The sequence below is a fragment of the Macrosteles quadrilineatus genome, unplaced genomic scaffold (assembly GCF_028750875.1).
Source record: "Macrosteles quadrilineatus isolate MER2022 unplaced genomic scaffold, UCM_ALF_1.0 Scaffold_7__1_contigs__length_78375512, whole genome shotgun sequence".
NCBI lineage: Eukaryota > Metazoa > Arthropoda > Insecta > Hemiptera > Cicadellidae > Macrosteles > Macrosteles quadrilineatus.
The window spans coordinates 22557333-22627917 of NW_026542600.1; the positions used below are offsets into that span (position 1 = coordinate 22557333).

Below are 70585 nucleotides of genomic sequence, written 5' to 3' on the forward strand. Positions count from 1 at the left end.
CCAATATTCATTTGCTGTTCTATTCTGAGCCTTAGAGTGTCAAAACTCAAAACCTCGTGTTATTCATATTGTCCCTGTTTAAATCTCTGTGGTAGTTTTGACGTATTTTAAATGTACTCTTGTAGGTTTTAAACTACGGTATATTTCTATTACTACTGGGTGGATATAGGTAGAAGTTTTGTATTTATATAGCTTTGTGGGCCTGTGACAGGTGTCTTTCTCTGCAAAATACTTTGTCTCCAACCATAGGTTTAGATGTCCTATACCTTACACCTACACCTTAGCACCTTCAGCCTGGAATATCAGTCCCCCAGCTGCTGCTCTCCACTGGAGACGGTTCTGGCTTTCCTGCTCGGTAACACTGCTTTACTGCTTGGTTTAGGTCTTATGCTGGGCAGGTTTAATGTGCTACTGCTCTCCACTGGTAACGGTTCTGGTATCACTGCTCAGAAGTCAGTACATTATGTATACGCATATAAATACGAATAACGTCGTGGGAGACTACAATTCCTCCACTCAACCCCCTCCCCTTCGACTACGAACCCGTGGGCTCAATATGCCCATGCGGGTGTGCCGGGGGCTTAACACACCCGTCCGACAGTGCCGGGGCATCAACACGTCCATCTAGCGGGGCTGACACCCGATTGCGCCGATGGTCGAAGAAGGAGTCCCGGAGGAACAACTGACTTCCCGGTGCCGATCACTCTGGTTATATCCCCACTGAATGGTCCCAGAGGCGGGGGATTAATACTTATCCCCCCCTATCGGAGCATTTTTCCTCCTCATTTGGAGCAATAATAATTGTACTGTCTCCGAGTACTCTGTTACCTTTAACCTTTAAATTATTTTGGGGTGTCAACATCACATATTTACACTTTCGAAACTTATATTTGTGTAGGCCTACTAAAGTAAAATAAAAATTAAAAGAAACCATTGTTTATAACACCACTAAGTAAGCTATTTCTAACTCATCACTTGTTGAATGGATTAAAATCTATTAGGTTATTGTTCTTACATGATAAATTACTATTGTTAATTTAATTATAGTTCAGATATTGTTATAATTTATTGTTATTAGTAATTGTGTTTTTCATGTGTTTGCTATTTCTGACATATTCTTGGCAACATAAAAACCTTGATACAAGGCTGTGCTCATTGGTTACACTTCTTCATATGAACAAACGTTTTGTTTATTCTAGCTTGTACATTTCATAAAACAAGCAAGAATTAATTAAGAACTAATTTTTAGTGTTAAACATGAAGAAACTGAAAAACACAACAAAACCCCGAAATCCACAAGTAAACACAAATTAAATTAAATAACTAACACACGCTGAACTTGGAATTGCAAATGAGCTGGTAAGCTAAATCTAAGCAGGGATGCTTGGAAAATAATCATTCCCAAACTTGGCTCTGCTAGCAAGAGTGATAATTTATTGTCAGAATTACAAATGTATTTGAAACAAATAAGTGAAAGTATCCTTTACAATATGCATATACAATTTTAAATGGCCGCCATTTTGTTTTATGAATTTGGAAAATCTTCATCATTTTTTTCTAGCTTTGTTTGGTTGTCATAAATGTTTGTGCAAAGTTTCAACTTCGTATGTTAAACAGGTCTTTAGAAAAAAATAATAAGTGAAAAAACAAAATGGCGGATGTGTTAGTAAATTAAGACTTCCGGACAACTTAAATATGGTATTTACATATGTTTTTAACTCAGGAACAATGCTCAAAAATTTTGGTAGAGAGTTTCAGGACACCCTGTATATAATTATATTTCATAAATGGAAATAATATAAGTTTAACATAATATGTATACAAATTGGTGACAAAGGGTCTTTAAGGAATTTATACAAAACAATAATCACCGATCACAATTTGCTTTCAACTGGTTTACGAAATATATACTCATACTGAAAACACGTGCTCATCCTCCATTTGATTTTTCAAATCACAAAAACAATAGAATTTCACTTTATAAAGAAGTTTGCCAAGAGTTTTTCACCTGTGTTAAAAGAAAAATCTTGGATTCAGGGAAATACTACTGAAATACCATAACTCCCCTCAATTGAACCCATTTTTAGAGTTTATTTTAATTTCATTTCATCATGGTGTTTCCACAAATTATGTAGATTATTTGCAAACACACGTTAAAATACCACAGTCAGCTATTTTCAATTTCAATTGTTGAATTTACAATACAGTTCTTCATTAGAATGCCATAAACAAGTTTTAATCACAGATGATCGAAGTTATGAAAGCTACAACCAACTATAAATTTAAAAAATATTCTGAGAACCCAAACGGCCCTCATTACTTATGAACTAGAATTCGATATTATAAAATTACTCAAAGTTTGTTTGGAATTCCTAACAACAACTCTTTTCTGTAATTACATATTGTTCTATAGATACAAAACGCTTGATACATTGACAAAATTATAAACGGTAACAATAGGAAACGTTCAAGCTTACATCATATCCTTACGTATTGTGTTTTACCAGACTGCCGGAATTTCTATCAGAGAAAAGTTTGGTGAAAAGGTTTTGCTTGAGCCGATATAGAGATGGCATTGCGCGATTGAGGGGAAAACTTCTGGACAAAGCCAGTGGACTGAATAAGGAGGAATCCACTAGCCTACTGCTGACCACTTGGAAAATGGAACATCCTATGGAAAATTGATCTCTATCATATTAGTTATAACAGTTTAAATTGAAGATATGTTTTAATATTCATTTTAACGACTTATACTAAATTAATCATTTGAAATTTTAGCGATTGTAGTGGTAGCGTCTCGAAATTTGGTACGAGATAGACGGGTTCGCACACCGGCAACTCAAAGAGTCGTGGAGTTTGGACCGCTTTACCTTAAAAGCGTTTGAGTTTCGTTAAGTGATGATTAAGTAACGTCAATCAAAAAAAATTATGAAATATTCTCTATTATCTTTTCTTCCAGAAAACTTTCTGCTTTTAAAACTAAAATATGTTATTGATCTTGTTAAAATATATGTAAAACATATATGAACACTCATGCGTATATACGATTTGTCTCGTTTGCGTGAAATGCCTATAAATTATATCGTACAATTAATACATGAAATGAAGGAATTTGCTATCCTTTCCATTACATTTACTGTACTAAACTTCACATGCAATTAAGTAGAGAGGACGAATTTCTTTGTGAAATCTCAACACAAATAACTAAGTATAGGTAATCATATTTATAAGTAAAGTAATGGTATTATACAATTTAGTTATTACATTACTAACATTTTAATGATTTACCATAAAACATCGTATGTTAATTTTGTAAGGTTAAATGTACATTTTGTGAGGAGTAAAAGCCAGGCTTAATCATTCATCAGTATAGTGGTCAGTTTTGTTACGCTTAAACAAAGCTCTGTAGGAACAAAAGAACAATAGACTAAGGACAAATAAAGGAAGACAAGTACCAGCCAGCTCTTTATGTACAAAACTTTCATAAAAGCTCTTGTGACTGCTGTACTTTTAGAAATTCTCATTATTCCTTTCTCCCATAGGTTAACTAATGAATTATGCCTTTAGCAGGGCATAAACGCTATTGATTTGGAAAAATTAAAAGGTTAAACACCTTAACATAGGTTACATTTTATGATTATGGTGCTGTTAGCGAATTTCCCTATAGGGAAGTAGCTATTACCGTAGGTGGCACGGTAAGACCTAGGCCCGGGACCGATTTACTTTTTCATTTTGATGTCCCCAGAGGCCAAAAACACCATTTGTTCAAATTTATATATATATATACGTCCGTGAACGCGATAACTTGAGTAGTTTTGTCCGATTTTGATGACATTTGGTTTAAAGGTGTAAGGCGGGATAAACTTGAATGAATTCGCGAACCAGCATGATCGGACCATGGGAACGGGGTTTTACGGGGGGTTTTATGGGGTAAAAAATGGGTTTTCTCATTTTTGACCCTCAAAACACAAAATTTCCTAATTTCTCTCTAGACCTTTTTAAGAGCTTAAAAAACAAACAATTTGGTATATCAAAGTGTTTTTGTACGGTTATTAGTAACGAGAAAATTCAAAAAATTGTAAATGTAAAATTCCCATACTATTCTTATGGAGAATATTGTAAAATGTTGTAGTTTGCTTGTTTATGGATATATTTTGATCAAACTTGGCAAATTTATTTATTTTATACTAAGCTACTAATATTTTACAAAAAAATACACTTAATTAGTTTCCTTGTTGCAGCAAACCTAGGAACTCATTAAACCTAATGTTATTTAAAAATGTTTAGTTGAAAATGAATTCAGACAAATGGAAATTCGCTTAGTCGGCAGGTTTGCTGCGGCAGGGGTATTTTTACATAAAATTTATCCATTTTGATTCGTCAGCATAAGAGGTTAACCTTTTTATTTGTATAAACGCTGTTTAGGTATTACGTCTAGTAGTAGGTACTACAGCTTACCAAGGTAAGTTTTGAGGTGACTCCGACCGTATTTAGTAGCGTTCCAATTAGTCAGTACATAAACTAGAGTTGGTCTAATGACTGAGACTACAGTATATGATATGCATAACTTAATTATTATGTAACCTCATGTAGTTTGTTTCTTATTTAAAAATCTAAAATGAAATATTTTCTTAAAGAAACACTACACTACGCACACAGACTATTTAATTATTCATGTTCAGTCTAAGTAAAGTTTCCATCACAAATTGTACGTTATCAAAATGGTATGTTGTGAATGATTATCAAAATATACAAAAGTATACTCAAATATGTAAACAATAGTGTGTGGATTTAGTGTAACATTCTTTTAGTGTGCCAATGGTATTCATAAATGCAAAGTCATAACATTCATAAATACTTAAACAACATAAAAAAACTCCTAATGTATACATTTGAACGCTACCAATGCTTAATTATATATACATACTATTTAAATTCAATAAAATTCTGAAATCTTAACTTAACCACCATCACTTAAATAGTACAGTCCGAAGCAAATACCAACAAACAAAATGAACGCAAAGTTTGTTCAAGCACGGAATCAAAATTCATGTTGTTAAACAGCAGCAGTTGCAAGAGAATAGCTTCTGGTGAAAGCTACGTTTGCCCAACACTTCAACACAGAATCTGCGCTGATTCAATGTTGATTTTACCTTTTTTAATTTGATTTCGAACAAACTGGATTATTGGGGTTTGCTTCTTGGTTTAGCTTTGAATGTTAAATCAAGTGTGTAGTTTTAATTCTCGATTTAAATTATTGCCCAAATGTTGTTCGATAGCCATTTACTCTTCCCGTATTTTTCTAGGAGTATTTTGATATAGCTCTTGATTTTTACATCAGCATGCGGCTTGGTTGTGATGAATAAGTTAGTTGAATCATTATTGCATTGTTGATCATATGCATAATTTACCAATGATTTAATTTAAGTTTTAAATTCCCATGGTTCAAAAAGTATATGTAATAAAAATAATTAAAAGCATGGTCGAATTATTTTCTGAAATACAGAGGAGACATATAAAGACGATTTTATTTATCGTCCAGTTATCCAAAGCCATATAAAGGATGGTCACATGAAACCAATCATCTTCACCTCCCGATACTCATAAAATGACTTGAGAGGTGCTGCTGCTTTATGTGGTGCTTTATTTGAGTCAAAGTTAAAGCATATAAAATGTATGCTATATGAAGTCACAAAACTAGTCTTGGTTACCGTAACAATTTTATTGAGTTTTTCCTCTTAAATAGTAATGATCGTTTTTATTTTATGTACACGTAAATGAAATCGGAGGAGTAGTTAGATTTTCTCTTTGAGAATAATTTAAAAGTGCTTTTAAGAGTGTGGTATTACTATTTTCACGTAAACAAATATTCTACTAAAGCTACGTAACAAAGGGCAACAAAGCTTTGCCCAACAAGCTGTTTCGGTCTAAAGTAGTAACTATTACTACTTCATCTATCTATTTTTCCTGAGGACTATTTGAGACAACTGCTGAGTTAAGTAGTTTAATATTTTAGGAAATACCTTAATCTGACATAGCCATAAACTCTACACGTTGGATTTATCAAGTTTTTATATTTGATAACGTTAATTGGTTTTGTACCCGTGTACCCTTAAACTTAAAAGTTGTTTTTTGCTACATAGTACATATTATTAAAAATATTATATAGTTGGTTTTGTTTATCCGTTACAATTTCTTCCTTTATGTTCTTTGATGTGAATTCTGTGAAAAGTGTAATGGCTTACAATGTAATTAACATTTTAAATTATTCTTACTGACTAAAACATTTATTAGAACATGCTCAGCTATTATAGGTATTTACAAAACGAAAAGTAAAACATATACATAATAAAAACTTTAGATATACTGTCCTGGGTTCATAATTATAAACGCAATGTCAATAACGATGAGCCACATTAGGTCACGATCCATCATATTGACGCTATGTAATGAAATCACGTAGGAATCACCTCACTTCCGCCATGCCCCCTCCCAATCCCCTCCAAAGACCAATAACTACTTGGTAAGGGTTAGCGAGTTGGTGTAATGGATGATTGATACAATAAGTTACAACTGTTCAGATTACAGTGTGTGCTCATTAAACTAGTTATTCTATTGAAATATTATACATAGTGAATATTAAATCTACTCACACTCTGTTCTAATATTAAAAACATATTAGTTCTAAACTGCAACAACTAATCTTAGTGGATTTATAAATTTATCAAGAGTTCATTTTGGCATGGTTATTTTGTGTAATATTGGATAGGGATGAACAATTATTTTTCTCTCTATATAGGAAAGTAGATATTGCCTTAATCATAATGGTAAGACCTACAGTCAGAACCAATGGTTTTTTTTCGTTGAAGGACATTTAGAAGCCACAGCACCGTCGTCATGTATAAATTATGTACACTGTGACTGGTCAAGACTCATAACAAAAATTATTTCCATTTATATTCCGTTTTTTAGTTAGTTATGATTACTCGATGTGGAATGTACCATACCACTCCATAATTATGACAAACTGTTTACATTGATCCTTAAACCAAACAGACCTCTTAATTATGTACCTTTCTAATCAGCTTATATGCTTAAGATAATATTGCCAAGGAATATCCTAAGTATGGTTATTTAGATTTCGGTTAATTAATGAAGTCCTTGGAGCCTCGCTGTACTAACTCGTAATACAATTGCAAAAATAGAAAGAAAATTTCTTATAGTGCCCTAGATATAAATTACTATCACTTTGGTATTTGAAAAATAATATTTTGAAATAGTAGATAGCTCTTCAGCAATTGTTTCAAACACATACTTTTGTATTATGAACAACTCTTCAGCAAGGGTTTGGAATTAATCCAAGATGGCTGCTATCCTCCAACGACTCTTAACATGGTTGTATATATTTTGGTTTTATCATGGACATATCAATATACAGGGTGGCTGAAAAGTAACTTAAACCCCCCCCCCCTTAACTTTTCAACCTTTTGAGATATATGAAACCTGTTTGTGACAACCTTCTTGGATATCAGGGGCTACAATAATTATGGCCAATTTTGAAAACTTTGCCCTTAGGGGTAGAACCAGAAAAAAAAATGGAAAATGATTAAGACAATGGTTATTAAAAGTAATTTTGAACTGCCATTTTGTTATTAATGGTCCTATTTCTGTTTTCTTTATGTTAATTGTTATATTTCGTCAAGACCTGTAAAATGATACCTAATTCGACTATACTTGCTATTTTAAAGATTTGAGCTACCCCTACCCCCGCTCCCCCTAAGGGCAAAATTTCCAAAACTGACCATAATTATTGTTGCCCTTCATATCCAAACAATTTTATGCTAACTGATTTCAAATATCTCAAATAGTTAAAAAGTTAAAGGGGGTGCAAGTTAATTTTCAGCCATCTTCATGGTTATTTGGATTTGAAACGTTTTAGGGTGCCATTTTGTTATTAGTGGGCCGATTTTGGTTTTATTGTTTCATCAAGAACTGTAAAATAATAACAAACTCGACTATACTTGTCATTTGAAAACTTTGAGCTACCCCCTACCCCCGCTACCCCTAAGAGAAAAATGTCCATAATTGACCATATATACGGCCCTCATATCCCTCATATCTAAGAAGGTTGCTGCAAACAGATTTCAAATATCTCAAATGGTTAAAATGTTATGGAGGGGGGTGGGGTGTAAGTTACTTTTCAGCCACCCTGTATTTATTTTATTACCTATACCCAACTTAAGTTAATATCAAGGGCAATTTTAATTACTATTACCATTGAACGGAAATATAATATTAAAATCAGATATGCATAAAACAACAAAATAACACCTTACCTGGTAAATTAACAAAATTAGTTTTATTTTTGTATTATTTAATATAAAACATCATAAAAGTGTTGAAAAACATAGTCATTCGCTTATTGGGTCTGATGATGATTGGAGTGTCCAATCGAAATCGATCACCACTTACCATCTTTTTTGTATATTTACCGTCTTGTGAGTAGGAGTATTAGGGTAAATATATGTTTTAAGTGTTATAAGACGTTTATTTTATTAACTTTCCTTAAAAACCATAGCAGCTCTCATTATCAACCTACGTGATCGGTATTCAAAAAATATAAAATACCCATTACCTCATGATGTTATTCAAATCAGTATCCCTTGGAATAATTAATCGAACATTTAATTTTTTAATTTGGAAACCAACTAAATTACTTTAAGATGAAATAGCAGCATTAATACAGCAGTTGTTTGAACATATCCAGCGCCATAAAGTAAAAACAGCATTTGTATTAGTGCGCCAGGAATCTCATTACTAGGATCGTCCTTCTGCTCGACACAATAAAAGTCAGGCGTCTTTGTAATGTCCTAATGATGTAAGACCTTGGAATTTAATTCTCCTTAACACTTTACCGAAACGAGTAAGGTATTAGAATTTAAAAAAACATTTATCATCTTCTCTTTTATAGATTTCATTGCTGCCAAACCAAATAAACTTAACTAGACGAACATTTTTGGGGTTTCCATAAAAGAATTATACACAAAAGTAACTGAAATCTAACATCACTTTTGTAGGTAAAATTTGGTATCACATTATAGGTCTTAGCTAGTAGAACACAATACCGCAAACCCTAACTCTAACGAAAAACCGAGTCAAAGATTACAGCTGTTCAAAGATGTATTGAATTTACATGCGCTACCTCCTCAGCTGGAATTCGGAAGAAAATTATAAACTTAATAATCCACATAAAATTAAATGTCTTTATTAGTAGAATACAATCCCGTAAATTTGAGCCAAAAAACAACTGAATAAGAAAAGACAGCCGTTTAAAGATTCAAAATGGCAGATTCTAGAAATGGCTGCCATTTTTACTCGGATGTCCGATCGAGTTTGGATTTGCGACAATGTGTTATGCTAAGACAGTTATTTTGATACCAAATTTGACGTATGCTGCTAATTTAAGAATTGTGTCTGACTCCTCATCGGCCACCACCCTGAAGGAATAACATGTGACGATAGCTTGAAATAATGGACATTTAAGATATACCAACTACTATTGCTATTATTGATATACCAAGTCTCGTTACTTTATCTGTAGAGGTAAAACATATATTACACCGTTCCGTGACTTTTCCATCACACAGTATACTTCAATCAATGTCAGACAATCTATTGGAAGCGATTCAATGGATAAAAAAGTGGGATGGTAACTCTGGCATCACAAGGTCATAGTGTCACATTATGTCAGTCGACCTGTTGGCTGCGATCCATTGGACAAATTAGTGACGGTGATCCAGGGATCAAGTGACAAAGCTGTACGGACGTGACTCTATTAGAACCACCCCAACAACAAATTCACCCGGTACATTTCTAATTAATGTAATTCAGCTTTTTTGGGCCCATAACTTGTATAAGTCATTATGTCGTGATTAAAAAAAGCTAATACTTTTAAAGATTAACGGTCTATTATGAAAAGATAGTTTTAATTTTAAACCCCATGAATTTACAACCATTACAATTATTGAATGTTAACCACTATTGGTAGGTAATCAATATGAACATAAGATGATGAGTTGGCATACATTTTGTAAATAAGAGAAGGATGTTTTCAATCATTCTATCGGCCTTGCTCATGTTTTATACCACACTTCAAGAACAGCTGTAATTACTGCCCCATCTGGACTTAGATCGATTGGTTAGCCTTACTATAAGCTGGTGCTGAGTTTTAATTTATAATACAATGACGGGATGGTCCTCATCAAGTCCCAGCTTCATTTACTCGTTCTTTTCTTTTGATATTAAAAAATAATACTAAGAAAATACTAGGTAAATTAAGTGTGATAAATAATACATAATTAATTAGTTACTGTTCTTTAGTGTTAAATTAAAGAATATTTGTCATATTAAATAAATTAAAGAATATTTGTTTTCATTAGGTCCTTATATTTTGTACGACATGTTGAAGCATGATTGTTCCTGCCACATTGGAGGCACAAATCTTCTATTCCTAAATCTTTAATGTCTATTGTGTGTGTATTTGAGAAATTGTTGGATCTCCTATTTGAATTTGAACTACTGTTATTTTGCCTGTTGCTGCGTTGGAAATGCAATTATTGACTACATCTTAACAATCATTCTGGGTTTTGATGGAAATATTCCTTGAATCAACTTTGGGTGCTTCCAGAGCTAAGGATTGTTTCGATAATTTGACTTAAATTCAGTTTGGGCACATATGTGCACATATGTGGCACATATGTTGCTCTATTATGTATTTTTCTTTGATTCCTGGTATGAACTGTGAAGCAAGAAATTTTCTTCTATTGACTCTTTAAACATGAACATGGGCATCTACATCTAGCATTATGAGATTGGAACTTTTCGAAGTTCAGTAATGTATTCTGACAAGCTGTGGTTTTCTTTTTGGAAACTGCCAAGAAATCTATGACATTCCACCATAACATTTTTTTGCATGAATAAGTCATCAGGGCTGCACAGAGTTCATAAAACTGTAAGTCTGTTGCTGTCTTAGGTGCTATTAGAGTCAATAGCAATTTGTAGAGTTCAGCACCAATGCTATTGAGAAAAAGCTTAGTTGAAGTTTGGTCAATGCTCTTGATTCCTTTTATTTGCATGTGGTTGTTAGATCTTTCAAAATAATGTTTGAAGTTATCCTTTTTAGAACCAAATCTGTCAAAACTGGGAACAATCATAAAGTTACTTGTTTGTTCCTGTCGTTCTCGGCTCAAAACAGTATTTAGGACTGTTTCATTACTTACTACTATTGTTTTGATAAGGCCTTTAAATTGTTGAGGGTTCATCTTGAGTATGTTTAAGTATGTGAATTAAAACTGTGAATGATTTAAACTTGAAACTAACTGATTCAAATCAAATAACTTTTAATCTTGTCGCCAAAACACTGTAGTGTTGAATTAAAGAATATCTTTCATGTAGTTGACTTTTATTCACAATTAGAACTAACACAAAAATCATAACAAACTAATTTAAACAATACATATTAATCATAGCTGAAACAGCTGACTGACTATATCAAGACAGCAATATGGAAATTCTACAGTTACTATAAAATTGTAATGATCAAGCTAAATCACTTTTGCATACTAAAATAAACAGTTTTCTCATTACTTTTTTCAAATATTTCATATTTTTATCCGATGTATGATTTTTCTATCCGACTTGTTTTTTTTTAACAAAGCTGGTTTTTCTGCCAGCATATTACAATACAGTACATCATATTTTAACATTAATATTTTGCCGTCATATTGGATCTGTCGTATTGGAGTAAACCCATTTGTATCTAGCGTAAGTAGGATTTTAAAATAAAAAGCCGAATGGTCCTCAATGAATACAAAAAGAAACGTTATAGAAGATATAACTTTATCTATAGAGGGTTATTAAAACAATTATAATCTGAACAGAATACTCTCGACCAAGTCTTGTAATCAATAAAACTACTTGGATAGTTAAACATGATATTATTTTTCATTATTTATATGAAAATGTAATCAAAATAGTATATTTTCAAGCGGTGAATATCCATTGTATGCCTAACTTACTTTTTTTATGTATCAGCTGTGTTATTCCTTAAAAACTACAATTCCAACAACATTTACTTTGTGCGATTAGAATGTATTTCAGCTCTCTATCAATGCAGATACAATTTATATTTTGAAATTAGAGAAAGTCTGTACTTATATTTGGGTGTGTGATTGTTTTTTACCTTTATCCAACCGAGTGACACAAAGAATCCAAAACATTTTTACGGAAAATCGGTCCAAACCCCCTAAATGTTTTTAGATATGCTGGGGATCGAACCCATTATATCGCAAAAAAAATGTTGTACGCATACATCCAGATTAACAGCACACCCAAAGAAAATAGCACCCTCCATGTCTTCAATTAAGCAGGGGTGTAAATGTAGCACGTTGTATATTTCCTTAAAACCCTGTCCCATTATTTTGAAGGCATCTTGGAAATTTACGATGGTTTGAGCTATAACCACTGGAGATAATGACTCAGCGAGTTAATGGTAACGATAAAACTGTCCTTTAACAAGCAATAAACGGAGGACAAGACACTAGCCGTCGTGTCCGAGGTGTACATAGCTTGTTCTAGATACAACTTACTTTTACAGGAAGATATGATGAGTTCGTGGTTTAACAACACTTATTTGTCACACGTATGCTAATTAATTGGTCTCTATTCGTAACTATGAATTCTATAGCCTGGGTATAAAATGTTAAAAATATAAATAAAGGCACGACTTTTAAAGAAAAATACGTTTTGGCATATTATAGAGTTATGTTATTTGGATTAACTGATCACACTTACATTAGATGAAGATCCCCTTTAAAATAAAACGATACTATAGAGATAAGTGTACATAAGTACATAAGTGTACCTTAAAGGGCTATGTACACATTTCATGTACATATTTCATTTACTTTTATATTACTTTTCATGTTAGGAGATAGTTTACATTGATCAAATCGGCCGTGAATGTTTAATTGATTTCTTAGGTGTATATTTAAACGACTTGTATCTTGCAAATAGGCAAATATGGAAAGGCTCTAGATAAGCCAGCGTACTCAATACGTCATAAGCTATAGCTATCTCAAGCCAGCAGCGGTCTATTCTAATGTTAATTTCCCTATTGTGAGTCTGTGAATGGGAAAACATCTCGCCTCAAAGCTACTGAACCTCTGATTTTTTAGTGTACAGATAACAAATATCAACAATTATCTCTTGACTTTATGATAGATTTCGAGTATGTTAGTAATTTACACTTTGTTAATAATGCTTTCAGACATGAAAAATCACAACTATAAAAGTTTTATGCCCACGTTGTAGCTAATTATTTCTTTAAAACGCGACAAAATAATGCCTATTTTAAGCTATGTATTTGGGTGAAGGTTGAGTGTAGAATAAACGCTTTTTGTATAATTAATTGTTCCTGAATAAGACCAGATGTTTCCTTAGCAAGGATGAGTTACTAAGTTCAATTTCTTTTTTTGCAAAAAAATTCCCCAATAGACAAACAATCAATGTGCACTTCTGGCTCAATAAAATACTGACTTTTCTAATGACTCTACGAATCACTTTGCATTCAATGATAAATTCTTAACCAATGCTTACTTACTTAGGATTAATACTTAGATTTAATCTTAATCTCGGTAATAATCTATATCACAGTCTTATTACACAGATATGTAAAAGAATGTCTTTTAATAGCAAACACGAATTTACAAGGACCTCGGTGGTGTGTTCCTCCCTGGAAGGCTGGAAAGTATTTCTCTTATTTTGTTTTTTAAGTCATAGTTTGTAATTTTGTTTATAGCATTTCTTTCTCGCATATTCATATTGAGGGCATTTAAATATAACATGTTCTATTGATTCTACAGCCCCTGCAGTCATTTTAAACATAGTGGTGTGAAATATAGATTCATCCTATGAAGTTTTTTATTTAACATGGTGTGACCAATCCTCATCCTTATGATATTGATTATTTCCCATCTGTACAAGTCTGAACTGTGGTACCATGGAGCTAGATTTTTGTATGGATTTATACTAGTAGGCCTTGGGTGTAGTTTTTAAGGTATTATTTCTACGTTTCCATGTCCTATCCTTTTGATATGATCTCAAATCATTTGCTGTTGGTAAAATTATGTTTTTTGTGTCACTTCCAGTTGTTATTGCTTCCTTTGCTGCGATGTCCACTTTTTCATTATCTCTAAATCCTACATGGCTAGGAACCCTTTGAAGAGTGACCATCTTCTTGGAATCTATACAATTTTTCAAGATTGCTAAGCTCATATTGTTTGCATTATTTGATGTTCTGTTGCGTAGGTTTTTGATGGATGAAAATGCGGAAAGTGAATCACTACATATCAATACCTCATTGCTAGGAATGTTCTATTGATTCTACAGCCCCACATAGTGGTGTGAAATATACAGGGTGTATCACGAGAGGTGTCTCAAATCGATTACGGAAAAACGGCTTAACGTACAAGGATGAAATAAAATTATTTCCCGCTAAATCGACCCCAAGAAATAACGTAAAAATATTTTTAACTTTTTTCCAATACAGGATGTGCCAAAAACTGAGGGTCACTAGTTCGAATCTCGGAATTTTCAAACGTAAACATATGTCATGTTATACATCATTTTAAAGATATTTGATAGACAAACATTTTGGTGAAAACAGAAATTAGTTATCTTTTTCGGTTTCAAAATGGTGGCAGTTTTTTTTGGAAAAAATCTATATTTTTTAATACTCTGTGTTTCCTATACCAATGCATTTATCCCTTCTCCGGTTAAATTTTCTTACTCGTTATGAAATTAGCTTTACTTTAATATGCTACAAGTAACGGTTTTTTTAAATAATAAAAATTCAAAAAAAAAATATTTTTGAAAATTTGCAAATGCTCATTTTTTAAAAATTTCAAAAAGCAACATATGTCAAGTGGCACATCATTTTATAGGTTTTTTAATTCCTAACAACTTTGTAATTTACACTTACTTCGTATCTCTTTTAGCTTTTGCGTAAATAACAAAAAACCTAATTTTCCTATATCAAATGCATGTTAATTGGGTTTGACGTGGTTTAACACTTCATCAAATTGGGCCTTTAGTGTTGAACCCAAATAACATGCATTTGATATAGGAAAATTAGGTTTTTGTTATTTACGCAAAAACTAAAAGAGATACGAAGTAAGTGTAAATTACAAGCACTCGAGTTGCACATTATATTTTTCATACAGTTACCATAAATCAAATAAATTGGTAAAGGAACGTGACATATTTTTTACACAGAAGTGAACTTTTAATATTACATTTAATGATACAACAGTACAGCCAGCTGACCAGCTGATTTACAACCAGCGCTACCAACGTATTTCGCGCGCATAAGACCTTGTCTGCATGTTACGCGCTCACTATTTCGTGCCTTCACGTTGCAAATCTGGAGTGAGGGAGACAAAGTAATTTAGAGTGAGACAATGTTAACATTGTCTCACTGATGAGCGAATTGGCCACTTTGCTTTCTCAAATCAGTGAGAGAAGATGTACATTGTTAGGTAACTGTAGGAAAAACGGTTTTGTATCATTGTTCCTGAATAAGACCAGATGTTTCCTTAGCAAAGATGAGTTAAAGTTATTTTTTTTTTCTAGAAGAAAAAATTCCCCAATGCACAAACAATCATGTGCACTTATGGCTCCATAAATTACTTTGACTTTTTTAATGACTCTACGAATCACTTCGCATTCAATTATGAACTCTGAACCAATGCTTACTTACTTAATCTAAATCTCGGTAATAATCTATTTTATCGCAGTCTTATTACACAGATATGTAAAAGAATGTCTTTTAATAGCAAAAACGAATTTACAAGGACCTCAGTGGTGTTTGAAAGTAATTTATGCTGTAACAATGTTTAAAAGTAAAATCTTCCCATCAAAGTGAAAAACTCTTTGCAACTCGGGAATCAAAGTGGTTTACTTTAGGGAAAATAAGAAGAACTTAGTTACCTTTATACAAGTTCTTCGGGGTTTCCAATAAATCCTTCCGCCTTTGTAAGGAGCTTCAGCTTTTAATCAAACGATATTTGAATAGAGGAAGGCTCGAACAAAAGAAATGTGGTTCCGAGGAAGATCGATTTAGTGTATGGCACGTCGTACCACAAGCTTTCTAGGTTCCGCTAGTCTAGTGGTTAGAGAGGCATTTGCTCTAAAGACTCAGGTTCAAATCCTGTCAGAGTCAATCGATTTTACCCATATAAATGTCTTTATACTGAGGAGAAATTATAATGAGGGAAACAAAGAAAAAATAATTTTGTGATCCAGGGGTTCGGATCCCACATTAAGTTTTAGGCATGCCCACGTCATGAGCAACCTTCGCATCAAATGTTATCATGTTTTGTACAATCTTTCTAGTGGTGACCAAAGATAGTTTGGCCACGACCTTAAATGTGTATAGTTATCACATTGTTTGATGTTGTAGCTGGTGGAATTATAAATTTTCTAAATACCTTAGACAAAATCCCGTTATTCACTAATTTAGGCTCTTAGTTGTGTACTGTTGTGTAACTGCACAAGTAGCCTAATACCTCTTAAACAATTTCGTTTACAAACATTTAAAGTGACAAATGAATTTTGACAACACAGCCATTTTTCATCAACTCTGCAAATTAAGAGGGGATAAAGAACATTTTTATAAGCCAATTAAGTTCAAGTAAATATCGCATTTAGTTAGCCTCAACTTAAAAATATACTAAAATCTACAAATCTTAGTCCAAAAAAGAATTATGAGTGATTCGATATTGTTGTCATTTTATTAAAAACAGCTAATGAAGACCTTGTGTGGTTAAAGCTACAACGAGCCATGCTTAGCAAGCTGTCAAAATGATTACGAATGTGAAATATTTACCTCAGTTTAAGCCAACCATCAGCGAGCCACCGTCATGTAAGCCGCATGCTGTTTCACTGATTGCCTAAGCCATGGATCGTTTGTTAATTAATTAACTTTTGCTAAGGTTTTAATCCTGACCTCAGTATATTATGACCATTTTCTGTTCAAACAAGCGTTATTGGTGTAAATCCTCATATTGCTCGACTAACTTTTGCATTTACTTTGCTAGATTGTTGTTGGTGTAAGTGTTATAGAACATGAATTATAACAAGATCTTATGGAGTCAAAATAATGAATTAAGACAGATTTTTCATACATTCATATTCATATTTTGTTATAGAAATTTGGGCTTTCATCATCATTAAACTAGGTATAAGCAAAGGGGGTTTTTCTTAATTCCTATTGTGGCGACTTGGAATTTTAACACCATGTAGTAATTTTACACAAACTTCTGAATTTAATTTCCTTTTATCACCTTGTGGTTGTCTGGGTTAATAGTTTTTTCACATTTATCTGTAACAAACATATAGATTTTTGTTTGTCACTGGTGCCATTTATGTTATTCTTGTTTTTTTTTTAGTCTTAGTTAGAATGTGTGCTTTAAAGAGGGATAATTCTAAGGGAGAGGATATACAAGGATATAAGGTTTGGATTTGAGATGCTCTTCTCGGCTAGGGGCCCGTCAGGCCTAACCTAACCCGAAAGGGAGGGGGAACCTCGGAAATAGCCTAATGCCACAGGATGAACCTTGTTTTGTGAGTGAGCGGTTGTTCTTTGTGAGTTTAAATATTTTTCTTGATTGTTTGTAGATATTTATTTATTTCTCTATACTTGTCAGTGTCTAGGCTGGCAAGTATTTCTCTTATTTTGTTTTTTAAGTCATAGTTTGTAATTTTGTTTATTTCTTTAAAGCATTTCTTTCTCGCATATTCATATTGAGGGCATTTAAATATAACATGTTCTATTGATTCTACAGCCCCTGCAGTGCATTTTAAACATAGTGGTGTGAAATATAGATTCATCCTATGAAGTTTTTTATTTAACATGGTGTGACCAATCCTCATCCTTATGATATTGATTATTTCCCGTCTGTACTGTGGTACCATGAAGCTAGATTTTTGTATGGATTTATACTAGTAGGCCTTGGGTGTAGTTTTTAAGGTATTATTTCTTTTGTTTCCATGTCCTATCCTTTTGATATGATCTCAAATCATTTGCTATTGGTAAAATTATGTTTTTTGTGTCACTTCCAGTTGTTATTGCTTCCTTTGCTGCGATGTCCACTTTTTCATTATCTCTAAATCCTACATGGCTAGGAACCCTTTGAAGAGTGACCATCTTTTTGGAATCTATACAATTTTTCAAGATTGCTAAGCTCATATCTTTTGCATTATTTGGTGTTCTGTTACATAGGTTTTTGATGGATGAAAATGCGGAAAGTGAATCACTACATATCAATACCTCATTGCCAGGAATTTCAGCCAGATTTTGAGTACACATGAGCAGTGCAAACAATTCCGCTGAATAAATTGATGTGTGCTTGTCTAGCTTATATCTTTTTTCTATTTTGAGTTGTGGGATGATGTATGCTGCTCCGGTTCCTTAGTGGTTTAGGATCCATCAGTAAATATTTTGTATGATTTCCTGTATGTTGTCTTTAATATTTCTTTTGCCAACTGTTGATAAAAAATTGGGTTTGTCTCTTTTTTATTGATGGAATGAATTTAAGGTGTCATTGGTGTGGACTGGAATGTGGGTTTGTATTGGTGGTTCGTCCCAATCAGTGGTTCTTACATTTTCCAGTTCATTCTTTAATAGGTTTGGGTAAAATGTTACTATTGTTGATTTGACTTCAATATATGAAGGGATTCTTTTGTGTCTCCAGTACGGGTTTATTTCTGTTAAAAGATCAAGATAGAGGATTTTGTGTCTATTTCTATTATTGTGGTCAGTGAGTGTTTTATAGACAAATCTTTCCGTGATATTGTTGCGTCTAATTTAAGTTGATTCAATTGCTGCTTCGTTCTGTAGTGCTATTATTGGTGATAATTTGAAGGCTCCTAGTGAAATCCTTAATGCTAATTTTGGATTTTATCAATTTTGTTTAGGATTTGTTTTGGGACACAAATTTTGGTCTGATCGAGCCATCGTATAACTTTAGTGCAAACTGTGGATTAACTCCTTTTCTTCCACATGTTATAATTTGCATATGTTATATTGATGTCTTTCTCGCATTGCTTTGTAATGTTATTTATATGGCCACTGAATTTTAATTTATTGTAAATTGTAATACCTAGTAATTTAATTTGTTCTTCCAGTGTGATTCGATGTCCATTCATAGTTAAGGTTGGAGTTTCCCTTTTCCTTTTTCTGGATATTATGATAGTCTTTGATTTTTCTGCATTGATTTCTAAAAACATTTCACTTAGTTGCTATGAGATATTTGTTAGGGCTATCTGCATATTCTCAGTAAATTGTGTTGCCTTTTTGTTTGATGCATATATAGCAACATTGTCTGCATATTGTAATGATAGGACTCCATCAGGTAAACATTTATCTATTTCCAATATGTAAATTTAAAACAAAATAGGGCTTAGTGTGCTTGCCTGAGGAAGGCCACGGCATGTGACTCTGGAAATAATTTGGTTCTCGGCTTTTGTTCTATCAACCAGCCATTTCTGACAGTGTGTGATGAATTTTTTGGGCATTCTATACAGATACATTTTTTTAAATAAGTATGGTAGATTTACCCTGTCATATGCGCTTGAATTGTCCAACGATGTCAGAATTTATGTTACGTTCCATGTTTTTGCCGTTTGTAAGTCTAAGATTAGGTTGAGAAGATAATCAGGGCAAACCCGGTTTTTTCTAAATCCATACTGTGTGGAAGGAACTATATTATGTTTTCAACAAACCACTCTAGTCTGTATTTAACCATAACATTCATGATTTTGATCATTACGGATATGAGGGATATGGGACGGTATGATTTCTCGTTGTTTTTGTCATTGTTCGGCTTTAATATAACTACTATTTTAATTTGCTTCCATTTATAAGGTATTCCTATTTTGTCCATCCATATATCATTATAGATTTTTAGCAGTATGTTTAGGGTATTTTCTGGAAGGGTTTAATCATACTGTATGTGATTGTGTCTCTGCCTGGTGCAGTATCTGTTTTCTTCGAGTTAATAGCAGCCATTAGTTCATTCAAGGTAAATCTTTTTCCAGGGGGTTGTTTGTTCCACAAATTATGGGTGATTTTATTTCCTCTGCTTGGGCTACGTAATCAGGAACTATATGTTTCAAGAATCTTTCGGTAAGATCTTTGTTCTCATTCATTGGTGTAGTATCTAGTTAATTTTGATTCGGTTTAAGTTTTCTTATTACCTTCCATGCAAATTTAATGTTTTGTTTTTTCTCTATTTTAGCACATACTTAATACCAACCTTCTTTTGTGTCTTTACTATTGTTTCCTTGGCATGTAATTGAGCTTCTTGGTACAACTTATAGTTTGTGGATTCATTTCAATTTTGAATCTTTTAAAACTTAGTCTTCGGTGTGCAATTGCTAGTGAGCATTCCTCTGTCCACCATGACTTTGGAATAAAGCCATTTTTGATTTGCAAATTAGGACTCACCCATTTAGGAATAGCTTTGTTGGCAGATTCTATTATTATTTCTTCAAGTTTTTCAATCTGTTTGGTTGAAGGCAGGTCAATAATGTTATTGGTTTTGCTTTCAATTTCTTCTCTGTACTGAGACCAGTTTGCTTTTGATATATTTCTTCTTGGCTAATTTTTTAGTGTTCTGAGACGGTTTGAAATATTCAAATATCAGGCTCATGATGATCGGAAAATGATTGCTCCCCATTGAATCAGATGTAACTTACCACGTTTTTAAGTGTGTGTATAACTCAGGTGTTAAAAAGGAGAGGTCTATCACTGATTGGAATTGTTGTAAAAGATTGGTTGTTAGCTAGAACCAGGCTGGAAGTGCTGAAATACCTATATATATCATTGCCCCTTTTATCAAGTTTTCATGGGCTCCAGAAGGGATGGTAAGCATCGAAATCCCCACAGATTATGTTGTATCCCTTGTCTAGGTTGAAAACCTCTTTTTCCCAGAAGGATACATAGTTTTAGTACAATATATATTGTGGATGTTAAATGGTTTAGTAGTGTTTGTAATTTGCATGCCAAGCATTTGAAGTGATCCTTCATTATATTCTTTTATGATTTTAAAGTGCACTGAATTGTGTGTAATTATTGCAACCCCTCCGTTGCCATCGTGTCTATCTAGTCTGGTAAATTTGAAACTTTTATAATGCACTTTTCTTGTTTTTCTATCAGCCAAGTCTCTTAAATGATTCCTATGTGAATATTATTTTTGTTCATATAATTGCTCAATTCAGACCATTTATATTTGATTGACCTTGAATTCCATTGTATTATATTAATTTCCGATGTCTTAATTTTTATCTCTCGTGGCCTAGGCTATTACTGTACTAGACTTATTTTGTACTGTCATTTCTTTTCCTAGGGTATTACTGTGAGATGATTTTATTTCTTTGTCTGTCATGTCGTTAAGAAAATGCACGAGCAAATCATATATTTTTGTGTTTGCTGATAGTTCTTTCCGTGCTTATTTTGTTTCTTAGTTCTTTGACTTTTTCATTCACAGTTTTTTACAGGGGTCCATTGTTATTAGATGCAGGTGGGCCTACATTTACAGTATTCTGTAGGTCTGTTGGTTGGGTAGGTTTAATATTTGTGTCTCTCGGGTGTGTACTTTTAGGATATGTGTTTCCCATTTTGTTTTTTGTTTGGAACGGGTAGGTTCATGGTTTAGTGTTGTGTGGGGAATAGTAGTGGTCGCTATTATTTTCTAGGTCCTCTGTGTCAGCAAGTGCTGTGTATTGGTTTCTAGGCTGTATAAGATTGGATTGGATTGGGATTTCTCGTGAAGGTGGTGGTTGACTTTGATCTGGTGTATTATGTCGCTTACTCCCAGCAATTTCAGAGTAAGATTGTTTATTTATGAGTTAACATTATAGTTTTTATTTGGTATTTTTGTTTTTCAGTAAAAAAATCTTCTCTTTATAGTGTCATTCCTTTCAATGATTTTTTTGCCTAGTGTATTCAGGACATGATCTGTCGTTACTGCTATGTTGTCCCTGACAATTGGTACAACATTTTGTGTGTGTGTGTATGGTTGTTCTCCATGGAAATTTTGCCCACAATCCCTGCATATTTTTCCCTTTCCACAAGGTAATCTAGCAGTGTGTCCAAAACCAAAGCAATTATAACACTGTTGTACTGGTGGAAAATATTGCTGTACTGGCATTCTGACATAGTTCAAATATATATAATCTGGGGGCTTATCTGGCCGAAAGGTTAGATCATGGCATTTGTGCTTGTAACTTGTTTATTAGTATATCTGGTTATTCTTTTAACATGTTCGATGGGGTACATGTTTTCACATTCTTCGAAAAATTCTTTTTCTGTGATCCCTGGTTCTATGGATACAACCCCAATGGTCCCAACGCGACTCACTGGTACAAAAATTGTGTATTGATGTAGATGACTTGAATGGACTAATTCATTAGCCGAAGTAGCATCCTTACATGTCACAGTCAAATTTTTCCCTGATCTTTTAATGAAATCTATCTTATTGTGGTGGTTTTTAATTATTTTTCCTATGGCAAATGGGTTGATTTTATCACCACTTTTGCTCTGAATAATTACTTCAAATGGTCCTTGGTGGTGATCGGAATACAGTCTAATTCGTCTTATGTTAGCCCATTTCGAGTTGTTACTTTGGTTTTTACCAGTATTGTCAGATAATTAATTTGTTTCTTGACTCAGTTTCCTTTTGTGTGTATTGCAACCAGTTGGTGTGGCTTGTTCATTATCTACGTCCATTTCTATTTCATTGTCATACTAAATTCCTGTCTCATCTAGGTGGCACTTTTATTTATTCCTATTATTGCAGCAACTGATGCTTCAGATTCCATATCTGTTATTTGATTAATGTTATTAGTCTATCTAGCGCTACCATCCTCAAGTGAGGAGGCTGAACCTGACACTGAAATTATGCCAGGCCCAGCCTAAAAACTTTGCTTATAGTTACAGTACAACACTTACCAATTTATAACATCTAAGGTTAGTGATAATCACATGGGTATAACATTCACAATAGATTATGTTTGGCAACCACAAGTAATATCAATATCCACGATAATCTCACGAAATCTCAGACCGAATTAAGCCAAGGGTTAGTTGTAACGTTGGCTTTGTAACGTTTTTTAAAAGTTAAGTAGTACAACAAATTTTTCAAATATCTTTGCTCCTAGTCTTATACAACCATTAGTTACGTAATTTTAAACTAGTAGAAGCTAAATATAATATTAAAATTTTTAAATCTTAGCAATGAAAAGTTTCATATCCCCATAAACAATCCTAGGTCTTGGTTATATTAATGTATTTGAATTTATGACCATTCCAGAAACAGAAATTTCAAGTTTGAAATATAGTTTGTGTTGCTTGCACATCAGTTATCGACCCTATATGATTTACCATCATAAACATTTATCACAAGATTACAAAGACCACAAAATGATCAAATTAAAGTTAGTATGTTTGACCTCGTGAAACCTTTTAAAAATGTTGCTGAATAAAGGACAACTATTGTGTTCTTAGGTTTTACGCGGAAATTAAATTAAAAAACAACTCGTAACACGAGAGTACATCTCTTTGATGATTACCGCATTGTGACAGCTGATATTATTATTTAATCACCTTTCTAATTATCATTCAAAAGCCAACAGGTTATCCTACATTCGTAATTACGTCCAATATTTTAATAATTGAAATTGGACAACGACGGTTTTGTTGCATTATTCAACACCAAAAATTCATAAAACATTATGATGAGTTATAATTTGACCTGAAAACATTTTCTTATCAATTGATTCGCATAATTATGAATGAGTAGTTATAAGTATTTATGTAGCATTTAACAAACAGTTAGTTAACATTTGGTAACCAAATCATGCTTGTAAGTTTATTTTTTCACCAGTTTCAATGTTACCGTCCTAGAACATTTATTTAGATTTTAAAGTTAAAACATAGAAATACAATTTTCAGCGTTCATACTAAATTTTGTAAAAGAATATGATAAGAAGCATTCTTCTATTAAGACAACCATTTACAATTTTCACAGTCATATAAAGACATCGAGATGATTAAGGCTAACAAAACTAAGATTTAATACCCCCGCCGCAGCAAACCTGCAGACTAAGCGAATTTCAACTTGTCTGATTACATTTTTACTAAAATATTCCCATAGATAAGACATATTTATTCGCAATTTAAATAACATTAGATTTAACGAGTGCTTAGGTTTGCTGCTACGGGAAAGGGAAAAAGTGTTTTTGACCATACTTCAATAGTATAAGATGAAATAAATAAATTTTCCAAATTTTATCAACATAGGCCTATATCAATAAACAAGTAAACTACAACTGTTTTAATTTTCTCCATTATAATAACATGGGAATTACAATTTTTGAATTTTCTCCGTGAACGTTAGGCATACAACAGCGCTTCAATATACTATTTTTTTTTTTTTTAAGCTCTACAAAACGGTTTAGAAAGAAATTGAAAATTTTTTTGTATTTAGGGTCAAAAATGAGAAAACCCAATTTTTACCCCAAAAAACGTCCCATAAACCCCCATTCCCATGTTCCGATCATGCTGGTTCGCGAACTCGTTCGAATTAACGTAGGTTTACACGTGTATACCAAATTTCATCAAATTCGGACCATTTTTGCTCGAGTCATCGCGCTAACGGACACATATTATATATATATATGAATTTGAACTGATGGTGTTTTTTGCCTATAGGGACCTCAAAACGAAAAATTAAATCGGTCCCGGGTCCAGGTCTTACCATGAGTACTGCGGTAATAGCTTATTCCCTATATGGGAAATTCGCTCAAATCATTACTTGCTCCTATTTTTTTTACGACGTAAGAGGTTTACGAAACAAATAAAACTACATTAGACGTGTGGTATGATAAAATCTATGTAACAGGATCGAACAGGATGCAGAGAATATTTTTTATTCTCCTAAGCAAAAAGATTTAACTAATTTGTCATCACAAATCAAATCATATCAAATCAAATCAAAATATATTTATTCATACAAAGACAAATACATGTTAGTACATCTGAATAGTGTCAACTGTCAACTTAGCTATTTAAATTAACATTTGCTAAATTATTCACATACTCTTCTATTGAATATATTACTTTGCAAACCAAGTAAGTTTTTATTTTTAGTTTAAATTTGGAACTGTTTATTCCACAGCTCAGGGTCATTGGTGTTTGGTGGGATTTGAACCCGGGACCCGATCTTTCCAATAAAAATAGTTTCAAGCAATGTGAGGATTTCATTAATAATGAAACTACATGATACTATTACATGTACTACACTCGACAAACTGACGATCATCCCAATTTCAACAAAAGTTGTTGCATATATGTTTTTTTTTGTGATTAAGTCGTCGTAATTCTCCACTGCGATTATCTTAGTATTTAGTAATGCTTAAGTAACATAGCCTTACTCAAAGTGAAGTTTCTAGAGGTTATTTTATTCATTTAAAAAAGTAAACTAATAAATTATACCAAATTCTAATGACTCAGTTTTATCAATTTTTTTTATTTAGCTACTTGAATCTGTCAACTTTAGTTGGCCGATTGTTACGAGTGAGACGTGACCATATGCAAGTCATTAAGTAACAATGAACCATTCAGCATCGTCGTAAAGTTAGTGTCATTAAATGCCTGATACAATAGTCCCCATATTGCTGCCTGTTGAACACGCATGAACATTATTGCATTAATGTTTACAATATTGTCAATGGTCAACATGACGTACTAGGAAAATTAGAATATCATGTTAGATAAATAGTTCTCTATTACGGGAAAAGTTCTTTTCGTTTAAGAGTTTTATCATTTGTTTTCAAAAAGGTGGACAATCAGGTAAAGGCGGGTTTAGTCCATCAACACCTACTGAGGCAGTGTTATGACCCCTTTAGCCTGTCAGGTCCATCATATCACAAAGGCCATTAGGGGTTAGCTGGTATAGAACCTCGGCCTCCAGGACAAAAGTCGCACGCTTTAGACTAGACAACAGGACCTAACTCCTCTTTTTTTAATGTAGCCTCAAGGACTTTAAATAACATTTTGGTTTTATTCATAGATGCTTTTAATAGGATACTAAATTCCACAAAACAATAACAGTACTTAGATTCTGTTTTAAAAATAAATTACATTTTTAAAGGGCGCTAAGTGTAGCAATCACCCTTCTCTAATAGGGATCAGATTAGTTTTACCTTCCAACTTAACAGGAATAACTTCACTCATTATTACTAAAAAAAACTCCCATAACAATTATTTTGGCTTAAGAATGTAGTTTATGACATCGACTTACTCTTTCTCATGACTTCACCAAAATAGCAATTCCGGTAAAAGCTACAACGTCCGTATAAAGAACATGATGGTCGCTCTTCCTCAGTTGGTTTTCTTCCTTTGTTTTGCGTTTCCTTTGTTTGAATCTCGATTGACCAAGCAAATGGGGGAAATATTGTTATTCTTTTCGCATAAAATCAAACCTTTGCTTTTGTTTAAATCCCACCGATCAATCCACTATCGTGAGAACAACCCGAAATGGCAAAACGATTATTTCTTTATTCTTTTGATAATATACAATTAGAAACAGCAAAAATTTAGTTTGCCCTCCTGGAGTTGGTTTTTTACCAAATTACAAACATTTCTAAATATGTATATTGAACTTGGGCTGCACAAGGACAACAACATATTTATGCATAGATAACTTTGCTTCTTCTATATTATTGTAGTAGATTAATTTGTAACCAATTATTTGGATGTTTAATCTTTCAAGCATCGTGGGCTTATACATTGTCTTACTACTTTTCGAAAAAAACTTTATCATAAGTCATGAAGAATAAAATATTTTAAACCTACATTAATTTTTTCATCCGTTCACATTTTGAACTCCTATTAATCCTTAATTATTCAGCAAAACAATTTCTCCCGCGAATTATCACAGGAGGTGGTGCAACGTGCCAATTGAGGTAAGTCTGAGCAATAACGCCCAGAGCAGTGTGTTAATGAGGCAACTTGGGGTAGGCTTACTGGATGTAAAAGTACAATTCCAATCTCATTAGTGTTAGCTTGATATTGAATTTACATCTTGAGTATTTCTGGAGCGTGGGTTGGAATAGTAGGCACCTTAAATTATGCAGACATACATAGTAAGCCTAAAATATATATTTTGGATCGCAATTGGTGTTGCAGGCATTTTAGGTAGACGGGTGTATTTTATTGCTTTATTAACTTATTGCTAAGTAAATAGGAATTTGACAACGCAACAATATTTTAATTTCAAAGATGTAGTTTTCTAATGAGATTGTATATTCTGCTTAACTTTACCTCTCGTTTGATATGATTATGTTAGTTTAATTATGATCCTCGATTAGAATACACAAGGGAAGCAGCTGTTCTAAAGGCAAAAAGCGCAAAACCTCTGATCAGGAAGACTGGGTTCAAATCCCTTCAATCACCAATGTTTTTTTATCCATGGGGTAATGTCTTATCACGGCGGTTCACCTAAAGTTGAATCCCCTATTTAAACTAGAAAATAAAAAAAGAACGTGTCAGTCACACGAAAGAGGAAAACTTTTCTGTTTTTTTAAAGCTGCCTACACTAAAATCCATACTAAAATATATAAGTTTCACTAAGAAATAAAACTCTACTTAGAACACAAAAAACTGGATTTTTTAAATGAATTCCTCAAATATAATCTTCAAATAAATGATTTGAGATCACTGAATCTAATACTTAACAAGCTGAGGAAAACTCTTCCTGATATCAACCTATCATAACCTTTCTAATAATATAAATTCCTGTAAACGTTTAGTTAACAAAAAGATTTTTGCAAAAGATTTTAGCTAGACAAATAAAATATATATGAGTCTCCAACTCCTCAAAAGGTACAACCGGTTGTAAGGGTGTCTAAAAGTACCGCGTGTTGCACCTTAAAAGGCTAAGGGAAAAGAAATATGCCTCCTGGCTTTAATTTAAAGGATCAAATTCATAACCAACCTTCATAAAAAGAAAAATATACAATATGATCTTCTTACACTTTAATGTGAAAGCGTCCTACTTCCGATTGAAGACTTTTGTTAGAGAAAAATAACTATAGTAGAGCTATAATTTTTCGTTCTCAACCGAAATTGAAACAGATCACTGTAGTTGAAAGAGAGAAATTGCAACCGTAAAGCTTCTAAATCAAAAGTCTTTTAAGCTTTAAATAATTTTTGATAATTACACGTCATTACCAAATCATTCCGAATTTTGAGATTTAACATACAATACAAAAGAAAGTTTTCAATAATAACCACAGTTGTGCAGCATACTAAGTATGGACCGAGTATGATACTCACGTATTGTACTCTCGATGCTGGACTGGGTTGAGTTAACATTGTTAGCTGCCTCCCTTAGGTCGTAATTCACAATATTGCCCGGATATATTCTGAGCATTCGCACCCCCAGCAAAAATTATTACGCTGAAGTTCTTATTGATTGATTATGATCAGAAAATCGTTTCGTTTCAGAGGTTTGACTAATGACTTTAATTCTTGACTATGTGAGCAATGTGTTTTCACTTAGTCCAACAAACAATCAAGCTATGAATACACAAATATTTTGAAAGCGTAGAATCTATTTAATTTACGTGGAGTAGGGTAAGGTTATCAATATGTTTATGTTATTTTTTTTATTTTTTTTTTATAATTAAGAGGTTGGCGGCCTCTTTTAACCTTGCATTTGCCCGTCCACATAGACTACAGATCTGTGCGTGGAACGTATCCAGCAAAGCAAGGGGTGAGCCGGTACAGTACAAAGGTGAACTGTACTGATAAAAGTTAGTGGCAGTGACCAGGATCCGAACCCACGACACTACTGCCTTGGGCCCGAAGTCCGCGACGGTACCGATTGAGCCACCGACTCACCAACCATGGTTATTTGGGCAATGTTTAAATATTATAGAGTGCAACCTCTTGCAACCGGTTTTAGGTTTTAATTAGTTGATCTTATGGTAAAACGGATGCAGGAACTATTATAAGGAAAGCAAAAGAAATAGGCTTAACAATTAATGAAAATAAAACCAAGTATCTAATAGTAGGACGAAATCCACCACAAACACATCTTCCTCTGACAGTAGAATCCTACTCCTTCCAAAGGTGTACAGAATTTAAGTATCTAGGAATAATTATTGACCAATATAACACAGAAGAAACTGAAATTAGATCACGACTGCTCAGTGGTGACAGATGTTACTGGTCCTTGCAAAACCTATTGAAAAGTAAACATTTAACCAGAAAAACCAAATTAAAAGTCTATAAGACTATTATACTGCCTATAGTTACCTACGGATCTGAAACATGGGTACCAACCAAACAAGATGAAAAGAAGCTAATAATTTTCGAAAACAAAATTCTCAGACGTATATATGGCCCAATTGAAGAAGAAGGAATTTGGAGGATTAGAAGAAATAAAGAATTAAGTGAGGTCTACAAAGATCCGGATATTACTGCATTAATTAAAAGCCATAGATTTCGATGGGCAGGACATGTCTACAGGAGACCTGAAAAGTCAGTCTTAAGAACAGTGACGGATGCTGTACCTGTAGGAAGAAGACCTTTAGGACGCCCAAGGCTGCGATGGTGGGACCAAGTCCGGAGGGATATGAGAAGGATGTCCGTTACAGAGGAGATGATGAAGGACCGAGAAAGATGGCGCAGAGCTGTTGGAGAGGCCAAAAACCTGCTTAGGTTTGAGTGGCCAGCGAGGTAAGGTAAGGTATGGTAAAACAAAATTAAAAGAATGCAACGTTTCTTGAGAGGGACTAGTTTACTTGATCAAAACCTCAATTCCTGTATAATCTAAAATGTACAGAGAACATGATGAATGCTGTCTTTGTTGTCTTCATTTAGGTTGAGATACTATTCTAAATAACAATAGCCAAACTTTATCTTTATTAAATACTCGAATTCAACTCTACAATTCTAATCTAATATCGCATACTAATAATATAAATTATATCTTTCTGTAAACTCAATTTACAGAAAATGATTAAAAAATGAATGGAAAATGATAATGAAAAAAGTAATGGAAATGTTACTTTTATTTTAATACTTACGCACATTAAAAAGAAGTAATACAGACTGATTAAATCAATTATATTTATATCGTGTGTTTATTGTGCTAGCCACTAGATTTTAGTGGTTGGACCGGGTTCAAATCTTGCCAAATCACCAATGGATTTTATGTATGTGTTAACGCCGCAACCCCTAGGTCTAGCCTGAAGTCAATCCCAGGCTCGTGCCTGGCGTCCTAGGACAACAATATCATGTTATCGTGTGTAATTAATCTTTTATCTTCTCCTCTCTTTTAATTATTTGTCGTCATTATAAAGAATTTCTTACTATATTCAATGTTAGTAATAAAAAAGAACTCAGCTAAAAAGGAGAATTTTTGTTTCAGTTACAACAATCGAAAATACTTTACCAGGATTGAATTTTAATCTGTTTACAAGGGTTTTCTCGGTTGCAGAATCACATTAAATAAGGACAAACTGCCGGATTCTCCAGTATATACAGGGTGTTCATTTCAAAACTTTCCATATCTGTTGTGTGCAAAGGTAAGGCTTTTAACACTTGTTTGTTCTCATTTCCCCCTAATTTGGACATGCCAAATCCAATAAAATTATTTTCAATTTTGAAAAATGCCCCAAAAGGGCCCAATTTGGGGGGTAGGGGTGCTTTTTGAGAAATTTTCAAATGTAAACATGGGTTGTGTGATACATCAATTTAAAGGTCTAATCACCCCGATCATTTTGGTGCAAAAAAGTTTAATTATCTTTAACCGTATTTACAGGGTGGGTCAAAACGTTTTAAAAAAGGACTTTGAAGTTAAGTACCGTATTACCCTAACTACTGAACGGAACAGCGCCAAATTTCTTTCCAAGCTTATTCTTGAGCTATTCTTTAAGATAACTTGTAGTAAGGGCATTTTCCAAGTTATTTTCTAATTTTAAAAAAATCTCAAATTTTAAGAATAAAAGAAAGCTGAAAACTCAAAATTCTTAAATAGCAAGGTATAACAAATTTCATACCACGTGAAAGGTCCTTTTTTAACAAACATTTTACGTATTTAAGTTTTCTTTCTATCTCTTACCGTTTAAAAATTGCAGTGGAAAAACATAATTTTCCATGGTAAAATTATAACTAGTTTTCTAATAAAACACATTGCACTTTGTTCAACGATGTAGTAGGATTCATAACAAATTGATCGACTACTTTTACGTGTGACAGAATTCATCTTGGACCCTTCATCCTGTTCTTTTCTCATTGGTAACTGAGCCAGTTTCAGAAAACTTCCTAACTAAATCATTTACAGCCATATGACTCAAGGTTATACCTGGATATCTATTAAACACTTTGCAGTTATCCTGGAACACTTTTGTTATGACCAATAAGTAAAATAAAGTATATTTTTTTAACTTTACACCATATTTGATTAGGTACTACAGGAAATGGTACTTTTGAAATTAGTACTACCATTGACTAGTCAATGGTACTACAGAAAGCGGCCCACGCTTGGGTTTTTCTCATCAGCTATAAAACTTGTTACTCACAAAGTAAAACGTAATGACTTGTTTGCCTATCTGCCTAAAAATAATTATGAATTGTTTCCTTCAGTTATTGCACCATTTAATGTGTCTAGAGACGAATTTTGGCTGTTTTATTAGAAAACTAGTTACAATTTTACCACAGAAAATTATGTTTTTCTACTGCAATTTTTAAACGGTAAGAGATAGAAAGAAAACTTAAATATGTAAAATGTTTGTTAAAAAAGGACCTTTCACGTGGTATGAAATTTTTTATACCTTGCTATTTAAGAATTTTGAGTTTTCAGCTTTCTTTTATTCTTAAAATTTGAGATTTTTTTAAAATTAGAAAATAACTTGGAAAATGCCCTTACTACAAGTTATCTTAAAGAGTAGCTCAAGAATAAGCTTGGAAAGAAATTTGGCGCTGTTCCGTTCAGTAGTTAGGGTAATACGGTACTTAACTTTAAAGTCCTTTTTTAAAACGTTTTGACCCACCCTGTAAATACGGTTAAAGATAATTAAACTTTTTTTGCACCAAAATGATCGGGGTGATTAGACCTTTAAATTGATGTATCACACAACCCATGTTTACATTTGAAAATTTCTCAAAAAGCGCCCCTACCCCCCAAATTGGGCCCTTTTGGGACATTTTTCAAAATTGAAAATAATTTTATTGGATTTGGCATGTCCAAATTAGGGGGAAATGAGAACAAACAAGTGTTAAAAGCCTTACCTTTGCACACAACAGATATGGAAAGTTTTCAAATGAACACCCTGTATATGGGACTGCTCGGTGTATATTTTTGAGGTTAATTGTTTTCAATGTGACGTCTTTATATAGTTTATTTATTATATTAAACATTCGTGTATTTTATTAGTATTTCCTGCGGTTAAACTCACACTGAAGTGATATACTTTTTCCATTTTTATATTTCAATTCTAAATGAGATCTAATTCGATTTTTTACTACTATGGGTTGTTAAATCGACCCTGTACACGATTAGACAAAATTATTAATTGGATAACCCATCTTAGCTTTTTAATGTGTTACACCTGGAAAACTAAACTCTGTACAACTTTATGTGGCATAAAACTTCTCTTTTTGCTTTCGTGTAACAGCGTCAAATTTGTAAATAGAAATCCCCATTAAGTGACAAATTTTGAAAACCTTTACAAAGTATTAATATCAGTTAACACTTGAGGTCTTTAACTAAACCCAGTAAAACGTTGTGATCACTTCAAAATGCACTTCAGATACATTTACGTGGAGTCTCTAATGCTAAAGAAAATTTAAAATGTATATCCATTCTTAACTGTTCGATGGGCTACACCAGGACAACACACCTTTACATGGTATTAAAGTGCTCTGTTTTGTCGGTAATTTTGCGTGGGTCCCCAAATGGGTTAGTTTAGGGCACTCAAAGATTTTAAGAGTATAGTCCCATTTAGTGCATTCCATTTTAAATGTCTTTGTTAATGAAGAACCTCAGTGAAAACCAGGTCTCTATCTGAACCCAGTACAAAATAGCGGTAATTTTAAATTGTTATCAGCCTGAGAGAACAGACATCAATGAATTTTTAAATTACCGCTATGTTGTACTGGATTCAATAGAGACACTAGAACCTCCAGTTTTCGCTGGCATTCTTATTTTATGATGGCCTCAGGGTTTTTAGCCTAAAAATCTTAACCTGGCCAAATTTGTATTTCAACCAAAAAGTATTCTTTCATGTCAAATAAAGAAGCGGAGGGTTCAGTTCTCCTTGTGTAACCAGGTTCAAAGTGGTCATACTGTATCCATATTGTTACCTAACCTTATATCAACATAACTAAGGGGTTTTATCTTTGTTAAAGTTAATCATGTGGCCAGTGCTTTACTTTTTCCATAATGCAATTTTTAATGCATGAAATATTTTTAACGGAATTCCAGGAGGGAAATTACAGTTCACAATGATGTTCGCTGTTCGAAGAAAATCGTTGTGTCCTAGTCCACACCTAGAGCATGTGGCTAATATGTCTAAAGCTCTTTCTATTTTAGCATGCACTTAACAGATCTTTAATAAAGTTCTCCAACAATAAATAATGTATCCTAATACTTTACTACTTAGGACTTCCACTAGGTATATACTTCATTTACAATATTTCAAGATAGCTTAAAAGCATAACACATTTTTTTATTGAAACACGTGATACTTTCTTTGTTTTAATATGTATTTAACTATCGTAAGTAATGTAGGAATAATGATTGGTCTAGTATAAGCGGTCAATCACGTGTACACACATTTTCCCGTATATACATCACTTTCAATTCAACATTGACTGATAATACTACAATGAGAAAAATATTTGTTATGACTTTCCGTAGTCTTTAGTACGGAGATAGATGGATCTCCTTGTATGGGGCATGTCCTTTTTTTTCTTGATAGATGGACATACAATATCTTAAGATTGTCTCTTACCAAGCGGAGAATTATTAAGTTCTGTGCCATTTTTTAGACTAGCTGTGTCCTTTGTATGAAGGTAAAGTCCAGCCTTGTGAACAGGTTTGAAGTTTGTAAGACTTGTGTTTTATGTTGATGCAAGTACGATTTTGGAAAATATAAATAAGAGGTAAATAAAAAGCTATGATCAATTCAAAGGTTCAAAGGGGCTTGTAGTCACTTTTTACGTCAATCTGTTAGATATATAAGTGAAAGTGGTTTATTATTGAGGATCACATATGGCTTTTGGTGGGAAAAGTTCTCAACAGCAAAAAAAGGTTCTCCTCACCTGAAGGACTTGTTTCATTATAGGTGGGTTCAAAACACTAGCTCAAGAAGTATCAAATAATTTGAAAGCCTTTAGTAATTTTCGGTGTCTCAACCCTGACATGCAGGATAGGTCTTGTAAGTTGTTTGAACTACTTTGTGTTGAAAAACCTAATTCTGTACTTATTTGCTTGTGTTTTAATTACTAATCAAGCCGCACCCCTATTAGTAGTGATATTTCATAGACTTAAGTAATAGGAAACTGTAACAGTTTGGTTGCGATTGTGGGGAGAGGAGTTTGTAAATTTTCGTTAAGTGCCGAGGTGGTAAGTAGGAGCTAGTTGTTAGGGAGCGGTCGTAATTCCTCACTTAACCCAAAGTTTACGACTTGTTTTGAATTATAAATGGAAAACCAGGGAGTCTGTTTCAGGCACAGTTAGTGATACGTTGACAACCATGTTGAATTCGTAGGGATGTCTAGACACGATTTGTGTTTCTTGTTACAGATGAGGAGGAATTTTACTGTCCATGTAAAACAAGGGGCACCACTTCACAAGGGGCACGGGTTCGATTCCCGTCACAACCACAAAACTTAAATGGGGTTTGGGACTGCTTTCCTTTTAAAAGTGTTTAAGTTTACTGATTAAAATACCACTGGCGTAGATTAAAACAATGATTATTGATCAAGCACACTTTTGGTGGGGAGAGGTATAAGGGAATTATTTTATAACTCGTAAGTATGTATATTTGTCAAATCTTCTGTACTAGTATTTCACACCCCTTTACCTTTTTTCGTTGTAAAAATTGTATATACCATATCAGTCACACAAACACTGACCGCATGTGTGCCTCGTCACTTAACCCGAGTTTTTATTTCACGTGGATTAAAGTAACGATTATATTTCAAAGACGCCAATAAAATAACATTTTAGTGATAAAATCATCAAGTTCGATCACGGCCTTCTTGACACCGTCGACTCCAAAGGCCTGCGGACTCAGACCGAATTATTGCTGGATCACTATATGAAATATAGTGTTTGTAACAGTTATAGCATATTTTAACACACCGAATGTTGTGTGCCTTGTTTGTGTCATTGGTGTGGGGAAAACAAAAAGCCTCCAGTGTGATAATGTTGATAATGGCCGTGTAAACAGTGGTTTCATAAGGACTGGCTCAATTTATCTGCTATGGAATATGCTTCCTACGCAAATGATAGAAATAAAAAATGGCTCGGAATGATTGTGTGAAATATGATGACAATCCACTCAATGTAACAAACTTGGGTAACAAACTTGGTAAACTCCTAGAGAATGTTGCCAATCTTGCTACGAAAGAAGAAATAATATAATATAATATAACTAAACTTTCCACCAGCATTGAGAATCTCTCTAAGTTCTCTCTTTTATTAAACTCTTCTCTACGGACATGGTAGCCAAATCCCATCCTCATCTGTCCAACATATCCATCTCTAGGGACCGCACAACCAAAGAACGTGAGCATCTGGCTGCTCTTCGTAGCTCCCTTGTTGCTAGAATCAGTGGGGGAGAAGTAAACCTCACAATTAAATATTTAAACGGAGTGCCACAAATCGTGTCTGAGAAAAAGAATTTTGAGTAAAATCCAGTGTATATATCTTTTATAAAAATGTAATGGAATTAGGAGTAAGCTTAAGGATATCCAAATTGCATTCTCGACTTGTACCTACGACATAGTCATGTTCTTAGAAACTAACCTTAATGCTGATATAAGCAGTTCTGAACTTGGTGCGGATAGCTTCAACATATTTAGGAGTGATCATTCTCTGATATCCAGTTCAAAGTCCAGAGGAAATGGTGTTGTGGTTGCTATCAGCAACTCCCAAAGTCCTCATCTTGTTCCGACATCTGTTAATAGTATTGAATGCCTATTCATTTCCTGTAGTGTCAAGACTGGCTACAGACTTCTTGTTGGGTGTGCATATATCCCTCCCAGCTCCAGTTCTGAAGTATATGAAAATGTCAACCTAGCTGTTGAGGAAGCTACATCAACCCATTCCTACAGGAATATTCTCATCGCTGGCGATTTTAATTTACCTGATGCCAAAAGGCTCTCATCAAGAGGCATATCCTGCCTGGTTCAGCCCGGAGTTGAAGGCTCTCATCACGAGGAAAAATATGTTGCATACCCTCTACAAAAGGACGCTGTATCATGAAACATACCTGCAATTTTTATCAAAACATTGTCAACCACATGCTTTAACAACTATGTTGAGCACATTCAACAAGTTCTTCCAAGCAACCCGAAGATATTTCTGAGCTTTGTTTCCTCAACTAGATGTGGTTCCTGCTCCGGCCCTTCTACGCTGCTTGGCCCAGACTGCGTACTTCTGGTTAATGAAAAGGTCAAATGTGAGGCATTTGCGGATTTATTTGCTTCGGGGTTTGAGCCCCCAATGGACCTGCCCTACCAGAACCTTCACAACACTTCCATATGTTTATTCAAATGTTTTTTTCACCTACGACGAAGTTGAAAGGGCCCTTGCCAGCCTTGATGGCCACAAGGGACATGGTCCAGACTGTATTCCTCTGGCTGTTCTCAAGGGCTGCGGACATCTCCTGGCTAGTCCTCTTCAGAACCTTTCAATGAGTCGGTGAACTGTGGGATATCTCCAGAAGTCCATAAAACGAGTTACATTGTCCCAATACACAAGTCTGGTCCTTCTTCTGACGTGCGCAAAATTACAACTACTCGTCAGATGTATGTATTGAAAATAAAACAACTGTCAATAAATATATTAAATATTTTACTATATTTGGTTAACAATTTCAACAGAGATAATACAATTTAACTTAAATTAAATATTTTAAATTAAATTCGTTAAATAGCATACACATTTATAACAGAAGAACTATTTCAATGAAATAATAAAAGCGTCTAAACGGAAACACTTTTGACTTAAATAGTTTGGCATTCTTTTTAAAGAAAAGCATTTATATTTCTAAAGTTAAATAATCAGTCAAAAGTAATCACCAGGGTTCAATAGGACCCAACATATTGCGACATAGGTAAATCACTGATTAAAAACACAACATACAATGATTTGTATTACATACAATTTTGATCATATCCGTGATCATTTATCGGCTCAAATGTGTTACCCTCACATAGGGTGACAAACTTGTTATAATATATGTGAACCAGGTTCGACTTACCTTGCCCTAGTATATTTTATCACATTGTATTTATCAGTTTATAGAGACTTGGCATTTTATGGTATATTGATCAAATTGATGGGTCTTTTAAAGGAGGACTCTTTTACAGAGCGATGCTGTGGTCAGGTTACGTTACATTAGGTTAGTTTAGCTTATAGCTATGTCAAACAAGGTAAATGTAGTTTTTTTACGTTGAGGATACTAATACAATTTGAAGTCTGTATAAACCTATTTGCAAAATTTACCTTTTTTGTAATTTTTGTAAACCAAACTAATTTAATTAAATTTCTGACTGGATTTTCACTAACTATTTTTCTTGAACATAGCAGTTTCCTTCTCTATTTTAATAACATTAGGGTAAATGGGTACTAAGGTTTGCTGCAGCAAGGAAGGTTGTAAGGTGTGTTGTTTGTCAAATGTTGATAGTTGGTTATGAATTAAATATATTTGCTATATTTGACCAAAATATATCTATAGAAAAGCGAACTATAACAGTTAGATTATTCTCCATAAGTATAACATAATAATTTTAAATTACAGTGTTTAGGGAATTTGTTTAATAAGCCTAACTATTAAACGTAGAATAACGCTTCAATAAACTTTGTTTTTCAAGGTATGTGAAATGGTTTGGGTAGGAACTTCAAAATGTTATGTGTCAAGGGTCAACATAATTAAAACCCACTTTTTACCCCATGTAACTCCCCATAAATCTCCCTTCCATAGTCCGGCTATGTTGGTTTACGAAACCGTTCGAATAAACGTAGGTTTACATGTTTATGTCAAATTTTATCAATATCTAATCGTTTTATTTGGGTCATCGTGCTATAACGGATACATATGTTTATAATTTAAACGAATTGTGTTTTTGGAATCTGGGGTATCAAAACAAAAAAAGTAAATTTGTCTCGAGTTTAGGTCCTACCATGAGACCTACGATAATAGATTATTCCTTAAACGGGGAAACTCGCTCAAAGACCCATCAACAAGGACTAATGATATATTTCTTAAACCATAAGTAATTTGGCAGTGAAGAAGGGTTGTCTCATATCACTGTCTAAGACAACGACAACCTGTAACAGGGAATTGCGAATCATTCAATATGAACTAGTTGATCTTGTATTTCTTTTTCACAGCTCAAGATTGGTGTTTCAACACACAGAAGACACGAGGCTACGGTAGGAACAGCTGATTCTAAGACAGGACTGCTTGCATTGCCATCAACACCACTCGAGATTCGCTCCTTCTGTGTTGCAAAAGGCGTCAGCTTCTCCCAAAAACAGCTGACCATTCTCACAGACACACAGCTGGTAGATCTTGTCACCGCGATGTGAGTGTTTGTGATGATGTCTATGTAGTCCAGGGAGCAGCACGTTGGATGACTCTAGCTTTATCTGGAAAGGATATAAAGCTATATGAATTGTTTCGTATCAAAACAATATGAAGATTTCTGAAGACTATGACTACTAATTTATAAATAACAGCAGAAAATAACAGCTCTGTCAAACTGGGATTATTCTTTTAGTTTATACTTCAACAAAATCCAGGCAAAAACATGGCCCAAGGAAAAAGAATCGCCTGATATTCCTTTCTTTTAATACATTTTCTATTGGGACAGGGAGCTAAATACATTTTCTGCAACGTACTTTTGCAATTGAATTCAGCTTCTTTTATAGTTAACAATCTAACAACATAAATGTTAACCGATCAATTGTGTGATGTTGGAAATAGTTTGTACTAAAAGTGCTTTACCGGCACTTGCTACAACTATTTCACTCTCTTTCTTACATGATTCTTGAACGAGCATCGGAAATGCCACTTTCAGTACATGAAATTAAAAAAGGTATATGCACTGTATGCACCAGTACACCTTAAAACGTTCCTCGAAAGTATAAGCACTGATTACTAAATGTATCAAAGTACTTACTGCTCCATCCACCGTCTGAAGAGTTATATCTCGGTGGCTGGATAATTGTATGTCCCCAGCCCTGCTCTCTATAGAGATGCCTGCAGGTGCTACGACATGTAAGTCCTTCATAATCGACTCCAGCCTACAATATAAAGCATCCAGTTACGGTCACAAGAATAGGTATTTGTGTAGCTAGTGGGCAAAGTGACACTTTGCTGCACACGAGAGAAATGTTTACGCACGAGCCGTAGGCGAGTGTCGAAAGTTTATCGAGTGCAGCAAAGGCAGTTTGCACTCGTGTTACACATTATATTTTTCATACAGTTACTATAAATCATATAAGTAATTAGTTAGGTTAAATGCAAACATTCAACGAAATGGGAAACGCTGCACCAGCTGATCGTAGTCATAATATCTTTAAGTGTTGCCAACTTATTTCAAGCGTATACGGATCACGTGCATAATAAAAGCACGCTGTTTTCTGTTGTTTGGTTGGAATACTCGTGTGCGAGAAAGTAAAAACTGTGCACCAAAGTAAGGTTTTATGTACTATAAATCTGTGCAAGGAAGCCCACTTTGTCGGGTGACTGTAGGAGAAATATATTCATTGAAGAATAGGGTACTTTCCTGTTAAAGGGAACATTCATTATTATTGATGATTTTTTTCTCGATATATCGATATTAACAAATTGAAACATATCAGCTGACAATGACGAAAAATATTGTTCAGTATCAACAAACATTAATGAAATGAAACTGTTCTAAAATAAATAACCTAACATAACTAACCAAACTTGCTGTAACATTTAAAAATCCCGCGTTTAAAACTTGCCTTTTATATTCAAAACCCAAAGGGAATTTTTAAATGGTACAGCAAGTATGGTTGGTTATTTTAGGTTAGCTTAGAACAGTTTCATTTCTTGCTGTCAATTTGTAATGGATCAGAAAACAAAAACATCGATATATCGAGAAAAAAATCATCGATAATAATGAATGTTCCCTTTAACAGGAAAGTACCAAGAAAAGTTATTCAACATCATAGTATAGTATACATCTAGAATCAAGGACACTCTATTGCAAAAAAAGGCTACTCATCCCATAAGTTCGAGGGTAACTTGGTATGGTTATATTTTGATTTGAAGTTGCCTTCTGAAACAGTTATAATATTAAATATTCAGTTATATTACATTTATAGTAAATTATCTATTATTTCATCATACTAATATTATAAATTTGAAGGTTTGTGTGTTTGTTTGTTTGTTTGAAGTTCAATCACACATTAACTACTCGTCAGATTGAGCTTAAATTTGGTAATATGAAAGCTTACGTTCCTGATTAACATATAGACATACTCTTATCTCAAAGATATCCATAGAACATTAAGCACTAAAATTTTGTAGGGTTTACCAACAGGGTGCAGCATTTATTTTTTGTATTTATGACAACAGCTAATTTGAACCAAGCAGCAACAAAAAGCTGTAATCCACAATGGGAACTGTCCAAGTAGGATTATTTACAGTTAGGTATGCTTATGTTTCTTATTAATAATAAATTTGTGATATTGTGCTAATATTTGGTAGTTTACTCTTTTCTATTGTTTAGGTGCAGTGGTAGAACATTATTATTGCTATGGTGGATGTGTTATACTATAGCATACCGTAAATTAAAATAACGAAATTTTCTCAAACCGTACCCTCTCCCATTTCAAACACAAATCACGAGTATAACTGCAATAAGCATTTGATACTTATATGCCAACACCTACGAAGGAACGGTACTCTACTAGTTCACTATATAAGAAATAACTATCTGTAGTTTCTAATAAAGGTAGCAATGAAACATTTAAACAATATTCTAACACAAAATTTAGTTTTGAATTCTTATAAGAACATTTTCCTACACAAGCTTTATATTGAGACTAAAAGGTTTTTGTGATTTTCCAAACCTGCTTACACCATTTGAGTAGTAAAACCATCAATTAATAGTCACTAGACGGTAAAAGTCTTACCAGTGCAGTAAACTAGATTGACTTACACAAGATTCGACCGAACATCTGCACTAACGACCGGAGTCTGCAAACTGCCTTCTAATACAGCTCCGCCTTCTCCTAAAATCATCATTTAATTTATTTAAGCTAGAACATGATGTGACATTTTAAATTTATTTTGTAGCCAACGAAAGCGGTAAGATAAATAAACTCACCAAGTGGGATCGTATTCATTTATTAAATTTAATAAAAGGCATCTCTGAAAACGAATTAATAATTAGCACTTTACTATGAAAAAATAAAAGATCAATACGATTAGACTTTGACAATTACTTGGGCTGCAAATTAAATTTTAATTTATAGTAGACTTTAAATTAGGCTTTCAGAGTAAGGAAAAAGGAATGGAGCTGCGGCACGGACCTACGCATGTGTTTTTCAATTGAGGTCTGCGTGGATTCTAAGGGTCATCGTGCTTAATAGCCACGAGACCATCAGGGACCAATCAAAAAGCGTGTATTTAATGAATATTTTAATGTAACAAAAACAATAAAGTAAATTTTACTTCATCGGTGCAAAAATTTAAACTATGGAGTGCCACAAAGATAAATCCTAGGACCACTATTTTAATATGTTCTACAAAGGGTTTACCGGGTTTCTTAAATGATGCGTCTGTCTATGTTGATGACATTAGCTTGCTTGTATCTGGTAACACCCCCCAAAATAGAGCCAATAGCACTAACCCACAATAGAAATAACCATGATTTTGTTAATAGACTTTTAACAGTTAAAACCTTTTAGTAGATATAAATCAGACAAAACACGTATAGTTAACCACATGCCAGAGCAATGAACAGGTTCAACACAGAATTTTGGTGGAAGAAAAATCTCTAGAAGTAAACATTTTTACCTACGACCGTTTTTTAAAGTAGCCATTTCAGTCCAGTTCTTAGAATTGAAAAGTTTCACTTTACAGCTGTTTACTTTCATATCCGCATAGTTTCATTTCATATCCGCATAGTTTTCTCATATCCACACAGGTAACGGACCAATGAGGTTCAAGTATTGAGAGAAAAGAATTAAAATTGTAATGCTTCAAACGTCAACTAATCAGCTGATCAGCTGATCAGTTGACCAATATAATTGTTAATACTCGCGTATTCTTAATTAAGTTGGTGGAAGTCCAAAAATAAATGAAATATTTGCCGAATTGTACCTGATACAATATTATTTATGGTAAGAATGCTGCTAGCAATGTAATATTTAACGAAGTTTAACAAACACGTAATTACAGGAAATCAGCTGATTATACAACAAGTCGTTGCATCACTTTCAGTGGCAATGACAATACACGAAAACATAACCTCTCTAAAAATTTATCAGTAGTGATTGTTAGTAATTAAATCCAGATTGATAGTAATTAAAAAACGGTCGTAGGTAAAGTAGTGTACGCAACTCGCGTTAATAGTCTTTACGACACTCGTAGAAGTTTTTAAGGCACTCGCCAAGGCTCGTGCCTTAAATTTTCTACTCGTGTCGTAAAGACTCACTTAACGCAATCGTTGCGTAAACTACTATTAACTCCTAGGCCATACATTGGACAAAAACTTTAATAGTTATCGCCATAATGAACATCCTGGCCATGAAGTTTCATCAGAGATGTTTGCTCTAGAAGTAGAAGAGCAATGTCAAGCATACTGTCAAAATTATGTCCTTTGAGAATATTAAAAACATTTAAATTGCTTTTATTCAATCCTACATCTCATTTGTAAGAAGCAGCTCGTCGTAAACATTTTTAACAAATATAATTATTTAAGCACCAGCACTAGGCCTACGCCTTATGTTAGACATTCACGATTTGATAGTTACAGTTAAAGAACAATTTCAAGGCTTCCGGGTATTCTTACTGCTTTTGCTCAATGTATTTTTGTCTAATCTTGTTTTTAAGAATTAACCTAACAAAATTCGAGACCTTAAGTTCATGTCACAGCTATAGGACAAGACACAGACATAAAATCAGTTTTTCAAATCATAACTTAAAAATTATTTGTAAAAATCCATCATATGCAGGAATTAAGTTTTCTAACTGTCTACCTGATACTCTTTTAGAAGCGATAAAAGTAAATTTTAAAATAAATTAAAAACCTGTATGCTATCCAAGCACCTCTATTCTCTGGATGTATTTGTTGATTTAATGTAAATCTTTAGGTTAACATTTTTTTATTTTTTATTTAAGATATTGTAAGTATTTAAATTTCATTTAATTGCATCGTGGCATTCATGTAGAACATTGACTTTTGAATAAAGGATATATGATTATGACTGACATATTGAAGTATTGACAGGTGCTGCAGCCAAACGATTACTTTGGGCGTAAACAAAACTAAGGTTGGTGAATAACAAGCCAACTGCAGTCGCTCGCCACGTGCAAAGCAACGTCTGCACATTCCATGACATACCCGGCCGGGCCACGACGTCTGTTTAGAATTATTGTAGGATTATGAATGGAATAAGACTGGAATATGGGTGTTAGAAATCACTTAAAGATTTACGCAGGGTGGCTGGAAAGTAACTTTCACCCCCTCTAACTTTTTAACTATTTAAGATATTTGAAATCGGTTTGCGGCAACCTTCTTAGTTATGAGGGGCTACATTAATAATGATTAGTTTTAAAAAAGTTTACTCTTAGTGGTAGTGGGGGTAAGGGGGAACCTCGATATTTTCAAATATGAAGTACAGCTGACTTTCAAACCCTTTTGCAGGTCTTGTTGAAACAAAACAATTGAAATAAAAGAAAAGAAAAATCAAACCACTGATAACAAAATCGAAACTAAAAATTACTTTTAATAACATGCCTTAGCATTGTATTGTGATACTTAATAAGATAAATATTGTTTGATAAACTTTTATTATTATCAAGGCAACATTTATTCTAGTTCAGATAGTTGCTAATAACATCTTTGAGGGTGATGCTATGCCTGTACCACCTGAGTATCTGGGGCTATAATTGCTGTTATCAGTAATATCTGTCCGTTTTAAGAGGGTGGGGTTTTTATCATTGCCATTTTTTTATTGGTCCGAATTTCTTTTTGATTATGTCAATTGTTTAGTGTCTTCAAGACCTGTAAAATTATATAAAAGTTGACTATACTTCCCATTTGAAAATTTTGAGCCACCCCCTACCCCCCACTAAGGGTAAAATTTGTAAAATTAACCTAATTTTTGTAACCCCTAACTAAGAAGGTTGCCACAAAAAGATTTCAAATATCTCAAATAATCAAAAGGTTAAAAGAGGGGTACAGGTTACTTTCCATTACATCCACCCTGTATTAAGTTAAGTCAAATATGTTACTGCTGGACAAGTTTTGCTATATGCATCTTGTGTCCACCCCAAGGGAATGTTTAGGGAGTATGGTCAATGAACCGATGTAAAAATAAAAATTAGTAGCAATTTGAAAAAGTATTCCAGACCGTCACAATTTCAACTTTTATTCTAAGAGTAGAATCGATAGTAAATAACAGTATCAATAGTTTCCTTTTATTTCACGATAGTCAAGAAACCATGAAATGATTAACCTACTCATGGCTTTCAGCTTTCAGGCAAAAACAATGCTACAAAAATGAACTGGAAGTCTTTAGTTTTACAGCAATCAGTGGTTTACCTGAGATGGAGAGTAAATGTGTGAAGAGCGACACGGAGTCTGGGTTAACGTTGAACAATGTCTTGCCTCGAGGATCAGACACTGTGAAGTTGTGAGAGTTGATGTCCAGGACACTTCCACCTTGACAAATAAGGACAAGGATATTACTTTGTTTGTATGATGCATACGGTTGACGGCTTATAAAGTATATAACAGGCTTATAGTACGAGAGTAAAAAAGGTTTTAAAAGTTAGCCTTTTTACTTTCGAAGAGTTAAAAACAAGTAACTTAGGAGTTAATGGAACCTATTTCAACTAGTTACCGCATACTTATAGTAAACTTCAAATCTGGCAAATTTAAATAGAAAGCTTTGTTAGATTTGATTAAGAACAGATCCAAGTCATAATTCTGTAGTATTTCCTTAGAACCACAAACGGTCCATCCAAAGCAATTATTTTGTTAGAAGACAGGAGAAAAGTCCTTATTTTAGGACTATGACCTGTGTTTTCTGTTTTTGGGTACTTTAAAAGAGGAGAGTTAAATAGCAACATTATACCATAAATGTTACACCTTAGGTTAAAATAACAACCCATGGATTACCACAAAGACTCTGGTAATAGATACTTGCATATAAGTGATTTTCAAAAAGAGTAGTGAGTTTGGATACATAATATATTCAACTAGTATAGCTCATTACAAAAAACACATTTTCTCCAGTGTCGTCACATGATCATGATTAAACATAGACTGGGTAAACACCGTTTATATCTATCAAGCTCATCTATAAGTTAATCTATTAGTATAAGCCAAATACTTCGCACTAACTCGCCGATGACTGAATATATATATATATATGTATTATTGTCTTTTGTTCTTATTTGGGATTACGAACATAAATTATTTTTCAATCAGTGTGGTAAAAAAATAACTATGCTGAGTTAATTCTTTCAACTCGACCAAACGTATACTATCGATTTAATCGAATAATTAAGTTTACCTATTTGTTTACATAGCATTTAAATTAATATATTGAAACTAGGCCTTATTGAAGTATCTTTCAAGGATATAACTTCAGACAACTACAAATTAAAAAATTTTCTCAGTAACATAATTGTGGTCAAAATGCTCTTTTCCATGATTAAAGAATATTAAGAGTTACTCATCATGAATTTTGAAAGGTTTTAACACTTATTAATGCGTACTAAAACTTTTCCTTCTAACATATTTAAACCTAAGAGATTCGAGGTTCAGTTTTATAACTATACCAACCCAATTTTATGCTGGAGGTAGAGAAACCAAGTCTATCAGTAGTTCTCAGTGTAAGATTTTTGACACTTCTCACAGTCATCGGTTGACCTTCCCTAGTTTTGAGCCCAGAGGTGATCAACAGATCTTCTACGTAGGTCTTTGCTGTGAACTGAACACCTCCTCCGAACGACTGCATGTAGTTCATACCGTTCTAAAATATATGCATATACAACCATCAAAACAACTATGCGAGTAAAAATTATTTGTATCCAACCAAATCAATTGTCATCTTAAAAATAAAGTCAATTTAACCACACCAATCAAAATGAACATAAATCATGTCATACTGTGAAATACAATAGTGAAATGTGCCATTTGATATTAATTAAATGTGAATTTTTTTATTATTACAGCCAAAGATAATACAAGACTATAGTCACCAATTTAATGGTAATGATACATAAAATCTTAGAAAACTAAGTACAATAAAAAATCAAATGTAAGTAAAACTTGAAACACTCGGACGTATATTAGAGTTTGTAAGGATACGTTTTGTTCATACAGCTTTATTTATATGTTTAAGATAAATCATTGCTTGTTTCCTTTTAAAAAATAACAAGCTGACCATATAGTGTATGTAAATTTAACCAAATAATCATTAACCCAATTGTTAAACACTGTCATATTAGATTTTTATAAATCTACTTGGTTTTACAAATAAAACTAAATCATTTTATTTGTTGAGAATATTATACCAGTGCATTAAAATTTCTCATAATGTAATAGAGTATTCATGTCAAAATTACTGGGATTGATGACATTAGCTTAGTAGTAAATAAACCAACAACTTTCTTAAATCAGCCAATTAATTTGACAGTATTCCATAGGTATCTATGTAATCAGTTTTAATTATTTAGCTACTAACCCCAATCTCACAATGAATTTCCATACTTAATCTATGTACAGTAGGTACAGTATAATGTATGTATAATATACATAGGTATGATTTATGTATAATATATGTATAAAATATACAAATATAAATACATAATACTATATACGTATAATATCCGTATATAAAATATACGTATAATATATGTATACCTTAAATCGCCTTTTATCCTTTGAACAGTCAGTTTCTTTTATATTGCTAACAGAAATGTAACCCTGCTTTTCCCGACGGTAAAAATATACCTATAGGGTTGAAGCTTAAAGTTTGTTAGAGAGACCCTGTATAAGTTTATTATTACAATTAAATTTAAATAATAATTGGCAATTACGTTGTTTTACAATCATGATAGTTGAGTTTTCATAAATACTCCAATGAACCTAGGTGTGCTTTTACTTTTGTACAGTAATACCAAAACATTTATATGGATATTAAAACATAATTTATCCTAAGCTTTAACTGCACGAATCTTTAAATGTTTTTCCAACGTGTTTTAATATGTTTACAAATGGAGGCTATTCAACAATTTCCAGCATTTCCTTTACAATTTAACTTTTTAATTCTGACAGAAAGGGTCTACTTTTGCTGGCACTCAGTTTAAAAATCTATTTTTAATACAACATGTATTTCACTTCTGCATGTTTAAACTTACCGTATTGATGTTTAGAATGGTGACCAACCAGCATACAAGGGTTAGGTTTATTGTGACCACAGACAACAACACTACAAGTACTACATACAAACATGTCTTCCTCCATCCAAATATATCCTGGTCCACTAAGGTCCAGGTCAGGTCATGAGTTTTTGCACCAGGATCGTTCATCCTAAAATTCTATAATTTATTTGTAACTGAACAGCAAGCAATGTTTTATGTAGCTCAATCTGGAAAGAAAATAATTTAAATTACTGTTTCTTGAATTTATTCTTTGGAGATATGTTGCTTGAAGTGTTATACGATTTTTTAGCTTCAGTTTCAAAAATATTCTTTGTAATACATTGAATAGGAAATTATGTACCGGATCCCTCAGTTTTTGAAATCAAATACAAAATTGAACTGTTCAGTATGAATCTAGTTCATTTGCCAACTGAAAAAATGTGAAAATATGAGCGCTCCGCACAATTGGTGTTAAAAAGGTTGTTGGACACATACAACGATCATTTACAGATTTCTGTGTCGGATTATGTTATTTTTTTATTCCAGTGTTTTTACAAGGTCTGCTTTCGAATATGTTGGAGTTTGAGCTATAATCACTATTGGGCTCATTAGGCAGCATTTATTATTAATTAGATCTAAAACAAACTTAAACATTAAATTATTTACTTATTTATCCGTACACAAATTTACAATTTCCGTTAAAGAGGTATATATGTAGCTTTTATGGCTATTTTTACTAAATCTTCTCTTTGATAAATCAGAAAAATAATAATTAACCGTTTTATAAAAATATGATGAACTTCATCTATTTTATATAATCAAAAATAGAAAGACTGTTTAGGATAACCAATCAACAGCTTTTTTAGTTATATTTACCTAAAATAACATAACAATTAAAAGGGTTAAGTCTTAAATGTTGATTGACTGTATAGCAGCTTCACTATATAAAAGAATATGTGATTGATCCTACATAATTTTTAGTCTGATTGTAAAATAATAACTAAATAGTCCCTAAATCCAAATCGATGTGGGATTTTTTTGTGTAGTTATACGGACATGTACAGTTCTAAAACCTACACACAAAATATAAATGTAATATGTTTTCTTGGACAGTGTTACATTTTAAAATATAATACTATGCCGACTTAGTAATTAGTACATAATATTATTAATTTTATTATTATTATAAATTATTTTACTGTATAAATATTATTAATTAGTAAAATTAGCTTAGTAGTATTTTGAAATTAGTAATATCAGTCACATAAAAGTTTAAAGAATATTTTATTTTAATAACAAAATGGTACTTTATGGATACTATAAGAAAAGAATACTTTCCATAAAGTTTATTATGAGGTATTTATAAATAAAATTATTTTAATAAGGCATTAGAAGGTTTAAAGATTTTGTTAATTAGATCTTATGCAAACATAAAATTATAATGCATAATAATTCAAATGCATCATAAACTGCGGATCCTTTTCCGTCCAAAATGCAATTTCTTACAATTTGAAAAATGTAATGTTGCTTGAAGTAATTATATGACACTTCCAGTAACAAAATTAATACATTTATAAAGTAGAAAATAATATTTTAATTAAATTACATATGAATATATTATGTAGGTATATGTATTATGTAGGTTTGAACTGCTACATAAACATTAATCATCACATCAAATTTCCATAACGTTTCAGTTGCATAGATCTAAAACTAATTCGACAAATAAGGAAAAAATCGGGGCTTTTGATTGATAGTTTTTAATATTAGGTTTTCTATTAATAGGAAACTTACAGTGTGAAAATATATATTTAATTGGTACGAGGTTAGCTAGAGTTACGTAATATAAGGACAGAAGCGACACAGAATGTCCTAGACTGAGGCGCGGCACGGCGATACTGACTGTAGAGGGTAGTGAGCCGTCAGGGGGAGGGGGTTGGAGGCGGAGTCCGACCCACCGCCCCAACGTCTTTTTCAATTTATTTATAGATCAAGGCATGATCCCTCAATAAATTATACACTCCCACAAATTTTCTCACAACTTAAACCTAGCCTAGCTTTACAAGGGGGTGGGAAATTTTGTTTTATATAATACAGTAGGAATAAGTACGTCAGTAACCAACACAATTTCATTTTATAGGGAAGTAAGCTATTTACGTTGAATCTTATTGGATCAATGTATCAATGTTAGCTAATAATAACAAATTGGAAGATTTTTCCCGTTTTTATATATTTTAAAGAGGAATTACTCAAAATATTCTAAGCCATTGTGAGCGAATAAAATTAACAATTAACTTAATATGTATTCAATTTTGTAACCAATCTACCATAGGGTCAAATGTGTAAAGATGAGACTATGTATAGGACACGTGCAAGGAAGAAAGTAGCCAATAGCAATACAAGATATAATTCAAGATTAACAACTAATTCCGAAACAAAAACTATATGCACCCTTACTTTCAAATCAAATCAAATAAGTTTATTGAGCTAAGTTGACAATACATTGCATTAGCTACGTCAAACAGCTTTAAAGTTCAGTATTTGATCAGTTTTAGTACTTTGCTCATACGCACATTTCACATTATTTTGAGTAAATTAACTAACTAATAACACTCTTACTGATATAATTTTTTTCGTTGTATTGTGTATTTCTTTGTATAATGTATTATTCATGAAAATATATACAACTTTATAATTTGAAACTATATTCAGTAAAAAAAAATCAATAGTGAATGAAGTTGCGCAGCCTCTAGGTTTGATTCAACACACTATACAACACAGAGTAAAGTAATATGTCTCAGCAACTGTTAAAGATATAGGTTTGAGATTTTTACTGTATATTTTTTAGTAGTATTCCTTAGGCTTAAGGTGTAACTATGTCTATAGTATTGTCAAGTTATGTGAATAAAGTAATAAAAACTTTCGGGAAAGAAATTTGAAAATGAAATTATGGTTAAATTATAATTAAAATGATTTCTTGCTCGTAGCTGATTTCTAAGTGAAGATAAATATACAGGGTGAGTTTTAAATGAGTTCCCCCCCTACTTTTTTCTACATTTCTTAAGATATCAACTCTGGACCACGTCAGATCATTGTAGAGTAGTAAGTACTTCATTTTGACTGGGTATAAATTTTTGGCCGCCATCTTGGATCCGCCATATTGGATACAATTTTTTTTTTTCAAATGTAAAGGTAGGGTTGTGACCCATCGTTTTAATTTACTTTTTTATGCTGAATACGATGCTGCAATCCGTTTTAAAAAATCTTGACCCATTCCAAAGTTAGGAGAACGTTTTATAACATTATTTTTAGCCCATTTTAACATTGTGCATTTAGAAACTGAGAACATGATCGCAAAATAGTGCTAGATAAAGATTTATGTATATTATGTGGTGTATACTTATCTTTATCTAGCACTATTTTGCGATTATGTTCTTAGTTTCTAAATGCACAATGTTAAAATGGGCTAAGAATAATGTTATAAAAAGTTCTCATAACTTCAGAAAGGGTCAAGATTTTTTAAAACGAATTGCAGCATCGTATTTAGCATAAAAAAGTAGTTTAAAACGATGGGTCACAACCCTACCTTTACATTTGAATAAAAGCTTTGTATGCAATATGGCGGATCCAAGATGGCGGCCAAAAATTTATACCCAGTCAAAATGAAGTACTTACTACTCTACAATGATCTGACGTGGTCCGGAGTTGATATCTTAAGAAATGTAGAAAAAATGAAGGGGGGAACTAATTTAAAACTCACCCTGTATAACACTGCATAATTGTTTAGATCAGCGTATGGACAATAAAATTGCATAATTTATGAGTGTTGACTAAGAGGGGCTTAAGTTATATAAATATTCAGTTACACCTTTTTATTTATTCCCATAATTGATAAATGATGTAATGCACTTTTCATAGTTTTAATCGGTTTTACTAAAGAACATGAACTATAAATGCATATTAGCAAATTTACTATTTCCAGTTGTAAACCCCCTTACAATAAAGGTGATACAGTTGCTATACAATTCAAAACTCTTTTTGTGAAATGACAACCAAATAAAGCTAAATCTAAACATTAAACAGTAGACTGCGATGAAATATTTCTAATAAATGAGTATAAATTGCAAATTCACAGTAAGGGTTGTTCGATAAGTGTAACGGAAACTATTTTACGTATTTTTACAAGGGTACAAATTGTTTGAGTATTGTACAATTAACAAGTTCAATTTATTTACTCATTCATAAAGTGAAGTAATATAATGTTTTTCACTGGATAATGTTTTTGGATAATTTACAGATTGTCTTGTTCAATATTTAAATGGGCCCCCTTTATTATTATTTTAAAAAGCTTTACCCTAGATAGGACCAGTATTATTTGACTATTGATTCTTTTATACATTGATAAGGAACTCGATTTATTTATAAAGAGGACATCTTTAATCAAATTATCATGATTTTCTTTAAACTTGTAATCACTATTAGCAAGCTACATATTTGTCTTTTTAAATTGTAAAATTTCATTGCAAAATTCCGATGCCTTCATTTTTATACCTCCACGTGACTTTCCTCATTGTTGCTATTGTGCAACAATCTGAATACTTTTAGCTTTCAATTTCTCCAAGCGCTGCTTGAAACAAATGCAATATTTGCCCATTTGGAGTTTTCATTATAATTAAGCTCGAAATCAGCCAGACTTTGTATGCTGCCAACAGAACCAAACACAGTTTTAACATACTATGATCAAGTTTATACATCTTAATTCAGTAGTACTGCACAGTAATTTCAAATCTGCGACGGATTCAGGGACAAGGGAAACAAAGTCTAATTATTTGTAATGTTTGTTTGGTTTTAATATGGCATATACAATTGGTGAGTCGGTGGCTCAGTCGGTAGCGTCGCGGACTTCGGGCCCAAGGCAGTAGTGTCGTGGGTTCGGATCCTGGTCACTGCCACTAACTTTTATCAGTACAGTTCACCTTTGTACTGTACCGGCTCACCGACCCTTCAAAATCACATGTTATTTTGGTGCCAATGTTTGTTCGTAATTTAAAAAATGTTATCCATAAATATGATGTTGGGACAGTAAGAAAAACTGTGGTAATGACAAGGATATGGATGTCATCTCACGATGCACTAGTTTTGCATCCACTATGAATATTAAATATTCATAGTGGGTCAAATTTTGAGGTAGACTTAAAAGTATGTAGCTGTTTTTATGTTTCTTTTAGTTGATTCTCTAGAAGTTGACGCCAAATGACAAGGTCGTATTTATTTATCTTATTTAACTCAATTTCTCTTTCCCATGGACATCTTAATCTGTGATGTGACCCAAATACAATAAAGTACTGGTGCAGCTTTCGTTACATGAGCATTGAGCAATCGTTCCTCGGTGACCGCAGTGTTAAGAGATATCTTTGCAAATTGCAAGTCTCAAACGTAAATCAACTAAAACTAAACACATTTGTTCAACAAAATTCTATTAAAATTGATCTGCAATTGATTTTCGGACCAACAAGTTCTGTTTAGCATTGCACTAAAAATTTGTAATATTTATAACCTTGCATATTTTTATCGCCTAGTTATTTTTTTCAGTAAGTACCTACATCAAACCCCCTTTCGATATCAATATTGAGATTATAACTGGCTGTCAATTAAAAATTTTAACTTGTTTTGTGTTTTATATATTATTACGAAATGGGCTTGACTAGAAAAGGCACTTGTACATTTTTACAACACCTATTTGGGTGGGTGCGGAAATAAAAAGTCTAAAAACAAAAATTAATGGGATATTAATACTAAAAATTATAAAATTGTTATTACTAAACTACTGATACATTTTTCCTTAAACGTATCTTATGAATACTCTGTATATCATCATGTTGCGTCTTCATAACCTTCACTAAATGCTGATTATAAATTCCAACATGATGAGTGAATCATTCGGTTTTCCTCTGAAGTGACGATGATTCAAAGGAATTCGTCGGTTTTGCATAATTCACTAGTTGATCTGAAAGACCTTATTTTATGTACTTCTTGTTGCACATGTTTACTTGTTCATTCTTATTAGAATAATTACAATAAGTTTCTTGACAATAACGTAGAATGTTATATTTGATTTAATTCCTTTGCTCAAGGTTCTGTTTCATGACAGTACTAAAGGGTCCATGTAATAAATTATTAGCTAATAACGTAGCAGCATAGGTATTAGATTTTTGGCGAGATATAAAAAGCTGCCAATACAGTATTCACAACTCCATAGTTGTTTGATTTCTTAAAACTTTTTTTACCCATAACTACTGTAAAATAGTCTCAGCTGTTGCTATTATAAGATCATTTATTTATTAGTTGGGTTGTTTTCATAGCTTACTATCATGTTGATAGTATTGTCATTGGAGTATCATCACTTTGCTTTCTGCACATCAGAAGCTTTGCTAACAAATAAATAAATATTACCTTTTAACTAACTTTGCTAACGACATATAATTTAAGACTTCCAGCCCAAATTCTAGAATCTCTAATAAAGAGTTGAATCAATTATTGCGAGTTTTTTTACAACAGTAATTAAAGATTAGTTGTAGTGTTTATATATATATATATATATATATAAACACTAACCTTTTCTTGGCCCCACTCAAATATTCAACACTCGTTATTGGTTCCCTCAATAATTTCTAAATTGGATTGTAAATTTATTGGAATTACCTTGGAATTAACTTTCTTCAACTTATTTTACGTATTAAATGCTTTAATCTGGTTAAAATATGCATTATTAGCATTGTAATTAACGTAATGAAGTCTAACGTACAAATTGTCATTAATAGATATTGTAAAGTCTTACCTTAGCATTCATATTTTGTCGATACGAAATTAATTTCGGACCCGAAGTAAAGGTCCATCATTAGTTGGAGTCTAGGTTGACCAGATTTCTATAGTAGAATCCACCCGTTGGGTTTCGTAGAAAGTTTCATAACATAAAAAAATAATAGACAACACGAGGATAGTACAACAGCTACGGATAAAAACCATGGTTTTCGAAGTGTGGTATTACCTCACTTTAGTTAGGGAACACGTTGCCTTTCTTAATGTCCACTACTACTAACTTTAAACAGGGTGTATCCATAGGGGACTAATGTCGAATTTATAATTTTGTTTGGAGCAGTACTTCCTTACTTTATATTGAATCTAATATCAAACATGTTTTGGCTCGTTTTATCGTGCTACTTACTAACCAGATTTTATTCACATAACTTGCTTTCCCATGGTTAAGCATTCTGTTTATCATCAAACTAATAAATTCTTTAAAACAGCTAAGTAATAATTAATACAGCTAAGCATATAAGTAAAATGATTAAGTTACAAGGATCGTGCGTAATTTATGACTTCAACAAAGATAAACGTAATATTAAAAATGTCATATAAGTTAACAATATTTAACAATAATCAAATCAAAATATATTTATCAATTTGATAGGCTCTGTCTTATTGGACAACTACGCATTGAACAGGTTCTTGTTATATGAAAAGAAAATATTTTTCTTCTCATTTTGCTATTTACTATATACTATATACTTTATAAAATATCACGTAAAATTCAATACAAGCGATTTTTTGGTAGGCAGTCAACAGAAGACTCTTTTGTTTCACTGTTGTGAAAGGTTACAGCATAAAAAAGTGTAAATGTGAAGTGTTATAATTTATCATCATGTTGTTTTCTCAAATCGAGAATGTCTGTAAGGAATACAGCTCATCAAATGTAAAAATACTGGATACAATAGAAGGTCGGTACCATTTTAGCGCAGACTATAGAATTCATTGTCCATGTATCTTTTTTACACTGTGTCAGGTTAATTCTTTATTTGTAATAACAATATGCATAATTTGCTAGCCTAGTAGATAAAGACCTTTTATTCAGAGTGCGGATGACGGGTTCAAGCCCAGACATGTCCAAATATTGTTTAAATAATGTTGACCGCTTTAATTTTAAGAAGTTTAAGATTCTTTTACACATTATGCTCCGTTTTCTGAACAGTAGTAGTAAAACAAGTACAGTAAGATTAAAATTATTTTTAACCACTTATCAAAAATTCCTGTATTATATCACATAATACAAGCGTGACGTTTATCACTGGGGCATATTTATTTTTTTTCAATTCAGCATTTCAAAGGAAAACTGGTCAAATATAACAATATTCATTTTTGTCATACATATTTATGATATGAGTGTAATCTTAGTGCCAAAACGTAGTAGTAACAAACAATAGAAATAAGAAAACTAAATAGCTTTACACTTTCACACTTTTGGAAAATTCGCTTCTATAATTTGATTTGTTAAAGAGATGCTTATAGGATGAATAGCAAATGATGTATCAGAAAAGTTTGAAATTGGTTGCAATGTAATAAATGAAAACCTAAAATACAAAGATGGAATGATATGATAACTTGGTTAAATGAATTTGAAATACGTTATTGTTCATAAGTCTACAATCAAGTAAGTTCATGTACAAGACGACAACCCAATGAAAATACAAATTCGGAAATTTTGAACCATTGCAACAAAACTTGGTTACCTGGATCGAAAATAAACACATCTGTTTACTTTGTACGATTATATTTCAACCGATGCTCTGTGAGAAGAAATTTTATCTCAAAAATTAAATTACTAATACATTTTTGATTGTTTCAATTCGTCTTAAATTGTGTAACGTTAAACAGTCAATTGTATTTTAAAATAAAACAGGTGTATACTGGCACATGTTAAATTTATTATCTCCAGCACTTTTTGTATTAAGTTATTTGTATCACCTAATTTATTGCCTCATCCATGATATTGTGTACGTATAACCTTACAATTGGTTTCCATTATTTTGTGTTTTAATAGTGTTGATTTGTTTAATTAAACAGTCTGAAACATACTTAATATAACTGTTTTTATTTACTAATCTAAAATCTATTAAACATGTAAACAAGTCCACTTAATATAGTACAGTTAACGGACTAAATAAGTTACATATTATTATTATAGACCTAAATAATTATCTATTCATCGGTAAAATAAAACTAGTTTGTCTATACACGTTTTTAATAACTAATTATCTACAAATGGTTCGTAATACTCTAAAGGTGGCCGTGTTACTCTGCTATGTGGAATATTATAATTTTATTCCTTATTGTATTTATTAAATGTATGAGTTAAATATTGAGAAAAAATGGAAAATAAATACACCTGTCACCGCAGCAAACCTGCAGACAAAGCGAATTCCATTCCTCTGATTGGATTTTCAAATAAATCTATATAAATTACAATAGTTTTAACATGTGCCTAAGTTTGCTGCTACAAGAAGGGTAATACATGAGTTTATTGTAAAATATTAATAACTTAAAATAAAATAAACAAATTTGTCAAGTTTGATCGAAATATATCTATAAAAAAAGAATAACATGGGAATTTTAAATCTAATATTTTTTGAATATTCTCTGTAACCAATAAACGTAAAAAATCATTTTAATATACTGAATTATTTGTTTTTTAAGCTCTTTAAAATAGTTTCAATATAAATTGGTAAATGTTATGTTTTTGAAGTCGACAAGATAAAATCCAATTTTACATCCATAAAACACCGTTCCCATGGCTCGATCATGCTGATTCGCATAAACTAATTCGAGTTTAGCATGCCCTACATCTTGAAGCCGAATTTGATCAAAATCGGACAAATTTTTTAAAGTTTTCGCGTTCACGGATATATATAAATTTGAACAAAAAGTGTTTTTGGCCTCTAGGGACAGCGAAATTAAAAAAGCATATCGGTCCCGGCTCTAGGTCTTACAGTGTCACCTTCGGTAACAGTTTTCCCTAGAGGGAAATTCGCCAATAAAAACACAAGTGTAATATTGCTTAGCCTGTTTCTATTCCTCCACTAAGAAAGTTAGTTAATTATGGTAATTTTTCAGAACACTGCAATCAATTCTAAAGAAGATACACATATTATATTAGTAACAACATTGTATTTCTTAGCATTATTGAAACGTCTATGATAGTATGAAGATTATATTTTTAATCAAAGCTATAATCAAATTATGGTTTGGTAATTGCAGAAGCTCTTCCTGCATCCAAAACTGAGAAAAATGCTTTTCTAATGAGAAAGAATCTCGAAAAAACTTATCAACGCTGATTGTTAAATGAAAACTTACAAAATAAACCAGCCCTTGCGTGAATACAGGACTAAGTGATAAGGACGGAAATCAAACATTACTCAATCCGTTTTCTCAGAGCCCTTCAATTTATTCACGGGCCTGCTCGTAATCAGAATTGCTAATTGTGGGGCATCAAACCATTTTAAGCTTAGCGATTTTTCTACTTTTCCATCTTCAAACTGTTAGTTTATATTTTGTACTTTTTCCAAGAATTATCTAAAATATTACTCAATGTTGAACGATTGATCCAACATGTGACGAACCAAAACAAAGTTTTCAGTTTCCCTCTTTGGTTAGAGAGGATCGGGTTAAGATACCCGGAATATAAAAAATCTCAATGGGTTTTGATTGATTCTCATTAAATGTTTTTTGATAATCCGTCTTTGAAATGTCTTCAGGGTACACACTAATAAACAAATATCTGATTTATATTGGCAACTAGATCATCACCTCATCGAGTATTAAGTTTGTATAAGATTTGGGCTTTTAAAATCTAGTGGTTCGTATTGATAAGGAAGCTCGTGTATTTTAAGGAATTGATGGTGAGAGCTTTGGACTTCCAACTGCTGCTCACTGCAAACTGAACTGTGTACTGATGCTCGGTGTTAAAATATGACCAACCACAAATAAAAGCTGGGACCTGGTGGTTCCTAGGACGATTAAGAATTAATCCTTCCAGGATGGTTTGGACATCCTCAAGGACCTTCTTTTCCGGCGTATTGTATTAGAGGATTTTCCTCATTAAAAACCAAACGATTCTTGCGTTAAAAATGTATCACTCTGATATTTTTCTTCCACTTATCTATTACAATTTCCACTACACGCCAATAAAGTGATAAAAAAATTAAATCAGGGATAGTTTTTAATTTAGCAAGTAATTAAAAACCATTCCTGAATTTATTTTTTATTTCTAAATCATAATCTGGCGATTTTTTATATCATGCTATATAAGTTCGTTGTCTACATTTAAGTATGTAGGACTACATGTACCAGACGAAAACTCGATAGCAATACTTTCTTGGGAATTTTGAACCATCGCTACAAAACTCGATTACCTGGATCGAAAATAAACATATGTGTTTGCTTTGTACGGTTACATTTCACACCGTTACTCTGTAACAAGTAGTTGTATATTAGGTATTGGAGAATTAGCCATACTAATAACCAAACATTTCTTACATTACATACCAACTTTTCAAATACATATTTCCACTTATCAGTGTTATATGTTATAAGTTTACTATTTCTGTTTTATAGGTTAAAGGTCGATCAGTTGTAATTATTTCTTGTAATGCAACCAATAATTATAAATTTCATTTTGTGATTTTTTAAATTATTAGTTACAGTTCATATTATCTCCGTTTAACAAGTTCGATCACTTGTACAATGAGCTCATACATTTATCGCAGAACTCTGCTACAATTCACTCGGATGTTCCGACAATGGCTGTCCATCAATAGGAAATCTATCTTGAAATGACTACACGCTGTGATTTCGATTGAGTCGTCGACACTGACAAATCGTATGCGATTTATGGTGCTCAAAACATATTTAATCTCTGTAAACATTTAGTCTAAATGTAATGCAGCTATGTGCTCTTAAGATTGGATTCATTCTGATGCGTGCTTGAATATTTTAAATATTATAATAGTTTTGATTCCTTAAATATTTCTATTAGTCTATTAGTTTAGATTAACTGATGCTAATCGTATACATCCCCTATTTTTTCAATTGATCACATAATTTTCATATCAACCCAAATCAACTCTTAATTAAGACCCATTTACCTTGTGGTCGTTATCATCAACTGTATAAAGCATAATACTATAATTAGTTCCGAGAATGGATTGATAAGCCATGCACACATATCGCTACACCTATAAACCTAGCAGTTCTTGATAACACACTAAGCGATAGAGCATATCCAGGACTCACGTGACGTTGAGTCAACCTATTGAGCTAAGTGATTATTAAGCAATTATTTGAATACTTGGCCGATGAGTTAAGCCGTTGCCTCCTCAATATTATGCAAATAGAGCTCATATAAGGCTTTCCATTCCAAAACTCACTTATTCAATTTTATTTTTGATTTTGAGATATTTGCTCACTGGATTTGTTGCGAACATCTCTGTCGACTTTTAACATTAAACCTTTTCAAAACTCACTTTTTCCATTTATAATTTATTGTAGAAAGTCAGGTATCTTTCCACAACTAACTTATTATGTTATGGACCTTGTTGTTCCAGAACTCACTCATTACAAAACAGCCAATCAAAATGCTTTATCTTCATATGACGTTCACCTGAAATTGCTGCCCTTCCAAAACTATTTCCTTCTTGCTTGAAATTGTCACGTGACTACTACTTTTCATTATTGTCATGTCTACACTCACTGAATACAATGGTATCATGCCAAAACTCACTCTGTACAGGTGTGTCATATCAAAACTCACTCCTTACAAATTTTGAAGCTCAATTTCAGACAAACAGTTGATAGAATAGAAAATAAATATTTTAAGAGGTTCCATAGATAATTTGTCCCCTAACACCTGCAAAACCTGAGAATTACAATAAAAAAAAGTTTTTTTTAGTTTGTGTTAAATTTGCTAAACTGCAATGAGTGAGTTTTGGAAAGAAAGCCTCACATATTGTAGTATAAAATCCATGTATATATATGTATTGCATCTATAATTGGGAGCCCAATAACAAATATTAAATCTGGGTCCATAATTAATTTCTGCGATCGGAACGTTTAAAATTTTGAAGGCTAGCTTGGCTAATAAAATATTATATAAACACGTTTTGAGGTTAATGGTTTGTATGTAGAGTCATTTTTGTATTTATTGACAGGGTGTTATTATGCGTTTTATAGTGTTTATAGGTTTTCAATTAGAGAAAGAATAAAATAAAAACGAATTATCATAGATGATGGGATTTTATTAGAACTATGAAGAAAACACGTGCAGTTTTTTAGAGCTATAGTTATTATTAACCATTGTGTAATAACATGTAATTATTTAAGGTCATGCAACATGCTATGAAGAAAGAGTAATAATTGCATTGCGTTTCATTACATAAATCATTAACATTTAGTATCCTCAAAACTAAGCCTTGCCATAAAGGCCACGGCAATAGCTATAGAGTTTGGTTAAATAAATGGAGCTTAAGAGGGTATCAGCGTCATTCGACAAATACTGAAGCTCAACAGTTGGATCACAACTTTTTACACGTCAACGGTCAAACAGAATATCAGAACTGATGTAACGAGCGATCAGATGGGATTAGCTCACTGACAGGGTAATAAAATGTCACCACAACTATGAGTAAAAGTCCAACTGCTGATGCTGATGAAATCATTAAGTGGAATTTGCTCCTAAAAGAGTAAACTGGTTTTACATTAAAATTAAATTGAGGCAACAACTAATTAGATTAGTCTATATTTAGATTTGACTCTGTTAGCCTTTACTAACAACTTATCGTGTCTACTGAGACTTTGATGCAAATGTAGATCCCGATCACAACCTATTGAAAATAATTAGAATTTAAATTTACAGACACAAATAGAAAATTGGAACTATTATAAACACACAAAAAATCACTAAAATGTTCAGTTGCATGTCCAATGTTGTTCAGTTCAGGCATCATTTAAGTGAGTTTGGAAACCTAATATTTGATATAGTGTGAGATATAGTATGTACAATATAATGCATATAATGACTAAGAAAGAATTCCACAAATAATGTATCCTACATATTTGTTTTTCCTTTGACAAATCAACTATCGCAGCTTTTACGAAACTTTTTTTACAGTCAAGTAGAAGTAATAGATTGTTTACCTTAAAGGCTGATGGGGTTCACTATATAAACACTACCTTTGGAAATGGGACCTCCCTTGTAAACATTTTAAAGGATAAAGGAGGATAATCTCTGATGTCCTTTAAAACCTGGTAAGGTACAAGGGTCAATGTATATTGTATAACAGTGTAAGTAACTAGTAACTACTCTTATTTTGTCTGTTATTCCCAAACTTAGAAATTGTGGAAAACTAGGTTGATACAATTTGGTCACTACTACTTTATAGTTTTACACAAAAAAAATTTGTAACACTAACTTTGTTCCACCCTGTATTGTTAAGCAACTACCCTGACACGTAAACAAGAAAAGGGTTCTGAAGATTATGTTTTTTAGATAGGAATGTCAACAAACAATAAGTTGACAATTTTGAGTTGTTGATGTTTATCTGTTCTGTGTGTCTGACAAACATGCAACGTGTGTTTTAAACGTACATAGGAACTTACACAATAACAAAGACCATATTGGGTTTTGGTTTGTTTCCGATAGTACCTTTCACTTTCAATAACTTTACGTTTTAAACATCAAACCCCAAACCCGTAAGTATTATTAAAACTCATGGTTAAAAATATACAATAATTCGTACAAAATCTATATAATTTCTAAACTAGTATTTGTAAAATATATATGACTAAATATTTAGTTTTAAAATTGTGAAGCAACACATATAAACAGTACGATTTTGACTTAATGCTGAGAAAAATAAAAAATATTAATAATTTATCTTCAGAAAGTGATAACCAACTATATAAACTGTACACCAATATTGTCGTACTCGTATATAAATAAACAAATACAACTTTTGACATTAATGCATTTTATGGTGTAATTTTAACTGTACTTGAGGACTCAAGCTGTAAAATATTTTTTTTAGAAACTAATTAAAAATTTAGAACGCTTCAGAAAATGATTTTAACATTGAAGTGTTAAAACGCAAAAATTTCATTTTGCTATATTACTCCGTTCACTAATTAGGTATAAATAATTAACTAGGGGCCCTAGATTGTTGTTAATTAAAAATACAGTACATATAAAACATACTATCATGAAATATTATCAGTAATATTCTTAGTAATTTATATTTTATTTTTGGGATTTATTTTCTTTTCCTATCAGTTCCTCTGTATATAATCCATATATTTATTTTTATTAATGCTAACTTTTGAATTTCTGTAGTTTGTAATCTGCTAATTATGTTTTTATAATGTGTTATGACTTTTAATCGATATTAATTGGTTATTTAGTTTACATTGTTAATTTATGTATTTTAGATAGCTGAAAAATGTATTTTGAAGTGTTTATTATTAAAATTCGATTAATAATATTTAAATATATGGATGACTATTTTTTTGCTAACTGTTTTTTATAAACAATGCAAAATTACACACTGGATTTATAAAAGTTCAGTAAACAGATAGGCAGGGGAGACCAATGGTAGGTGAAATTGAACCACGGCTATGAATGTATTGTGGGGAAAATCGCAACATTGACAATAGCAGCAATCTCAGTAAGCTCCGATGTAGCTGTGGACACATGTTTTATAAGTTATTCACCCAATATTTTATTTATAAATATTTGAAAAATATTTTTATTTTAAATATTTTCCAAATAATTAATAATTTGTTTTTGTTATTTATAAAAGTATTGTTGTCTGAACACCGAATGTCTTATGGTTAGGAAATTGCCTTTTCGGATAGTGCTTAGCATAAAATCTCGCTGCTCTTCTTGCACTGCCACGAGCCATTCCAAAAAAGTAGACCATATCACAGTACTCTTCTGATGTGTTTGCTCACATTCAGTACTAAACATCCAACTTAATAACGTAAAAACACAATAAATAATGACTTTAACTAGGTCATAAGAACCGTAAGCAACTAGTAAAGACTTACAGCAATGTCCTGTCAAAAAAACTTTAATAAATAACCAAAACATGTTTATAAGCTGATATGTTTTAAAACTCGTGATTGACGTATAACAGATGATTTTAAAGATATTTATACAATGTAAAAGGAGTATTAGAAACAGCTATACAGTTTAAATGGAGAAAAGTGGTCATCCGTTAGGAAAAGAACACATCTCTCTGGTATTATTTATCCTTTCTTAACAAATATGGTATCAATGAAAACTGCATAAAATTTACAAACTTTTTGTCGCTTGCAATATTTTTGTAAAGTTAACAGTTTTCGTGAAATTTGGTATAAAATATTTTAAATGGCCGTCATTCTGAAACAATTTGTAATTTTTTTTATAATTTAAAACTAGGTCTTAATAACATAAACATTTTGCAAAATCTCAACGCTGTATCTCAAACCGTTAAGGAGTTATTAATTGTTTTGAAAAAATCACATAAATACAGACAGACGGTATACTACGCACCACTGACCCATGTTCCTATGGTAAAATGTTTTTGTCTTGACCTAAGCAATTACGCTATACACATGTGTCCAGAGAGTTACGGGATACCCTGTAAATAAGTATTTCAATCACCCCCTCTCTTTTACCTATTTATTTGACATACGTTGCACTGTAGGTATTCGTGTAATTATTTACATGTAAGTACCATTAGTGAGATAATTTTTTATTTTATTTTCATACAGCTTAACTGATAAGAAATCGCTTTATGTGTAAATTCTTATATGGATGGATCTAATTGGTTAAATTAATTATTAGTTTATAAATCAATAAAATACTTAATATATTTGTGATACATAACAGACGCACAAGTTCGTAACATTGTAATGATTTTGTTCGTGATTGTAATTTTACACTTTCTCCGGTAAAAATGTGAAAAAATCCATGCCACTCAACTTTTCTTTACTGACTCCAGACCTCCAACCAGGAATTTAAATTTATTCAATTCAGAACGTCTTTCACAACAGGATATCTATTTCTATAAATATCCTGTTAAAAACTACTGGAGAACCGTATGTGATGTAGTAGCCACTCACACACTTTCCTTTAACCCCAGAGCGGTTGCTCACTGTCATCAACCGGCACCACCAATGAAGCCCCGAATTTGGTACTAAATTATCAATAGTGCATCAAAATGTTCAGTGTGCGACAAATAATCTTCTTCAATTGGAGCTTCTGTGAGACGAGTTTCAACCAGACGTTTTTGTTACAGCTGAGAATCATTTCAAGCTTGCAAACATTCAGTTTTCAATATTCAACCTTTTGAAACATATGGTTTTTTTGTTAAATGGAAGAGGTGGCGTCGTAGTATTTGTTAGGTCTCCCATAGTCTATGCGCCTCTTGCTGTCCTGAATGCCACAGACAAGGAGTTTGAAGTTGCTGGCATTAAGGTACCTCCAAGGTACTTCCAATGAAAGTTCTAAATTCATCATAGATCTCTATCGGTCATCTGATGGTAGCCTAAATGCCTTTTCCAACATTTTGAGATATTAGCTGAGCGACTTAAGTTCAAGGCGTGATCAATTTGTAGTTGCTGAGAGAATTCAATATCAATATTTAAAATTTATCTCTTCCTGAGACCAAGCAGCTGAGAGATCTTTTAGGATCTTTTGGTCTGCACTGGGGCTTGACTCACCCACACGTGTAACTGCAGCCTCGTCTAGTGCCATTGACAATGTATTCGTTTTGTTCCTCGATTAATACTCTGGTATGTGTTCGTTGAATCTAACTTTAAAATTTCGATAGGTTTGTCTAAAGTAGCTGTCACAGTCAGACCATTTAATTTTGTAGATACCAGATTCGTTGTTTTTGTTTGCTGTGTTATTTGTTATAGGTTTGTTGGTTTTATTGTGTATGGTTTTTAAAATGTTATTAAATTTTTTTTGTATGGGATGCACATTTATTTGTGTATTTTTATTTTATATACCAATGGACATCTCCAATTGTATAAACTAGACATAACAATATTTCTCTTAAGTGACTGTAGAATTAAAATACATTTTCGTACAACATTTCAACCCAGCAATAAATATGTAAATATGTAACAATAACAATAAATAAATAAATATCTATACTATTATATAAAAATCTAATGGTGTCTGTCTGTATGTGTATTACTAATAGGCGCAAAAACTACTGAACCCACTGGGCTTAAATTTTACAAAAATATAGCTACCATACCAAGGACCATTATAGGACTATTCACACTTCGATACTGACCGTCGGCTTTGCCCCTTTGGCTTTAAAAGTTCCGAGGTGAGGATTTTAAAAGTAAATATTGATTGGTCTCCATGGCTGCAATGAGAATACTCACAATGATTACATTTGCCTTGACATTTCAATGTAAACAAGAAGAACTGCCAAATTGCATATTTCACAATTTAAGACAGCTGATCCAATGAAATAAAATAAATATCTCACATAATTATGTGGTTGGTTTATTTAATCTAAAAATTTGTCAAAGATCATTTATTCAAAAACAATGTCAATGATTATAGAAATAAAAAAAAATATTATAAAAGCGTTGCTGTATCAACTCAGGCTCTGCTTTCGATTTTTAAAGTGTCTTAAGTCATGGTGGAAGGAAAAGTCTTATGTGTTATGAAAATAATGTTACTGATATATTTTCATGGAAACAGTAAGAAAATGACAATGTATAGATGTTTTGTATGAATTTGGAGGCTACTTTAAATAAATTCGAATTGCTTAACATGTGTTAGATTAACTTAACATAACTTGCACATCATATTGTTTTTTTATATGTGTATTTAGGTAAATTTAGTTATTGTGTTTTGCTAAACCTATGCTTAAATTAAACTAAAGAATATCATCAATAACTAAATTGTACGTCGTTGATTTTTGTGTTCTAAAATCTGTTGTACCTATATGTGTATGCAACAGTGTATACATATAATATTTAATTATCAAATGGTAATACAAAATACTTTTATTTTATCTTAACATAGCTTTCAGTTCACATTTACTTAATTTGATAAATTTTTTATTTGTGTTTTGCCACACCACTGATTAAATTAAACCAAGGAAAATATCATAAAACTAAGCAGTACACAGTGTTCTTTTGTTTCTAAAATCAATGAAATATCTGTTACTATGTTTACTTAATGGTAAGTGTGAAAATGTAAAGGCAATGGACGATGGAGCTGATTAAAAGAACTGGTTTGTATAATTTAGTTGTTTGTTGATATTTTTGTAGAGTAGAATCAGAGATGCAATGAAACATATACTGTATTTGCTATCCATTTTTTAGTCCTTGATGCTTTGATAATCATATTAGTTTTGTCTGCTGTCTTTAATGGTACATTATGTTTAAAATTTTTTATATTATAGATATAGTTTCTTTAATATTTTCAAAAGACTATTGATAAGGCACAACAATATTTCTAAAGTTTATAACAGCTGACTTAGTTTTGCTAATGATTTATTGTGAGTGAAAAAACTGAAGATGGGAGGATTTGTGATTTAATATAAAGAAGAGTGAAATTAAAAACAATGTTCATTTAAATTTATTAATTAGTATTTTTTCAACTTCAAAATTGAAATTTGAAATGTCAAAAATAAAGAAAAAAGATATGTAACTAAGGGAGATGAAGGTAAATCATGTATGTGAAAGTTTTATTTGAAGATTTGGTCAGTGTTTCTCATCAGCCTACACAATATTTAAAATTAATCAAAACCAAAATGGTGGTATCCACTACTTACCAGATTTAAAAGTCATAACTTAAACGTTTCTATTAAGGCCATAAAAGTTGAATTTTGTTTCTAAAAGCGTTGGCGGATGTGTAACTATTATATGCAACAGATGTAAAGATTAAAATGTTTATATTTTGTGTCCTCTTCCCGTTGCAAAGCACGGGTACAACAGCTAGTATATATATATAAATATACATACGTATAACAACAAAAACAATATAAATATATAAAATAAAGCAAATCTGAAAATTTTATGAACACCTGCAACAAATATATCAAGTTTTTACAGAGAAAAAAGGAAAACAGTCAATATTTAATAAATTAAATTAAAAAAAGATTAACAAGTGATAGAATATATGTAACGAGTTATTTTTCCTAGGGGGTATATTTTCGATATTTGGCCGCGCACCTGTTGTAGAGGTAAGCAAGCGGCGGCGGCGAACCTGGCTAGCGCCCTTTGACCCGGCTTATCAGTTTGGATAAGCTTGGGTATCCCGGGACTACTGGATAGCCGAGAAGGACATTCTAGTGGTGGATCTCGTAGAGTGAGGAGACCAGTGTTGGTGTCCTGTGGAGACGAGTGGCGTGTACGTTGGTGTGACTGGTGAGACTGGTGGACAGTGAGTGTAGGTGTCGAGTTGGGTATTAAGACCCACTACTGGTGAGTGGACGACATTCTTTTGATTTTGGTTAAGGAGCCGATATTATTAGTTTTATAATATTATTATCTGATTTTATTGCGAGAGTTAGAGTTGTAACCGTGCTGGTCAAAGCCTGACGGTAGTTAGGATTTATATTAGTCAGGAATAATATTAAAGTGTATTCCTGACGGTTCTGGGCAGGTGCTAGAGCGCAAATAATATAATTTAATTGACTGTAGTAGATATTATTTTGCGTTGTACCTAGAGTTAGTTATATTACTAATAACTCTGAGGCCCGACAAACCTAGGCTGCACGATTTAGCGTGCGTAGTTGGAAGCACGAGGCCAGTAGGCTAGTAGCTAGTTTTATTAGCCTATTAACAGAAGCCCGGCTAAGCAATATAACGTTGATATAGTAGCAGTAGTGGTAGTAGCAGTAGGGTTGGTATTGATTAATCATTTAATTATTTTAATTTAACCTGAACAGCTTGCTTAGTAATCCAACACGTTAGCTTGGTAGCTTGGATAGCGGAGTACCGGCTATCAGATAATATATTTATCTAGTGTTTGGAACGTAGTTAATATTTATTTATCTGCTACTAAGTAGCTCAATATTTTAATAGTGCAATTGCCATTTAGTTTTGCTTGTTTGGCTTGGTATTTATTGAGACCAGCTACTAGTGGTGTAGTCACTCTACCTATAGTGCACTTGTAATTGTTATCTGGTATTATTATTGAGTGAACTGTTTGATTGTTAGCTTGGGCATTAGAGTTGTGTATTGGATTATAGTGGCCTAGTAGACCCCGCCCGGTGATAACTCGCGTTGTGGTTTTTATTGGCAAGTCGTCGTGTAACTCACCGTGTTTTGGGCACTCTGGGCTTAACTATTGGATAGTTAGGACGAAGCCCGAGTTGCGTAGTCAGCAACGACCCCCTAGGAGTGTGGAGAATCGGCGTAGGCCTGGTAGTGATTATTGCACGTTTGTTTTGGTGACTTGTTTTGACTTGTTCACAGTGCCCGTGTATGAGCCAGTCCTATACCGGTTAGACCCGGCTTTTGGCCTAGTGGTTTCCCTGACCTTATCGCAGACCCTGGAACTTTACCCAGCCATTGTAGGCTGAGCTATCCCCGGCAAACGGTTGCGACTGCACTTACTTGTAATATTTTTCCAGTGCGAAGAAAATTTCGTCGCATATATAACGGCAATATCAATGATAAATTAAGTTAAATTAAGTCGTTCATGCCTACAGCCCAACAATCCTCCTCCTGAGAGTCGCCACAATGTCGTGGAAGAAGTCAACAGATTCAGCGCCGCTGTTGCCATACTTTTGAAGGCGAGACATCGTGCTATTTGCTGTGTAGTTGGTGCGGGTGAATTGCCTCATGAACAGGTCGCCGGATCGGGTGGCTGATGGTGTCTTGAATAAGATCAGACGCAGGATGTCAGGACAGTCAACCTTGCCATAGAGGATATTGTGTAGTAGCACTATATCAGCAGAAAATCTGCGACTTTCAAGAGACTGGAGCCCCAGATCCCGAAAAATGTCTTCAATTGGGACTTGGCGGTAAGGAATTCCGGTCCTGACCCCGACCATTCTAATGAATCTTCTTTGAATGCTCTCTAGTTTTTCAATCAGATATTTTTGGTGAGGGTCCCATACTGGTGAGGCATACTCAAGAATCTGGCACAACAAAGCACAATACAAGGTCTTCAGAGCCTTCATATCGCTCAAGTGTCATGAAAAGCCGAAAACAATTCCAAGCATTCTATTCGCTCTGCTACTGTGTGAATTACGTGGGGCTCGGGGTATAGTGAGGTGTCAAAATAACACCTAGGTCCTTTACCTCCTGCACTCGAGTTATGGGTTCACCACGCACTGTGTATTCAAACACTACAGGAGAATGACAGCGGTGGAAGGTTATTACTTGACACTTCTTGATGTTAAGTTTCATTCTGTTGGTCTGGCACCAGTGGTCAACCATCTGGAGATCCTCCTGTATCCGTAAGCAGTCGTCTTCCGAAGATATGACAGAGAAGATTTTCATATCATCAGCAAAAAGTAGAGAATTCCTCTGAAGAGCCACAGTCAGGTCATTAATAAAGAGAGAAAATTGATAAGGGCCGAGCAATGATCCTTGTGGAACCCCAGAGCAAGAGATAAACTCAGACGAGTTTGCAGATGTACATAATTACATAATAACATAAAATTTCACGTACATCCTTCTGGTTTGGAGGTAGCTGGCCAACCACTTTATTTCACCGTCCCCA

At 32.8% G+C, this 70585-nt stretch overlaps 1 protein-coding gene across 1 annotated transcript; it reads right to left on the reverse strand.

Annotated features, from left to right (window-relative positions):
* Nucleotides 1–38677: 38677 nt before the first annotated feature.
* LOC128997741 (gamma-sarcoglycan-like) lies at nucleotides 38678–48170 on the reverse strand. Its single transcript, XM_054423390.1, has 6 exons — nucleotides 48007–48170; nucleotides 46427–46616; nucleotides 45179–45298; nucleotides 41567–41639; nucleotides 39551–39674; nucleotides 38678–39017 (listed from the first exon to the last, which is right to left on the reverse strand). The coding sequence occupies exons 2-6, from the start codon at nucleotides 46608–46610 to the stop codon at nucleotides 38844–38846; spliced, it is 675 nt and encodes a 224-aa protein (XP_054279365.1). The 5' UTR covers nucleotides 46611–46616; nucleotides 48007–48170; the 3' UTR covers nucleotides 38678–38843.
* Between the last annotated feature and the right edge of the window lie 22415 nt (nucleotides 48171–70585).

What these genes read in the sequence shown, in the direction of transcription:
- LOC128997741 (XM_054423390.1), bottom strand. Translation starts at nt 46,610, where the DNA reads ATGAACTACATGCAGTCGTTCGGAGGAGGTGTTCAGTTCACAGCAAAG. An exon ending in ACATTTACTCTCCATCTCAG is followed by an intron (nt 41,640 to 45,178) that starts GTAAACCACTGA and finishes TGATGATTTTAG; the next exon opens with GAGAAGGCGGAGCTGTATTA. An exon ending in GATGTTCGGTCGAATCTTGT is followed by an intron (nt 39,675 to 41,566) that starts GTAAGTCAATCT and finishes TTTATATTGTAG; the next exon opens with GCTGGAGTCGATTATGAAGG.